Genomic DNA, 72,089 nt, shown 5'->3' on the forward strand with positions numbered 1-72,089 from the left:
ATGGTCATCAGAACAATCACATGCAACTGAATATTAGTTAAACAGATTCAACCAAGTAATTAATATCAAGCATTTATTGATTTTTGTACACATGTAAAAATAGTTTGCGGGCAGTTTTCAAGGCGCTATAGATATGTTCAGAACTCATGAAGTCAAGTCGGGTTATATTGTGTTATCAAGCATTTATTATTTGTTTATACACCAGTTACTGATGCACCCTGAGATAAGTCATGAGGTCAAATACATTGAGAAACACTTAAAATATATAAATATGCTTACAACGACACTATAGTGTTACAGTGTGTTGTTACAGTGTTTTATTAACCATTCATTTATTAAATGAAAATAGTTAATAATCGTGTAATTAGTGTTACCAAAATAAAGTCAAAGTAAAGTCAAAATAGTAAACCAATGTTGATAAAGTTCAGCTGGGTTTTACCCTTCACTCCCTCCATAAATGGCACCACAGAAAACAATGGTCGACATATTTACACACTATGACACACACACACACACACACACACACACACACTCTTCTTTTCTTGCCTGAGGTTCAGCGTGTCCTTTATTGTCCACTCCCTGCACAGCGGTCAGCTGCTTCCTATCTGGCGCCACACCAATGAGCAACTACCGACCCCCTATCGCCACAGTACCACTACGAGGGGGTCCAGAGCAGAGCGCGACGAGAAATGTTGTCAGGAAGTAAAAAGGGACGTTCCCGTGTTCAAAGTTAAGTAAGCTGCGGAAATTGCAGGGGGATTTTGCAATGCAGCAGGCGCTTCAGCTGTAAAAGGTATAAGATCATGTCATAGGCTGATAATGGCCTGGAAAACCCAGAAAAATAGCCACAACAATCTCCTTTGTTAATAGATATGGAAGAAACAGCATCATTAACTGATCATGTTATTATTTATTAAAGCACACAGATTGTTAACTCATTTTATTAACTCATCTTCAAATCCCTAACTTTCTGGCACGATTTTATTTGGTGTGAAAGATAAATTATGAGTCAAGGTGTCTGCTTTAGCCGCAAGGCAAGACTTTCAATTTCATCATGAATGCCATGGACATGTACGGAGAGAGAGGGGAAACCAGTTCAAAGTGAAATCCTGATAGATTCGGAGGAAAGATACGGAGAGCCAGATGAATAAAATAGGCTACAGGAGAGTGTGCTGGAGGGGTGAGTGGATGTGAGAGGAGAGAAAAAGATGAATATAAAGAGAAGAGAGAGATGAAGGCACGGGGAGAAGAGAGATATAGAGATCTGACATGGGGGACAGCTCTCTTTCATAAAGAGCATTGGATATGAGCTTCAGTCTGTCTCCCCAGGGGATGTAGCCTGGTTTATCTTTTCCCAATACACACACACACACACACACACACACACACACACACACACACACACACACTTATTCACATATACAGTGAGCTGTCAGTAGAAGCTAACACTGTATTAACCAAGAGCACACAATCAAAATATTTGCACCGGACCATTCTGATACATAAAAGCCAGAGCAGGTATATTCTAGGGTAAATTCACACATTAAAGCCCAGAGCCAAATTCATTTCTCTTGCAGCTCCATTCCCTGCTTAACATATGGATTAACCCGGGACTTTGATGCAAACTTAAGGCCGAAAAAACAAGCAACAACAGTAAAGGTCAGCCTTTGGTGCCACTTCATCAGCAACAAGGGCTTCACCACTGGTGGTAGCCTGAATAGACTAAAGCAACACAGTGACATGTCATGAGTTTCTGTTGTGAAGGCCTCCGTAAATTCTACAAGATAGCTACAGACCCGTGATTTAGTATATTGGATTACATGACTGAAACTTTAGGAAGTGACTGTAGCATCACAAGCTGTAACATAACTGCAATAAACAGGTTTTAGTTTGTGTAACCTATACACGTGTGTGTGTGATTTGTGTCTGTGAGCTTAGTGCTATTGATGCAATTTAGAATAAGTGGGAAATATCTGATGACGCTAATCTAACCAATGCTACTTAGTAATTTAGTTGGATGTTATTAGGAAAAACTTTTGGTAATTTGAGGTATAGTGTGTCGTGTTGTGTTTTTGTGAAATGTCATTTCAAATCCTCCCAGTTTACATCCTTAATATCCAGCATTTCATATTATCTCTTTTAATCGTTTAAAGGGTTCATATGCTAGCAAGATAACGTCAGTCGGCTCAGCGGTTTAAAACGAATCTCCACAAATGTATTGTGTTGGATTTTGTGCCCCAGTCACCCGGATACTGACTATGATATGTTATCAGTTGGGCTCTCTGTTGTCTGGATAGATGACCCTAAAAGTCTAGGTAAGGGTTTTTTTTTTCTTGGTATTTCCTGTCTTTTAAATTCCCGTCAGACTAAAAGTTGTAGCTGAAAAGGACAATTCCCTTTTGGGGGGGGTGTTGGCTGGACTGATTTATTATTGCCAATGAGGTACATCCTCTTAAGTGCAAGGCTTTCACCTATTTATTCTCTTTCTTCATACCACATTAACTGAAAAAGCTTTATTAAAAACACCAAACACATCTTGTACAGAGTGAATATACAGCGCACAAAGGGAATGAGATCCACTTCTATACAAACTTGCCCGTGTTAAAGAAAATATGTAAAATATGCTGAAAAGATAAACATAAACTTATTGTACAGAGAAAATGCAGGAAAAGACAGAGTGAGCGGAGCTGCGGCCCCCAGTGAAAAACACCTCTATCTTCTACTGCTTCCTTATTCTCTTTCATCTTTCAGGCTCACTGTTTTACTCCCTCTTTTTTTACATGCATTTCTTATCTATGCAGTGGGGTTTTTTGGGGGGGCTCTTATACTACACCCACCCCCACCTCCATTGCACACACATAGATTGGTTATTCTACCTCAAATCACACACAAACATGCACAGTCACACATTTAGTTTGTGGAAACCTACAGCATTCATTCATGTGTATTTTCAGATATTAGCTGAGGGAAAGGGGCGCCAGGAAAGGAAAAGATAAACTCTATGGAAATGCAGGACTCGGGCTCAAAATATTCATAACGAAGTCATTTTTGTGTACTGAATGTTTTGTACCAAGAAAGAGAAAACCGCCTCTAACTACAAAAGATTATATGAAGCATTACGCTCCTGCTGCGTTTACAGCAAGTAGCGCGGTAATAAATACAGATGTGCAAGTCAGGAGGACAGAGATTTAAAATTACTTTCATTTTGTAGTGACCTGAATTCAGCCAGTCAGATAACATTTCTGCTTAGAGTGAAGATTTCACTTTCAGCACCTGAACCTTTTTCAGACTTAACCATGACCATAAAGTCCTCACATGTGTATCTATATTAAGATATACAGTGTATTTTATAAAAATATACCTCGGTATATGATTTTATAATTATTTTAATGGTACATGGTAATGGTAAAATATGGTTTATGGTTTGTGATGGATTAACTGTAGTTGAGTTGCTTTTGCAAATGTAAAACCTATGTGATTTCTTTGATAGAAGGTACAAGCATGAACAAAAAAAAGGTATTTTACTTCGAACCAAATTATAACGACCGTTAAACCTGGTCATTTCGATGTTGTGGCTGATCGGTGTATACCCACCCACATTTCATTTTTCATACCACAGCTTGGCTTTTTGAGTGAAAATGGTGTATCCAATTTGTGTTATTAGCACATAATCCATTCATGGTTCAGAACATAATCCTCGCATTAGTCTTGCCCAAGCCATTTAATGTGCATGTAAAATACTTAATTCATCTACACACACATGCAAAAAGTTCATCTTGGCATCAGACACGCTCTAACAAGTGAAGATTTGTTTTGGCTGTCTGACAGGTACATTCAGTATCCATCAAATAGCACTCAAAACATCAGGCTGGCTGACAACAATGGCTGATAATTGAAGGCATTTTCTTCATGTCCCCGGCCATGAACCCGAGCTACTGCTGAAACTGAGACGGCACTAGTCACCTACAAAACTCATGCATACTCACGCTTTGCATTTTTCACCTCATTCACTCCTGCTCTGGGAAAAAAGTGCATTTCCTCATCCCATTGCATTTGTGTGCCTGTGAAGGGTTCATAAAAGATAACAGTTTTGCTTTTTGGTAAGAGGCCAACAGAGATGTCACTGAACATTTGAGAATGAAATTTCAAAAAGCTGTCCTTGTCATGGAGTTCAGCAGCCTGACACAGACGCAAACTCAAGCAATGGCGTGCATACACACACACACACACGCACACAGACACACGCACGCACGCACGCACGCACGCACACACACGCACGCACATACACATAACAACCATGTGCACACTTTAACATATACACACATACACTGATTTAGAGACTGCGGCACTGCTTTGAAATGGAAATGTTTCGGCCACGTTCCAGGGAATACGGAGCTGAGGAAGAGAAAAAAAACACTCTCCTGACACGACACTGAAAAAAGAAATACAAGAAAGAAAATGACATGGAAGAGCCTGGCACCAGCAAACGCACTTTTCTTTCTCTGAAGACACAATGTGACTTTGTAAGATTTGCAGGACTTGTCTGTCAAAGTATGCATGAGACTTGTGATGAATCGACCACATATTTTATGGGATCATTTTGTCATAAATTTAAGAGAAATAAATAAATAAATAAAAGCAGCCCAATCTAGGCCACACTGGTCCTGGAAGGGGTGTTAACACAAACTCCAAAGCCGATAGACCTGACATTTGTCAACCTGCAACTTTACCAGTAATAGATGAGTGGGCAGTGCCCTCTCCTGTAGTTATACTCTTTTAGTTTTTTAGACTCCACACAGCAAATAACAAAGGCAGCAAAGTGGAGTCTGACAGCACAGTTGTGTAATGCAGTTGCCCTCTCTTATTCTAACAAAACTTTGAACAGAAGAGTTGAGATGTTCCCCTCATCCTGCCCTTAAGTCTGCTTTTGTTACATTTTTATAAAGTTAATCCCAATAGAAATGCACTTTTAGGCAAAAGTACTGTGGTAATTAAATGCTGTCCAACAATGAAGCTGTTTGCAGCTTTATATACCTAATTACTGTAGTCATAAGAGATTATATAAACTGGCTAAAAGGGATTCAACCATAGACTGAGACATAAACTACTGATCGCAGTGTCCCTCAACACCATCTGTATCTACAGTACTATAAATTACTTTTATTTGCAATTACTTTAGCAAAATACTTTTCAGGGAAACATAATACTATCCTGATTGTATTCTTCTTTTAACATTATGTTTACATATTCAAAGCCAACATTTTATATATTGGTTATTGCTTAAATAAGGTTAGGTTGGGCAGCTCCAACCACTTGGTTAAGTTTGATGACGTTTTGTTAATGATAATAACTTAGCTGACGCCTACTACTACTACTGTGAGACTGGTTGTGAGCTGGAGCTGAAGGCAGAAGCTTATATGCCACCACACCCACCACCACCCTGACACGAACACCCTTAATTTTCACTGCACCGGACAGCAAATCGAATGTCAAACTACACCCTGCACTGGAATGGAACATTGCCGTTCAACTTAAAATTACACGTTGTGGTTGGTTTTGTGTTTCTGTCTGTAATAGCAAGTATGTTTTACTGTAATGATAAGGTTGCGCAAGTTTTTTCATATTAGCAAGTGTATTGACAAGCAGACACACACTGACTACCCAAAATGCAAAAGAAAGACCACATCTTGTGTACGTGTTTAGAGAGAAACCAACAAACTGTCCCATCCTGCTTTAATAGATATAAGAGAGTACACAATATTGTCTGACACCAGCTATTGTTTTTTTTGCATTCGATAAAATGCACACACGCACCTGCTTTTGTCTTCCGTATCACGTCTAGTGTGAGCATGCATCATTCCCCTGGTCTGCATGGGTGCACAATTTCAATCCCATGTGATAAGCGTGGCCTCCACCAGCAGTAGCCTTGAAAACGTCTGTATAAAAACATATCTACGTAGTGCAGCCACAAAAATGTTTAGCGTTATTTGTATTTAAAAAAAAAACTAGGTGTGATAGACTAAACACAGTATCTACGACTTAACCCTCGGCTAACAGAGTTCTTACACGTTGGCCACCTAGTAGTTCATTTTCTTAACATCTGCTCACCTTGGCTTATTTACATAATTCTTAAGGTCTGCATTGGAGGAGCATTATGCCCTAACTTTGTAAATTTAACCCAGCGAGTACCCACAAATATGGTGTCAAAAGCACCACAGACTACAGTAACTTTAGACTGTGGCTCTGTGCCCCCGGCAATAGGAGTCCTGAGGAGCTTCTTTCCGCTTCTTTAACCATTAACTGGCATGAGTAAGGGGAAGGACAAGAAGGTGGCAGAGAGACAGAGAGGAGAATAATAAATGCGTACGGTGTGCTGTTGCTCCTGATGCCTCATTGGAAGCATTACATTGCTTCTAATGAGTCTTTATGTATCACCTTTTTCATAGCTTGAGGAAAATGTCTACACTGACACAAACAGAGCATTTGCTACATACACAGTCTTGTCTATTAATGTTCTGTGTTGACCATCCATCCTCCCGGCTCTGTCACTCTTTCTCTCGCTCTCTGTCTTTTCACGCACACACACCTAAATTGACTGCACACACCACCGTGGCCATAAAATCTTGCTGCAATTTCATTGGCCGAGGCAGAACATCCCTTGAACCAATGAGCGCACGGGACAGGTCTGTGGCCTGGTGAAACTACTTGGTGACTGAATCATCTTGGTATGCCAATGCATGTGCATGTACACAGTACACACACACACACACACATAGAGGGCAGATGAGGGGAAGTGGGACACATCTTGCATATAGATCAGCCCGATCTGTCTCAAAGAACAAGAGGAATACAGATATTGAAAAAGGGGCAAAGGAAATCTGACATCACTATTATTACTGATTGTTCGACTCTGTGTGTGCGTCCGTGTGTGTGCGTGCTCTGTTTTTCTTTTTGCTCTGTCTCCATTCCTATTCTCCTTCGCCTCTCATCACCCCACACTAATTGACTCCTTAATGTCAGCAGCCTTTTCTCTCCTTCCCCCGCATCTATCTCTATATTTCTCTCTCCTGTCCTCATTTTTCCTCCAAATTGTTTATTATCAGGGACAAAATCTTCGCTACACGCTCCTCCATCATTCTCCTCCCTTTGTTCCTCAAAGTCATTACCTCCTTTTAAGCTCTTTTTGTATGATATAGTAATTATTTCTGCTTTAAACCTCCACTGATCTCATCTCCTTCCCTTGTCTCCTCCCCCTCCTACATAAGCTTCCTCTTTTCCTCTCCTACCCAACCTCCTCTTCCTCCCTGGTCTTGCATGTTGCTTCCAACTGACTGAGTAATTAGTTTCTCTAGGCTGGCGATCAGCCCGTATTCCCAGCAAGGATACACACATTCATGAATCGGCTGTTGGTTGCTGTGTCCGCACATGAGCTTAGATCTGCTTAGATCTGACAATAGGATAAGCACGGGACATCGGTGAATGGCTGCCACCTACCACACACACACACACACACGCACACGCACACGCACACGCACACACGCACACACACACACACACACACACACACACACACACACACACACACACACACACACACACACACACACACACACAAAGACCACGAGGTTACATAACAATTAAATTCAATCATTTTGTCAGTTTGCATTCTCTCTCCCTGTCAGTGAACATTAATGTCACAGTTTGACGTTCTTTTTTCTTTTTTTGTGAAAGAAACACCCGCGCCAAAGGCTATGGCTGCAGTTACTCTGACATTACATCAGTGCTTCCATGGTTGCATCACTGGAGAGAAGGGATGAGGGACGCTCATGTCGGAGAGAGTGAGCAGTGTGTCCACATGTATGTGGAAGACATAACAGTTACACCACAACAATTTGGCAAATGTGCTTTCTCTGTCCCAATTTGTTTTACTCACTCGTTGGTGCCAATTTCTGATAAGGGACCTTTTATAAATATATATATAAGCGTTATAGCCCTTAACCTTTTTCATGAAATCAGACGTCTTTTTTTAAAGTATTTATGGTTGCCATTTTTCTCAGAAATAGCCATTCTTGGAAAAGTTGGGTACGTAGGTAAGAGGGCTTCACAGGAAACAATGCCTGCTTGTTAGTCAGCCATTCTGTTCGTTTTCTCCCTCAGTTGTATGAGCGCTGGATTCCGCCTGCTGCTTTACATTAAAAGCATTTAATTAGCAAGAGGAATTGAAGCAGTCACAGGTGAAATTTCCTGCTCAAAAATGCATCTAAAAAAGATGAGATGATTATCATGTTCAGCATTTTTCATGGTCATACAATCGTATCAGTCAAACAGCTGCTAAGAAAGCAGTAATAAATAATTTATTAACCATTAATAAAGCTACAGTATTAGCTACAACTTGCAGTATGGGTGCCATTTTTTGTAACATAGAATTTCATTTTAATAAATATTTAAAACCCCACAAACCAGCCATGTTTCTCTGGCTGCAAGTCTCTGTGTGTGGACTACCGTTTGCTTGGAAGAGGAGGGCAGTTTTTGAACCAAATGCCAGTGGCACAGATGCTATTTTCAAATTCTCTTACAATCTTTCATTAACCCTCCTCATATGACAGGACGGGGGACACAGGACAATACAATGAGTCATCAAGTTGAGACAATCACAGGAAAGTATTTGAGAGTCGATTTATTACAGCTTTCTTTGTCCTGGCACTCAAAGAAGATAAAAAATGGAACAAGTATTTTAAGTACCGCTCGGTCCGAGTTTCAGTGGTTGGTTTCCAATTCAGAACGACAGCTCTGCTCAGAGTCTATTTTCTTTTATCTAATCTCTGAATAGGCATCAACTTTCTGGTTGAAAACACACTTTTGTAACTCCGGGAGCCCATATATTTTCTTTCAGATATCTGCTGGTTCTTACGGAAAGATTAGAAGCGGTGGCATGCGTGCACGCACTGGGTTTCAGATAGGGAGGGCGCTCTCCACAATCTTGACACTCTGTATCTCTCTCTTACTTTTGCTTGATACATATCAGCTTTTATGTAAAGATGCTGACTGTCTCACCGTGCAGGGAACAGTGCTGTGCTGACTGGCTAACTGAAATGTCAAGGGTTGCCAGAAGAACAGTTTCATCAGATACTGCAGCGCTGCATTCACAGTCTTGCTGGCCTTATGACTTCCGATATATAGGCCTGTCAGACCTGCATCAAATCAGTTTCAGTATATAGTTGTATACTGTCCTTTTTGAAGCAACAGATAGGTTCACTGCATTCAGACAAATACTATTAGGTAAGTTGTAAGTTACAGAAAACTCTGCTCAGTTGGCATGTGAGTTTTGAATTTTATGTAACTGAAAAACATAGCAACGACTTTTGCTGCGTATGTCAAGAATCACTTGCAAGAACTATTTGATGCAAACTTGTTGCTATGAGACTATGATGGCCACCCGCACTTTTTCTCCCCCACTCTGTCAGTCACAAATGTCAAGCTGGGAGCTGAATTAACCCAGCCACTCCATAAACAGAGCCAATACCGCTGATGGATAGTGAGTATTCAAAGGATGAGTTAACAGGCAAACCAATGCGCTGGTGTCCTGCAGGTGTGCTTAAACTGCTGCACGTCATGTAAGAGGTAGGCCCGATAAAATTACTTTTTTGTAAACAACCAAAAATATCTTGTGTATCAATGATGGCTTCATAAATGTATTAAATGCATTTCGTTGCTCATAAAATATCTGCAAATCCAATTTTTGGACGAATTTGAAACCAACATCGTTTTCATCTGTCTGTTTGCTAGTACTCTTCTTCTTCTTCCTTGCCCTTGTGTGGCACGGTTTTGCAGTCTCGTGCGCACGCGTGAGATTCGGACAGAACAGGTACCCACTCTAAAAGCAATTCTCCACAGTACCAGCGGTCAAAAACTCTGCGGGGTACCTCCATGTATTCCTTTAAATCCAAGGAAATGTTTGTTGACAGTGTCAGCATTGCAACCCTTGAGCAGAAATCTTCTTACCTGTAGTTTAAAAAGTTAAAAACAGTTTTAAGGCCTCAAAACTACTTTGTGTTTGTATGCATGTGCATGGTTATGTAAGCGCTGACAACCAGTCACGACTCAAGTGTAGAAGGTTGCAACTTAAGTAGGAAAGGTGATGAGAATTCCCGTCATGCTTCTGATGATGATTCAAGTGCAATGCTTGAGGGCTGTTAGTGTCAGTGGGAATAAGAAGTCAAACTTTGGACTGATTTTACTGAAAAATATACACCATATGTTGTATCTGTACTGTATTGCTTTAACGTAGTTGCGTGCATCGAAACTCATATACAGACTGCAAATTGATAAATAACCCATAGTAACTCTGTAACTGGAATTTATAATTATTTAAAATCCATAAAAAAGTACAATAACAAATGTTAGGGTGTACGTAAGGGTTAGGCGTACTCATCTGCAAATTTTCTTTTGCTGAAAGCATCCTCCTATTGTCCCTTGCCAACGTTTTACAATAGCCATCCTCAAAGAATAGCATTCAACAAAAGAGTTTCCCCCCCGGTGCCTATGTGTCTACTGTCCAGTCGGTATACTGCAGGGGTGTGGCGAGCAGGGATGGTGCAGTCTACAGGAGTGAAAGAACAGACACTGGAACAGTTCAGACAATGGTTTTGGCCTGCATTTGCTATTTTGAGAGGCTTCCTCCACCTTTAGCCTCGCCCCAAACTTCACCCAACCGCCTCTACTCAATTCAGCTCTATCCTTCTGGTCTCGTGCTAGCAGGAGTCTAATCTAGACAAGAAGTTGAGTCATAGAGCGCATTCAGGACTTCATGTGAATTGAGATGGCTTCCCAGATGCCGTTTCTGTCTCCCCGACGGGCTGCCATGCGAACAATGGGATGAAGAATTGCAAGTGTGGTTTTCTGGGTCAAGAGTAAAGATTTGATTTTCTGATGCATGTGCTCCTCAAACACTTATTAGTCCCTTTGTAGGATCTACCACCAAAAAGCAGAACATGGATATGAGATTTTTCTTTTTTTTTAATGTTTATAGTTGTATGGACCCTTGTATGGTGCTGAAATATATCCAATATGAGAAATCTACTGTACAAACACAAACTGTCACAGCGCCTTCAGCACAGGAAGCCCAGCCCTCCAATGATAGGAAGCAGCCTTCGCCATGGAGACAGCAGTCTGAGCTGGTGTCCTGCAGGTCAACTACAAGCACACACATGCACACGCAATTTGATGCCATCCAGGGGAGACGCAGTGAGGTAGAAATCTATGAGGCGAAAAAGAATCAGGAAAGAACTGATGCACAAATCCCTTCCCTGTTTATACAGACCATAACCTTTAACCACTGGAGAACACACACACACACACACACACACTTTCACTCATACACAATCTCAACCCTGTGGTCAACTCGGCGCTTTAAATAGAGAGGAAGCACAAAGACTCTGAGGAGGTAATGACCAGCTCTCCATTCTCTCTTGTCTCATTGTCTTTTGATCGTCCCTTGTGTTAATCCCCATTTATTCTTATTACATTTTAAACTGGCTCAGGTCATGTGGATTCTCTCATTACGCCTACCTCACGACACACCACAGCACTACACAGAATGGGGCTGTTTGGAAAATATATCCCTCTGCATCTGTATCAGTAACTAGTCAAGACTGACTACTGACTAGTCAGTACAATTGTGAATGTGTATAAATGAAATAAAGAAGCCCATCAGTCAGTAATTAGTGTGCCTTTCCAAAATAATGTTATAATTAACAAGACTTTACTATATTATTATAGTTACTATACCAGCAAACACCGCACAACACCATAGTACACCATACCATACCACACTATACCATCTACCATAGTATAGTGCATTATACCATACCATACCATACTACAGTGTTACATACAATACAAAAGTACACCATACCATGCTATTCTACAGTACATCATACTGTACCTTACTGTAGTCAATCATGCTACTATATACTATAATATACTCTAATACACCTTAACATACAATACATACAATACCACTTTAGTCCACCACACTTTAGTACAACATACCACTTTTTATGATGTACTATAGTATCACAGCACATCACACCATACCATGCCACACTAAGTAGTTAGTTAGTTAGTTGGTTAGTTAGTTATTAACTTACTTGTGATTTAAACTACATAAATACAAAAAAAAACTAATACAAGAATAAAATGGATGACCATAAAGAACAATATGGAAATGAGGGACAGAAATAAGAAACATATTTCATATTTTCACTGCTGCTCTGATGTGTTTGTATGCCAAATATTTATGCAGCAAAGTCAATCAATGAATACAAAAGACTTAAATGGTCATTAAACCCAACAATACAAACAACATTATGTAAGTTTAACCCCTTCCAAAGTCAGTAGTGAGGCGAAAATGTAATTGAACTAAGACAGCAGCATAATTGTCAATAGCCCATTTTATCACACTATGGCCAGAAGTTGTGGCAGTCTTGCTCTGGACCAGCGTGTTGGCCAGCAGGCTGACCATCTGAATGGCAACTTCGTCCTTACACCATCATATCAAAGCCTTGCAGCTCCTCCAAACTGCACAACAGCTGCTATCTTATGGCATATCACGCCATACCACACCATACCACACCACACTGTTGTGTACAATAACATACTTTACTATATATAACTTCAGCGTTCCTTCTGTACTTACATATATACAAGTTTATAATCTACAGCCGTAATGTTGAAAATGTTTTGCTGCTCATTCAAGACGGTTTTTGATATATATTCTGAATATCGGGAGGGGAAGCCAATCCCTATGATCCTGAACTTCTATGAATGTGTACAGTCAATGCTGAAAATGCAGCTTGTCCTTTCACAGTTATACTACGTATAAAAGACAAAACCCTAAGCAGTACATGATTTAATGCAAACATATTACCATTATATGACATGTGATCACTGAGATGACGATGCGGATGAATGAACACCTTAGCCCGGTTTTCATTCATCCACATTAAAGGGCATACTCACAGCATTTGCTCTGGTGTGTTTATACTCTGGCTCCACGCTGACCCGAACCTTACACACACTTTCCTCATACTCCCTCCTAACGAAAACCAAAACATTTACCTCCTTCTCCTCCTCCGCTCCTCCCTCTTTACCTCCATCCCTCTTTGCCACTTAATCCTCCCCTTCCACCTTTATGCAGTACTTGTACATAAACAGCTGTCCGTAACTGTTAGTAATGACGTCAGTGCTGTTTTTTGAAATTTGAGGGGTGTTCTGAGTTATTTAGATGTGACAACATGTAGCTGAAGAGACAAGTTAATAATTAATTAGTGTCAAGGAGGAAAGGCCATGATTTGGACACACGTGTACAGCACTGCAACACTCAACTAGACAGTCTTATAAGTATACACAAAGTAATAGCCAAACACAGACATTTATTTAGAGATCAGAACAATTCCAGTTGTTCCCTCACCTCAAATGGAAAAACGTAAGATCAGGAAAAACGGTAATTGCACACGCAATGGGTTCAAAGCATATGGAAGTTTTTGTTATTGTAACCCAGCCAATCACAATGGACCAGTGTGAGGGGGAGTCTCAGTTTAGTCAGAAGGAATAAGGTCAATTGATTGAAATCCCTGTGTGAGAAACATGTTGAACACTGTGTCAGTGTTGGTGGATACTGTGGGAAATACTGCACAAAGCAGTTTGAGGACATGATGTGACAGCGTTACACTGTTGCATCAGGTCCCTCAAGTGACATTTGTTTGCAGCAGCGCTACCCCTCATGCTTGTGATGTGAAACAATAGATATATTTTTTGATAGATTATCACCTTTAAGAGTCAATCCACAATCTTGTAAATAGAAGCAAGTGAGTAATTTGAACTTTTCTATTCATTCCTTTCCCTTTCTCCTATTCACTCACACACACATACACACATCCCACCATTATGCATACCAACACCAACAGTGAAATTAGAGCCAAAACAATGGGACACAGACAGCTTTGTTCATGTTGGCCTCCCACAGGAAGGATGTGTACAGAATGACCACACCGCATCACACCACAGTGTATCATCAACCGGTTATAATGACGGATCCTGTGTGTACTACAAGGTACTGATTCTCTCCATATGTCAAAAATAAATGCAGAAGACAAACAAATGCACAAACTTAACTTAAATCCCCTGAAAACTTGGTTTCAAATTGTTAGTATTTTTCTACAACATTAAATATCACTGACAGAATAAGCAACAATCAAGATTAAAGTTAAGGGCAAAAAAACATCCCTAGTTATTATTTATCAAGAGTTTAACACTAAAAAAAATCTTCATCTGCCTCATTAGAACTGTGTGGGTGTGGTTTGATCGGATTTCATTACAGTGACCTCGCAACACACTCACACACAAAAAAAAAACCCACAACTGGTGAGCACCAATCACATTTTTCCAAATGAGCCCTGCCCACTTCAAATGAATGAAAAAAAAAAAAAAAAACAAGGACGAAAACATAAATGCAGAAAATTTGCATGTGAAATAACCAAAACCGTCGAACCCCGCCACTCATAGTAAGAAGCTAATTGAGAAAATACATTTTCAGGGGGTTTAAATATTCATTAAACCCAATATTATACAAAACAAACAAACAAAATAAAAGCTTTTAGCTTTTAATAGGGCTTAAATGTAATGTAATTTTATGTAATTAGACTGACATGAGACCATGGATACTGAAAGCATACTTTCATCACAATGTGGCTATTAGAAGTATGCAAAGCTTGCTCTGGACCAAAGTTTTGTACGGCACGCTGACCAGGTTACTGAATGGCAACTTCATCCTCAGCCGATCAACAGCAGTAAAATGACGGACAGGTTTCATTTTCTCTGGCTTTGAAATGATCAAGAGACACCTCGGTATGAAGGATGTCTATAATAGTTGAGGCAAAAGTGACAAATATCACATTAAAGCCTTGCAGCTTCTCTAAACTGCATTTGAGCTGCTATAAAGAAGCTAAACCAATACAAGCCAAACCAAATCATATTTGTAATATTTAATGTACACTGGCTTCCAGTTGGTCTGTGAGCCCTGTAGCAAAATTTTGAATCTCACAAAACACATTGTTGACTAGACTGATTTTAATGGAGAACTGTTGAAAAAAGTGCCCAAGACTTCCTTTCTTCCCCCTTTTCTCTCTCTCTGCCACTTCCTTTCTCCCTGCCTGCCTTCCTCTTCCTCTCCTCATCTCCCCAGATGATCCCGTTGTATCCTGAGCTCAGCATCCCAGTGGGCAATAAATGGCTGGCCTTCGGGTGTTGTGAGGCCCCGCTGTGCAGCTACACAGCCGCCTTTCTTTTCTGTGTTTTCATCTGTTTCTCTTTTCCTTTATTTTATCCCACTGTTGATTTCGGTGGCACGACTGACGTTACCCTAGGACAAGTAGTCTGCTTCCCTTTCAAGCGCTCCTCAAACAGAGGGTTATGCAATACACACAGACACACACACACACATCCAATTAGCTGAGAGGAGACGAGAGGAGAAAAGAGGAGAGGAGATCAAGTCTGTTCCATAAAACAATATTACCTGCTCTGACTCTGATATGGTCTGCCACACAATGTTAAAAATAATGATAAAATGTGAAGCTAAACTAAATCACAATCTTTTATTTTTCTTTGGATATGTACGAATTTCTAGCACTTTTCCGCGACCACATAAAACTCTTAACCCCTAAATTTATTTTGCAAATCACTGGTCTTGAAGCCCAGGTTATGAGCCAACATAGACCGCCATTGTTGTCTAAAAAACTTAAAACATGCCAATGAGTCACACGGTTGCACTGGGTGACATGCTCCTGCATTATGACAAACACGAGCACCATAGTTTATTTTGAGTAAATCCACCCACTGTCCCACTGCCCACTAAATGATCACTGAAGCATCAAATACTGTATGTATTAATCCTCAGCTGAAAATAGTCCGCAACAGTGTCCTTATTCACTCCCGTTTGAGTAACTTTTGGCAAAAACTACAGTGGCCAGCTGTTTTGGGAAATTATTGAGCCTTTTTTAAAGATAAAACTAAATATTTGTTAGCCATTTTTTTTAAATGTGATAATGTTTCTTTCTAAACATTATCACATTAAAGGGATAACATAGCATATTTTCAGACAATCTCTCCAGGGAGACATTCATAGCGTTGCACTCAGTTGTTCCCATTAAAAGTGCAACAAATAGTTGTGTAACAAATGAAAAAAAGAGAGCTAGAAGGAGAAATGCAATGCCTGGCTCCTCTCTCACCTCTGCGCAGTTGGCCAATCACAGCATAAAACTGGGGGTGAATGTCAGATTGTTGGTTCTGGAAAGTTACAGAAGTGGTCAGACGAAGACACCACCCCCTTTTCCAGCGTTGGTAAAGGAGTTGGGGAATGGGTATTCCGACACCCTCTGACCAGCTCACATGCAGTTTGGAGGGAGTATTAATCCTGCTCTGTATAAATACTTCATACTAATACTCCAATTCTATTTAATACTTACTGCTTCATTACTCACCTGCTGTGGCAATGTACACATTAAGTGATATGATTTGCAGTTTGATATCATTTATAGTAAAATTTATGATTTTACAGGCTAAATAAGTTAATTACAACATGAAATTTAGTTTAACCCACCATCCATCTTACAAAGACTCGTACCAGTTAATGGTACTCGTACTTGATCCCATAGAAACCAATTAATCAGGCTAAACAAAGCTTAGCTAAGATTACCAAATAGAAGCAAAGAGAATGCCGTGTGTCTGACTCCAACTAACCCATTAAAAACTCTTAATAGGGTTTTTTATTCACAGTATGAGAAACTACTAATGTCATGGGGTTTTACCACATTTCCTAGGAGTGGAGAACTGGTGTTACACTTTACTTAAAAAGGAAAACCCGCTTTGATTGTATTGGAATTCACACTCCAGACAGCCAGCACGGGACACAAGAGGGCTCATTGTCCACCTACAAAGCAGTCAAATTTGTGACGATGTATGACTAATTAGTGAAATGAAATCAAATCATTTTATTGCCCCATGGGGGTGGGTATTTAGTTGCAGATTGAGCACAAATGTGCTTGTGTTTGTAAGAGTGTGTTTCAAGGCCAACGCAGCCGAAGAATCCCCGGAAAGTTTCCCGTGTTCTCCACACTGAGTCAGGAAATGCGCTGAGACAAGGAGCTATTGTCACGAAAAAGTTGACAAACAGAGTGTGTGTTTTTGTGTGTGTAAGGTCAATGCACTTTTGAAATAATACTAATAAACTGTGTTTTAGTGCAGACCAGGGCCACTGGCTTTGCACCAATTTGGTAGGTAAATATTAGGTTATGAAATTATATGGCCCACTTTTTAGGTCATGGGATAGACACACTATTAGAAGGATGGATGAACTGATAAAAAAAAAATCCTATATGGGCAAGAATATACTGCTCGGATTATTAAAAACTTGAGTTATGTTAGGAATTTCTATGTGTTTATCTACCTATGTCACCTTAACAAGGGATCAATGCTGTCAGACAGAGCCCTGTTTTGTACTGTCGGTCATGGGCGGGAAACAAATGTAAACAGGCAGAGAGGTCACGCAGTGCCTTTTTTATCACGTGCCAGGAAGGGTCAGACACTTTCTGTGTAGTTAGGCATGTGTTTGATCTTTTGTGGCGGTGTTCCCAGAGGCGGTGTGTCACAGGCTATCCAATAAAATGGAAGGAAAGGGTACAAGCCTCAAAAACAAAAGATGAGTGGGGGTGAGGAGGCGGATGAACATGCAAAGGTAGGATGAAAGAAAAAGAGAAAGCGAAGGGAGACACATAACACCTACTGTGCGATAGCAGTAGAGACAGAGAACAGATGTAGAGAACTCTTGTTGATCTTATAAACAAACAGCTAATAAATGGTTTATCATATACAACATACTTATAATCAATATGAAATATTTATTATATTTTACTGTGTTTATAAATGAAGTATGTACACAGTTCTTCACACACCATGTCAACTGAGCAAACTCTGTCCATCAATGAAAGCTCTTTTTTGTTGTTTATTTTGTTTGCTAGAATTGTTTGTGTGTGTGTGTGTGTGTGTGTGTGTGTGTGTGTGTGTGTGTGTGTGTGTGTGTGTGTGTGTGTGTGTGTGTGTGTGTATGTGTGTGTGTGTATGTGTTTGTGTGTTTGTGTGTGTCAAACGAATGAATGATTGAACCTTCAAGCTCACATGTTTTCATGAGTTCTGAACAGATTTATGAACAGATTTAAACCGGACTATGGATTATTTGTACTTGTAGTTAATTAATGTTTAAAAAGGCTGTATGGATTTCTTTAATGTGCATGTTCAACATAGAATTAACTAGGTTTATGATCAGTTACTTTATACTGTGTTATCAATCAATCATCAATTCCGTAACTCTTTGTGGATGCTTCATACGGAAGTAATAATTGACAAATACATTATTTAACATTTTAAAATGCCATTATATCTGCATTTAACTATATTATAGTGTTTTATATAAAAAATATTGTTTATATACTGCTTCTAAATGCCAAATAGCAGGGTTAAAGTCAAATGTTACTAATAGTTGTAGATTTCTACATCTTTATCTTGTTGTGTCAGTTACAATTCTCTTGTAGGCCCGGGGGGAGGATTGGGTATAGGCTCAGGCTTTAAAATAAAACACGAGTGAGATAAAGCTTTTCAGGGTGCAATTGAAAAATTAAACACTGGCCAGAGGATAAGGTCTGGTATACTCAGGTAGTTAAGCATATTTTTGTGTATGCATTATTGTGTGCGTGCAGACAAAATGCTCACCTGGACAATGGCCTTAGGAATGAGGGGCCAAACTTGGGCCATCTGCTCCTACAGCCTGGAACTGAACAGTCAGCATTAAGTCGGGAACTCTCCCTCTCTTTCTGTCTCTCTTTTTGTCCCCCCCCCTTTATGCACACACTCATCCACCCACACAGTGACAGACAGGCCTCGGCTCTGTGCAGTCTCAGCGGAGCTCTAATGGCCTTTGTGAGGCAGCCATGCTGGAGGCGACAGGCCCAACACACTGCTCCACCATGACATGTTGGCTTCGTTACTTCTCCATTCAGGGGAGGATTTGGTGTCATTCTTCCCCCTCTGCATGGAAAAGGAAACCAAGCTTTGTGAGCCTTTCTCCATTGAGACACCAATAGCATGAGGTGTATTTTTAAAGAATCTATTGTAGAGAATTTGAATCATATATTCATCGGTATGCAGCAGAGAAGTCCAGCTTGAGACCTTGCAAGGCTAAATGTCTTTTCTGGTTAAGAAATGTTTTGTGTGCCCCCTTTTTTTTCCTGACTGAGAAAGGTTGGTTTGACAGGACTCGCACCAGCTATTTGTAAAGCCACCACAAGGTTTGTGAGTAAATTTGTAGTTGTTAATAGTTAGTTTCAAACTAGTGAATCACTAAATTGTGTTACACCAGTAAAACTCCATCAATGTCTTAGCTAATAAAGTCTTTAGTAATGTGTAAATCTGTTGCCAGGAAAGATTTGTAGGTCCACCTAATCAAAAGGAATCAACAGCAACAACAACAAGTTATAGCGTCAAAAGCTTTAAAATAACTGCCAAAAATAGCAATTTTAGGGGGCCAAACAATATTTTCCACCTAAATGTCAATCCTTTGTAACTGTAGATATAACCTCCTACCAGGAATTATATTATATCAGTTTGGTCTGTTCAGTGGACAGACTGGTCCCGAATGAGCTAGTTTGCAGGGATAATTCCCGGTAATTCCAAAGTTATCCATTCCATAGCTTGCTAATGGGTACTGTGGAGTTGGTGGGTGTGTAACCACTGTAACCTCAAGCGAGATGTGTGCACTCACTGAGGCTAAGCTAGCTGAATGGTCAGTAAATCTCTCCAAATTGTACGGCTGCCTACTTGTCAAACCACCGTCCTCTTTTTCTACTCGTCTTAATGTAACACATTACTTCTGCTGCTGAGTAACTGGTGAAAATCATTACTTTTTCAATGAGTAATCTGTAATGAATAATTGATCAGTATTTTCAAGTAACTTGCCCGACACTGTTCGTACAGTATGTGAATCGATGGAGAAATCTGTGTGTTTCAGAGTTAATAATGTAGTTAAGTAGGTGAGGGAAATATCCCATTAAAGATAAGCTAGCCTAACCAATGTTATTTTGTCATTTACCTTTGTCATGCCCCTAACATTAGGGTTGGTTCTGTCATTAAGCTAGTTCACTTAGCGATGCAACATTATACACCCGGCCGTTATGTGTAAATAATTAGTGACAACTAATCTCTACCGAAGAACTGCGTAGTTTGCGTGGTGCAAACCCATTTTAGTTTAGTTATACGTTAATCTCCAGGCAGTAGTTAAAACATTGTTTAAAGCAGCCACTGTTGCTCTCAAGAATGCTTACGCTTGCAATGATCTAAAAAATCTAAAAACACCTTCAAATCTGTGAAAAAAAAAAAAGTCTTTATTTAAAATCCCATTATCTTTATTAACAAGCAACCCTTGTATCTTGCATCACATTTAAAGATTAAGTGACTCCCAGTAAAAAGACCTCTAAACCAAAAATACTCACCTGAAAGGTCAGTTGTCTGCTTCCTTTCAAAGTCTTTAATTAAATCTAGGCAAAGCAGCAACCAAGGGCCGTGGTCTTAGCAATGAACAGATCAACTAGATTAGAAATACAAAGGTACTGAATACAGAGAGACTGAAAGAGAGTCTAAATAACATTCTTTTATATTCAGCTGACAATTTTGTTTGAACTAACAAAGACAGTACCCATGAATGGTGGAGGGCATTTTGTCTATGACACATTTGAAAGATTCTAAAGGCTCTGAGAAGTTATTTTGTCCGCCTCCTCCAAGCTCTCTCTCTACTCTACATGTGAGCCATTCATACACAGTCTTTCAAATCACCAAGCAAACGATCATACTACACAGAGGAGGTTACTAAAAACTATGTCAAAATGTACTGACATACATAATAGTATAGAAAACAGGGTAAGACCAAGGTATGGGATTATGTAAAAGACATTCATCATCATGTCAAATATTGAACATGAGTACTCTAGGGCAGATTGTTCCACACTGTGAAAACAAGCTAACATATTTCCACTCCCGATGAGTGATTAACTGCATGACGGGCTACATATAAATGACAACATGTTCACTGTTTTGTTTCCCTAGTGTCAGATGAGAGGTGTTAGGTAACTGAAGGGGATGCAGCGTCGGGCACGTTGGTCTACAAAGCTGACGACCTCTCTCACTGCTGCCTACATCGTGCCACTGCCCTTCAGCTGAAGAGCTGCATACATGAACAAACACTGAGCAAATATGTGGATGTTGATATGACTACCTAAACAATTCTGACAAGGGCCTCAGGATTTTGATCAAAATGCCTCATTAAATTGGTCCCGACAGAGAAATCAGCAGGGCATCTACAGGACAACTGGTTTGGAATCAGAGTCTTGCTTAAGAACGCTTCAGCAGAGTCTTCTGATTTGAAGGGTGCCGCTCAACCCAATTAAATGCCGCAGATATTCAATAAACATCCTTTTTCACTCATGCTCACACATACATGCACATAAAAACATCACCTCGCATAAAAAAATGCCCAATAACATATAACTAACTCTAACATTACATCTGTATCTACACGGAATCTGTTTTGTTTTTTCATTGTATTTTGTTTGTACATTATATGTGGTTATGTCTCTTTACTTTAAGCCACTTTCTCGGTTATATCACATTTCACAAGGGAAGAAAAAATGTTCTCTCTCGTTTTGTAACCATAGTATCAAAGGTTTGCCGACCAAGCAAGTCAGTTTCCTGCAACAATCTGCATAATTATTAAATTATTATTATTAATTAAATTCATTCAATCCTCATGCAACAACAGTCTTTTTTACTATTATTCAGTGAAGGGTTTTCAAACTTGAACTACTATTTTAAAAACTGCTTTGTGGAGCTCCTTCGGACAGTATTTCAGACTGAGCTTTACATCAATAAACACCCTTGTGTAAACATTTAATATTTCCATGCTGACCTGGTTTCTCTACATTGTTTACTCTGCTGTGGTTGAGCCAAGCTTTTGCGTTCTCTTGTGTCTGCACTAGTTACACGATACTATGCAAACTTCTACTATGGAAACAGCCTAGTGTGGAGACCTCCTCTGCACTGGAAATTAGCAAACAGGGCTGCAAATGGATAGCCTGTGCTCAGTGCATAGACTATGAGAACGCCATTGTCCTACAGTAGTTCATTAGTTTTGATGGCCAATGTAGATATGATAGCATGAGCACAAATGGCTTGGAGCTCTGAGAATTTATGCTATTTAACTACCAGAACACCTGAATCCAAGATGCATCACAGGTCAGTTTAATCTCTTCAGAGCTTCCTGTACCTGTTCCTGTATCGTGGTATTGAGAAAATGAGCTGCTAACTAGCTCTTCCTAAATGTGTGTGGAAGATTCCCAATGGCAAAATACTAGAGAGATAATGAGAAGGGAACCACTTCAAGATAGAGGAACAATTTATTCAAGCATGAATCATTGCTGCCTGAGGACTTGAAATGCAATGCATAAAAATGTGCTTGCTGTCTATGGCCATATTCAGACAATAGGCAACACATTTTTATCTCCACAGCAGCCTAGATCAGTAACATTGTTTTAATCTCCTAATAATTTTTCAGATTTTTTTCTGAAGCCCAAATCTGCCATAATTCTTCCTCTAAATTGTAATGTGGATTTCCAGGTACAATCCTTAAGCTTCCTCGTACTTTGCTACTCATCTGTCACCCTTCTATAATAAAAAGTTTTGGCGACATTTCAAATGCAATACCACACCTGCAACAAGACTCTATTGAGCAGTAAAAACTGTGCAAAGTGTTCAATTACAATTACATGACCCAGGGCTACCTGACACATGTTTGCACTGTGCCCCATTTCACACTAAATTAAATCATCATCCCTTTGCTCTTTACTGTTTGTCCACAAGTTTGGCAAAGAATATGCAGATTTCATTAGATCAGGAAAAAAAAAAAAAAAAATCCACTTTCCCATGATGTATTTTCAAAATATGGGTAAGTACACTGTGGATGTATACCCAGAGGTAAAAAAGGAGTTTGGTTTTCCATTACATTATCAGTGAACAAAAATAACAAATATACAGTCCAGATGGTTGAAGCATAATGCTGTAATTGATGTATAATCAGGATAAACACATCATTCACTCACTTTTGTCAGGAAGAATAGATCTAGGCCACCATGTTCTGGCAACTACAGTGCAACGGTGTTTAGTGTCAATTTCGGCTCTTAGTCAAAATGTTAAATTAGCATGACAAAATGTGTCATCAACAAAATGAAGTCACAACCCCAAAGCAAAGCAAAAGGACAAAATAAGTGTGTAACTTTGTTAGGTAAGCTAATTACTGGAACTGAATATAACAAGCATATAACAGCATGTATTTCAAATGATACTGAATGGGCAGATACTAGTGAGTTGCAGTTGGTGATGGCTTATAGCCAAAGCAAGTCAGTATCTCTGGCTTTTCACAAAATGAAAAGATTTTAAACAAATGCTAGTTTTCAGTGCGGTTGTTCAACTATAAATATTTTTTATCAGTAATTTCATGTGAATAATAGGTCAAATCACTATATGTAATGCGAAAGCTGGTGCAGTAATGAAACCCAAGAATTATTACCTGAGTCTGCAGTGCCCTTCTCCTCTATGAAGCAATGTAACATCTTTCAGCACATTGTTTTCATTTAAAAAGCCTGTAACTTTACTGTTTGCATTCAGTCTAACCACTCTCATCAGTGTCGTTTCCAGTCACAGCGGCTGCTTCCAGCTAACAAACTCAAACCACACTCTGGCCGCTACCTGCCAAAAACCAAATGGCAAAGTTAGCTACAAGCTCCTGCACACAGAATAGCATTTAGCAGCTGAAGAGCCAGGTATTTCCTGAGGTGTAGGTGGAGACCAAAACAGAGTTAAAGAGGGAATACTTGAGTTACATTCAAAAGATGGCAAGAAACACGACGCCAAATGAATGCTAATGTTGCCGTGTATTAGCAACTGTTTGCTGACACATTCGCCATGTCACCTTTATGAGGTGATAGTATATTTTATTTTTATTTTTATTTTTACAGTTAGTTTCAACTGCCCCCATTTGACAAATAAGAGGCAAATGCAGGATATACCCACAGGGATGCATGTACAACTTCAAAGTAATTAGAGACAGGATAAGCATGCATCTTTGATAATCACTGGAATTGCAACAAAGCTATTGGCTTGTTATTGTATTTCAAACCTTATTGCATATGTTTTTTTATAAGTCAGCTTATAAGTCAGCTTATCAGCTTTTTTGTACATTATTTAGTCACATACCTTTTGAGGGTTGCATCTTCAAAAATAGTTGATCCCACATATTGTATGTCTACTGTATTTTTGAAAAAGATAAAATGTTTGCCCAAAGTGAAACCAATGTTTAAATCCAACATTTTCCAAATTTGAAGATTCAACCTGCTGCTGAATAACAAGATTTAAAAAAAAAAAAAAAAAACTGTCAAAATGTGACTGAATCAGAGTAATGTACAGAATGCTGAGGTTACAGATACTGTAGGTTTCAGTTGGTGATGCTCATAGCCAAAACAAGACAGTATGAAATGCAATAAAAAGATTTGAAACTAATGCTATTTATGAGTGCAGGTTTCCAATTCCAGTGTATATTTTTAGTCAGGAAAGCAGTGAATGTTGCCTTTTTTCTCAGCAAAATTCATCATATTGGGCCTTTAAAAGCAACAACTGCAACCAACGAAAGGCAAAACACATTTCTCTCTTGCAAAAAAACAACCCCATTAATTTAAGAAAAGTGTGCATACTTGTGAAATACATACATATCCTTGTCATGTTCTTTTGAATTTTTACCCTGACTGTGGTACTGTGGATGGCTCTATCTTTAGCTAACATTTTACCTTTTTAGACTGGTAAATATACTGCACCTAGCAGAGACTGACATGCAGTTGCAAACATTTGGCCCTCTGTAGCCAAGTAACTCTCACACACACAATATACATGGGGTTTTCTTAGCTGAGTTTGCTTAACCTGCTTGAACTGAAGCATTTTCTCAGGACCCAGCTTCATCTCTGGGTTTATCTACCACAAAAGCCAGGCCGCCTGCTGTGGAAAATTCCCTGAACCCAAATGTGACAGAAGGCCTTGAGAGACGGGAGTGTGGTGAGAGAAGGAGAGGCTGGTGGTGAGAGAGAACAAGCTTACTGTGCGTGACACATGACATTCAAAGAGAGACAAGGGGAGAAGAGGAGAAGAAAACCAATGCTAATAAAGGCAAATGCCACAGAAAGAATAAAGGAAAGAGATAGGAAGATTGGAAACCACTGATTGCTGGTTTTATCTTTATTGTTCCATGGAATACTTTTTTTTAATTGACTCAATGAACAAGCCCCACTGCCTGTCAAACTATAGAAACTGGGACACGCGGAAATTATTCCATGTACAGTCAGGATCGGACCTTGCTCATGCTTTCTCGATCTGTTTTTCTTTCTTTCTCATTATCTGTCTCTATTGATATTGCCCTGATACACAAACACACACTCACATACCTTTTTCCCCAACAGCCAATCAAATGTTCCTGTGTATAAATTAATAATTGAAACACATAAGAAGTTAATACTTCACGGACTTATTGCAGTGGGTTTTGGCCAAAAGAAGAGAGAAAATGGTTATCGGCTATGATTGTTCTCTCCACGTACATATCAATGAGAGAACCCTCTGCAGGAGGCCTATCACATCCCTGCCGCCAGCATGAAAACAGAGCTTTATATATTCCAGATATGCCAGTTTCCTAATGGATATCAAATGGAAGGATGCTCTATTTTAATTCCTCCCGGTGCCCGATAAGTGAGGTGAAAGTTAAATGCTTAGTTTGGCTGAAGCCGCCGGTAGTGTCCTCAGAGTCACGTACAGTGGGGCGAGACCTGCTTCAATGAGCCTTTTCCTTCTCAATGAAACATCCACAAAAGGGAGAGATGAAAGATAAATCAAGAAAAAGGGCGGAAACAGAGGAAAATGAAATAATTGCTGACTTACTTTGTTCCCACTGTGTTTCTAAGATTATGACTTGGTGGGTGTATGTGTGTGTGTTGGTGCAACAAAACACGTCTCTTCAGACCTCCTAACCTGACTTTTGGGTGGTATCCATTTCATCACACGCTATGTTCGAGGAAGGCATAGGAGTGCGTGTGTGAGTATGCAATCATCCAGCGTGACACAGCACAATACCCATTCCCTAGCCAAAACACAGAGGGTGGGACACACACACTGGCTCTGTGGTAAATGTCACATACAGTACAGCTCATGAAAGGACGTGATTTTACAGGCTTATTCAACAGATTGGGTGCTTCCCCTGTGTATCTTCTTTTCCTATACTGGTACGGCAGCCCAGATGAGGCAGAAAGCACCACGCACACATGCTCACAGACATACATAATCCAGCACCCACATCAGTCCCATCTCAAACTGCATTAAGTCATGATAAGATGTTTAGCGAGGAGAGGAGACATCTTTAATAGGGGGGCAAAGAGGGGAGGGGAAGCGGGCAGACAAATGCAAGGAAAACGTGATCAGGAGAAGATGAAGCATGTTGCTGAGGATGGCTGTGGTGGAATCTTTTAAATTCAAAAGACTTGGATAATTATTTGAAAGATTTTTTTCATCATTCAACAAGTGCCGGATGCTGGCTCCTCTGTATGGATGGCAATGTCAGTTCGATGAAGCACAGACATTCATGGGTCCCAGAGGATGAACCCTACTGACTTTGGCGATCCCCTGGACTTTTCCTTTAGTGCCAACGGTGGGTAAACAATTGCACATATCCAGTGAAATATCTACTGGATGGATTTACTCAATACCTTGCAAGGACAGTCATGGGTCCCAGCCAATGAATCCTGATGATTCACGCTAGTGGTACGTTGAAATTTGTCGTTTTGAGCGAAATGTCTCTACAACTATTGACGGATTGTCATTCGAATTTGGTGCAGAATTTCATGTCACGTAAATTGTAATAACTTTGCAGATCCCTCAAGTTTTTATCTAGTTCATCAGGTCAAAATTGAAAATTGTCCAACACTTTGGTTTACAACCAAATACCTGCAAAAAATAATGAAATTACCGTCAGGCTCAGCTGTGCTTTGTGTTTAGTGCTAATTAGCAAAAGTTAGCACGCTACCACGCTAAAGTGAGATGGTGAACACGGTAAACATTACCTTCGCTAAACATCAGCATCTTAGTTTTGTCATTATGAGCATGTTCATTCTATCATTTGAATGCTCTACTGTAAAGCACCAAGGTTTTTTCATGACAGACGTTCGGAGCATTTGTCTCCAGTCAGAAAGTCACTCCAGTTCACTCAGCTTGCTGACATTCCTATTTCTCTCTTCAAACATGTTGTCCAACCACCACACGGGACAGTTTGACATTTGCTCTCCCCTCTTACGTCAGCAGGTCAGTCATTTCAAAAGCAAAAAAAAAAACTCAATGTAAAACAGACACTTCTGACTATTAAGTTTGCATGACGTAAAAAATTATAAAGCAGCGCAGACTTTGACCATGTGTGCAACCATAAAGGAAAACACCCCGACACAGGAAAAGTACAAGGTGTGTTGATAGAAAGGTCAAACTTTGACTTCTTCATTCTCAAAGTGAATTTTAATCTGTCGGCAGAACTATTTTCTTGTAACATACTCAGAATCTGATATCTATCTATCTTTTACTGACATTACGACATAGATGCTATCAGGGGTTACTGCATTCCGCAGACAACAATGACATAACCCAGACGTCAAAAGTTAACATTAAAAAAAACATATTGAACTACATGTGGGATTTCTATAAGGTATTTTAATTCGGGGCAACACTTGTATGTGTTACAAAACACCTTAACAAATTGCAGTCTGAAGGTTTTGCTCTGAATAAACTCACCTAGAATTATTTGGTTTTTGGATTTGGTTGGCCTGAGGCACACATTAACTCTCTTTGTGTTCACCTGCTTCACAGGAAACGTGTTTACTTTTCTATTAGTGCTATTACTGTTTGTATGCCTTCTTTTCAGATGTACTATGTTACTTCCCGAACTGCCATGCAGAACACAAACCCGCAGTTTAAAAGGATGTTGGATTAAACTGCTGTTCTTAAATTAACAAATTTTACTCTTGACGTCTTAGAAAATAAGCCCTTTACCCCCTGACCTTGTCTGGTCTGTATTTTTTCTAATTTTAAGACCAAAAACATTTTGCATTTTATCTGCTCAGAAATAGAGGATTGTTTTACAAAATATTCAGCAAAGAACAAATGATTAACGTATAATATTCTAATGTTTTACATGGTGATGTATTTCCTCTTCACTAAACCTTTCTTTTGCCTCTCTGCTAGCTTACTCCTTTGTATTGCTGCAATGTGACTTTCTCTGACTTTGTATTCCACAAATATGACTTAATTACAGGGCTCAATAATCCGAGAGCGTGAGGAGAAATCTGTTGTTGACAATCTTGAGAGTTGCTGACATAGGTTGATGAATGTCATGATTAACTGCCAAACCTTCCCCACATTTCTGTACCTGTCTCTAACAGAAAAGGTACCTCCAATCAAGACTTGCCACTGCTGCCCTCTTCCTTTGTTTCTTTAGTGTTTGATCGTGACACTCTTCACCTCTGTGAAGAAGTGGTAGGAATCCTTCCCTCCTTCCCTCCCCACACCAGAGTTCTTCATCCCACCAAAGGGTAGGTTCAGATCTCTCACCAGCCAGCAGTTGGTCCAAACTAATCCTGCCTGCAACTGCTTGGCCATCCGGTGAACCTTCCCAACGTCTTGGGACCAAACGGTGGCCGCCAGACCGTAACGCACACCATTGCCCTTGGAAACAGCTTCATCCTCTGTGTCAAAGGGGCTGACGCAGGTGACGGGGCCGAAGATCTCTTCCTGCATGACAGGGGAGCTGTCAGATATGCCGGAGATGACAGTGGCCGGCATAAAGTAGCCGGATTTGTTTTGCTCAGGCAGGTCCAGCGTGTCAACCCCCTCACCACAGTGGACGATGCCACCATCAGATTTGGCGAGTGCTACAAAGCGTCGAACCTGGGGGGCCAAGACAAAGAGGGATTTCAACTTGAAGGAAATGGGTACTGAAAACAACATGTCGTTTCAAATGGAAAACCGTTCTTTCACAGCATCTAACACTTTATTTAACCACCTTTTCCAGGTGGTCTTTGCTGATGAGAGCTCCGTTGTTGTTGCTGGGGTCAGATGGCACACCGGTCTTCCACTTCTTAGTTGCAGCCACAAACTTTTCCAGGAACTCAGAGTAGATACTCCTCTCTACATAAATCCTACTGGTGCACAAACAGATTTCTCCCTGAAAGCAGGACAGATGAAGGAAGACTTTGATGCTGATGGATCAGGACATTGTTTCCATGCATCTCTCTCATGACATAATATGGGCGATCATCTCCCCCATGCGGACAAATCATGCCACTGCAGCTTCGTCACAAACACAGGAGTTCTCCGTATAGATAATAGCCTTCATTTTGTTGAAATTTGTAATCAGAATAAAAACAATATTTAGTATACAGCACTTTAAAATAAAAGTTTACAAAGTGCTTAATATGTTTAAAAAACAGATAAAGACCATGGCTGGATTAACCTGCCAGGGGCCTGGGGAAAATATGAGCTGCATTTGTTCATGTCTTTGCTTCCTGTGTGTTTAAAGACATTCATCTAAAAATAGGACTTATACAGTATAACAACTAAACAGAAATTAAGTTCTGAAAACTAACATCTGACGAATCGACTCTCAGGGCAGGGCCTTAAGATGAGGAAATCAAGTGGGACCCAAGGGTTAGACCCTTACTGGAAAAGTTTGACATTTTGGGAAATAGTCAGTTGATATGATAAACCTCACTTGATATGTGCTTTAGTTATGCCTATTTCAAAAAAAAAAAAAAAAAAATTCAATTCAATTAACACCATTTTACACACAGTAAAACTGGAACCTTTGGGGCCCCTGGAATTATGGCTTACCCACCACCTTGTAAGTAGGCTAGCCTTGATAATAGCCCTCACAAGAGCTTGTAAAATGTTCAATAATAAATATACTGTAAAAGTAGAATGGATTTTTAAATGATCGCAACAGTAAAGGTAATCAAAAGCTAATTTTAAGGAAAAAATTCTTTATTAGATTATTTTAACTCTCAAAAACCCTCTTTTCTCACCTGATTGGAGAAGCTGGAGCGAACCGTGGTCTCGATGCACTGCTCCAGGTCTGCATCCGCGAAAACTATGGCAGGGTTTTTACCTCCCAGCTCCAGTGAGAGCTTCTTACAGTAGGGGGCGCTCCGCTCTATGATGCGCTGGGCAGTTGCTGTGGAGCCAGTGAAGGAGACCAATGGGATGTCAGGATGGCCAACAAGGGCGTCGCCTGCTCTGGGACCAGTGCCAAATACGATGTTGACTACTCCTGCAGGAACACCTGCAGAGGCAGAGACAGATGTCTATGTATCCATCATTCATTTCTTATCACTCATTTTCAATACAGTTAACGGTGTAGAAATAAGAGTTTTCTTTAATGGTAATACTTTAAAGCGAGTTTTGACAGTGTGCATTTAAGTAATGGGATATGTTACTATATGTGAACATCTACACATTATGTTTATGTGCAGTAATGCACGAGAGAATCCCTCTAACTCCTGCGTGTGTCAGTTGATTGCTATTGCATTGTGGGTGCTGTAGTCCCACCGGCCTGCTGCATCAACTTGCACATCATCCAGGCTGTCACGGATGTCATCTCGCTGGGTTTGGCCACCACCGTGTTTCCCGTAGCGATTGCGGGCGCAATCTTCCAGGTCAGCAGGTACAGGGGGAGATTCCAGGGGCTGATCAGACCAGCTAGACACACCACAACACAATTTAAAAAAACACGTAAAACACAAATGAAAACATTTGCAGGTTGTAAGGCAAACACGCTGTGATCTCTCACCCACTCCCACAGGGCTACGGATGGTGTAGTTGAGGCAGCCCATGTGGTCCATCTGGCTGCAGTCGGTGGTGTGGTGGAGCACCGATGACGCAAAGAAGCGCAAGTTGTACACAGATCGGGGAATGTCCACAGTCTGTGCAAATGTCACCGTTTTACCTGCAATTTTACACCCAAGACGTAGAAGTGACGAACAGCAGAGGATAATACAGCACTTCCTTACACATCACTGGAAAGAACTCGGTATGTACTGTAGTTTAATCCGTGTTTGTGTTTTATTGAGGTTATAAGCATTCTGTTTGAAATAAACCTTAGTTAGTGTGTTCATCTTCAAAAACACCAACATGAGAGATAAACCATGCACCAGTGTTAATGTGTTGGTGTGTTATTCTATCAATCTTTCCTTTAAAAACTACTATCAGCTCTAAATGTCCCTTTCATCCACACTTTGCATCCATGACAAAATATCCAAAGAATCCAATGTTTCCAAAGTACAGTATAAATCATCATTGTTTTCATGACCTCTTGACCTTTTGTCTTGTGTCACCAAAAGGCCCAGTTGTACCAGTTGTGCTGTGTATAAGAAAGATAAAATGCCACGGATTTGACTGCGCACTCACATTTCCCAGGGTATGATCCCTCTATATTTTGGACAATGCGTCAGCTTTCCCCTAGCACAACCCTCAGGCCAAAAGTCAGCTTAGCAGACAAGACTTCAAAAACAATCTTTCTTTACCATGAACTCTGTTGAGCACTTTCACGCTTGTTTGATTTTAATCACCCAATGTCATGACCCCCTTTTCACTGACATAAGGCCCAGGACAAACCTTCCAAAAAGCTTCGTCCACGGTACTAGAATGACCCTAAAACTAACAAAAACCAACAGTTTGTTGTTCATTCTGTCACTTTTGTATCATGGCCTGTCATTAATATGGCGTAGGAGCTGCAACAAGGACATTCTAGCCTTGGTATCATTATTAAAGAGAACAGAGATCAAGCAAAGATTAAAGGAGAAAACACAGGAGAATTCAGAAGCAAATATGTACATCAGTTTTGGCAAATTATATGTAATGACTTACTATATTGGCCACAAAATTGTAGTAACATTAAACCAGTCATTGGTGATTTCTGGACTTGAACAGAAACTACATTACTTGGTTTTGAAATTGTGTTGCAACATGATATTAGCTGCATGAATTTGGACATCCAGTCAAGTGTAAGATAAATAACCACCTTGTTTACATTGAAAACAGCCCAATTGTGACCCATTTACTTAATTTCACTGACTGCCTGACAGGTTATCTGACTGACCCTTGGGTTGATACAACATGTGTTCAAACATCACAAGACACCTTGGTCTCTGGACTCAGCTTGGGCAAACTCCTCCAGGTGAGCTTCGATCAGGTCGGCCAGCTTGTTGAGGACCTGTGCTCGCTGCTGTGGGCTGCGGGCAGACCAGTCGGGGAAGGCTTCTTTAGCTGCCGCCACTGCTGCCTCCACCTGCAGGGAGTCACGCGCCGGGAGATTAGCATACTCTCCTGTGCGATTCACAGATTACGCTTAAGGATGGCGTGTGTTAGCGCTACGCAAGTGGTTCCCAGCTTCGGGGGTCATGCACCCAAAGGGGTCTTGAGATAAATCTGAGGATTAAAGGGCAGAGAAAGAAAAAATGGTGCTTTCTTGTGATTTACTGGCTACTTCTAAAAATCCTAAATGAAACGATTTTTTTTTTTTTTTTTTTAAACTCACCCTTTGCTGGAGTACACTGAGGCCAGAAAATGCGCTCAGGGGTCACAAGTAGATTGAATATAGTGGGGGAATGCGTGTGCACATCTGCTGAAAACTTTTGATATCACAAAACACTACAATAACAGTGAGAATTACATGGTTACTCGTGATAATCTTACCACTGTTAAGCACAAAATACTGAGGTTTATTGACATGTGTGTTTAATGATTACTGGGCTGTTGACTCTGTGAAGAGCAAAGGTGCTTCCCCCTGAAACTGGGTTTCCAATGCAGCATCTGAAACCTGCACCTCTTCCATGACACTCACAAACGAACTGCCATGTTCATTTCCTTTAGGCCGCTGCAAGCACTGCTTTATCCAAGGGCAGATTTAAATAACAGCTCGCACAGGAAAATGCGATCCTGCCCCGATGCCCTTGCAATAAAGACTACCTTGGAAATCTTATAATTATAAGGGTTATTTAGTGGAGTGGACGAAAAGACGGACGCACCACATGAAAAATACTAACTCAAAAGCAGTTTCACAAGATAGTCATGCTTGATTTCAAAAATGGTCCAGGGGATGACAACAAATGCCAAACACAGGCCAAATAACTCTCCAAATACTGTTTAACATGTCAGAAATTCAGGGCTGGCCTAGGAGTTCTTTGCACTTGCATTCACTCCCGAGAGGCTCACTCTTGAGCAACTGCCAAATGCACGGCGCCCTGGGGTCGTATCACCTACGTCCTACCTCCTCGCCGCCGCTGTCGGGTACTTTGCAGTAGACCTCTCCGGTGGACGGGTCGTAGCAGTCGATGTGGTGCCGGCAGGGCACGAATCTGCCCCCGACGTAGTTCTCCAGAACCAGGTACGTGCGGTGCCCCGAGGTTTTCGCCATGACGGCCGTCAGCCAATGCCACCCAGGCGCACACGGCCGACCCGATGGGAGAGACGACAGCGGACTGGTGCGCGAAACGTCTCGAACCACACGAAGCCAAGGGTCGATGCCGGGCCTCGCGCTGACCCTCCCACCGCACGTTTCACAATAAAAGACGGCTAATTATTCTCCCAGAACGAAACACTGGTTAGTCATCATAGAGTTCTCATAGATAAGCTTTCATTGGGGAAAAGGGGTAGGTATCGTTTCCAAAGCGGTTGGATAAACCGTATTTTTACCACTGTTACACCAGTCAGTGCAGTGGAGGTGAGAATCAACACAAAAAAAATAAAGAAAAAATTTAAGAAATATATGAAGATACAGGTATGATAACTTGTTTTGATGGCCTAGATCCAAGGCGTGTGAAATAAAGTGGACTTTCGCATTTCGAAAGTATTCCCAGTCATTTTCGGTGGGACGTGTAGTTTCATTGTGCCCCGGTACTGTGAGGTGTAACGTGCACTGACTTGTCTGCTGAGATTCTCAGTCATCCAGGTCGTGGTTTTCTAAGAAGAGCTGAATCGATGGCGACTGGACTTGGCCTCAGAGCTCGAAGACGTTTCACCTCTCATCCAGGAGGCTTCCTGAGGAGTCCTCTGAGACACCTTCCAGATCTACCACCAAGTCCGGTTTCCCTGCATTCAACTCTCCTTGGGTGCACAAACTTTGTCTTTTACATTACGCTGGCCTTAAAGTGAAGCTTTAAATAAACGGTGGACCATGGAAACAGACGTAGGCAAGAAGTGCTCAGGAAAAAAAAAAATGGACATCTACAACTCCGAGTCAACTGGGCACCCTCAGCCGATGAAGATCATGTGATATGATCAAAAGCTCCACGGCAGTTTCTAAATGGGCCTTGATGTGAGATTTCAGCAAAAGACACCAGGCCTTTTGGTTACTTTACTGCTTAAAGACTTTCCCCCTATTTAAATGTTAAAGATTAAACCTCCTAATGGCCCAGACAGGGGCTGGAGCCTAAATACCACATCACAGGGCTAGCCCTCAAGACCACATTGGAAGGGAAAGGCGAGAGCTCGCCTTTCTGCATCATGAGAACGCAATGGTGAGTTACACACAGTTCTCCATGAGACATATAGTAAAGTTTTGGGCTTGTGTCCACAAGGGTGACAACCGTGTGACTGTCAGTTTTAGAAAGTACCGATTCAGAAAGTATGGCTTCTGACTGTGAAGCCGCAGCATTACTCATTTACAGACAAAGGGATTCATCATCATGGCACAGGCCACCAGACAAACAGCACTAACAACAGTTCTTCTTGTCATCTTCCTCTTGGCTCTGCTAGATTGCTTTTGAGGCCTCTCAGAGGTCTGTAGGAAACGAAGACTTTCAGGCTCTGCGTGTCAGATGCACTCCGAGTAGACGGACACAGACCCACCTACTAGACATGTATGCGACTACACGATACTCTTTTTTGATGCATTTCTGATCTTTGTGTGTTGGGAGGGACACGTCTCAAGTACACACTATACTCAAGGCATGCGCCCACCTGTGTGTGGAAGACAGGAGTGGAGTGTTGCCCTGTCATGTAACTGAACACTGCCATCCTGTGGCAGCAGGGTGACCTACACACTGTCGCTCTGGTAGAAATTCATCTTCATGAGGAATGGAACGTGTCTGGAAGATATTGTTGTGATTTTTGAGACCTTTGCCTTCGCCACATCATATACATTTGCAAGGGGTTCGTGACTGTTGCCGTGGCAGTTCAGGCAACAACTACGGCAGCTGTACAAGTGAGTCATATTGAGAGGAATATTAATCAGCAGCACTGTATCATTGATAGCCGAGCCACACAAATGGATACACAGAGGCCAGATAGCCGGTGCCTGGATTGCTGATGTATCAAGCCACACCTCTCGCCACATCATGTAATGCATAAAAACGTGTGTTTGCACTTGTGTGCGAACCACCATACTATAACACTACAATAAAACTGAGTTAAATCAACATGTAACACAGTTTTTAAAAAGACAAACATTATCAGACTAACCAAGTCCGTATAAGATGCAGGGCTACCATATTGTACCGTATGGTGTTTCTGTCCGTTCCCTGCCTGAGGAACCTTTGGCCAACATGTCATGCACACACACTTTCCTGTGTTTGCATAAAGGAACTAAAGAGGTTGCTCAGTGTTAAGCAGAAATTCTCACAATGGCAAACACATTATCTGTCATTATACACATATGTATCTGACCCTAATTCTTTTATTCTTTTTAACCTCTCTTTACTTCTTTGTTATTTTAACATCTGTGCTGTCCAATAAAGGCAGAAAGTGTCTATCTTCGGATTCATTTCCTTTCACTGTTAATTAAATTCTAATCTCTGATCTTTCCCGTCCTTCTCACACAACTTTAACTGAAAAAACTTCCTTGGCTTTTGTGGTGCTTTCCACTCCAGCAGGAAAACCTCAGCTGTCTCACTGACAAACTTGACGGGAAATGATCACCTCTAGATTTTCACTTTCTACTTAAAAGATATGCATTTCTACATTGAAAACCCCAGTTTCTCTTCCCACTTTAGTGCAAGAGATTTTTTGCTAGCATTTAAGACTCATTTCCATGGGACTGTATGCCTAAAACCTTTCCCCGGGCTTCTAAAGGATTTTCGTTGGTGGAAAGAAAGGGACACTTCAGATTGCTGAAATCAAAACTCAAACCACAGATTATTGATGTCATGTTCATTTTGCATCGTCTTTCTTCACACCATCTTCACAAGCGTGTCTGATTTAGTACATGGAGTAACCGAAATACAGCTCCTCAGACCTCCCACCTTCGTTCAGCTGAGTCTCTTCAAAAAGCATTTTGCTGCTTTACTAAAATCTCATTTGTAGAAGTATTTCATGTAGTTATCTTTTGTTAGCATAAATGGGCATTCTGTCTCTTTCTGCAGATGGAAGAGGAAATTTTAGTTTCCTTTTTTTGTTCACAAACTACTCTGCCTCTGTTAGAGTACTTATTTAAATGTCTTTGTAGACATTGTCCCCTTTGCTATGTAATTTGAGATGCAAACATATTTATGGTTAAAAAACAAAAACAAAAAATTCCAAAAAAAACTTGGCCTCAACAAAATTTTAAATTAGGTACTTCAGGTCAGTAGTTTTGATTAGGAGAGCCTCATTAGGAAAAAAAATTGATGTACCCTTGATGCTGAATCCTCATTCCTCATATTAGAATTTACATACAGTAAAGGAGAAACAAGGACAAGGTCTTTCATTCCTTAAATAGAGCAGAAAGCAAATGTCATCCTCACACCACAGCTGATCTGTCGGTGCTGGTTGCTATACCAGGTTTCTTAATCTTTCAGTCAAAATTCATGGCCAGCCGTAGCTCCTTCAAGGAGAGTACATTGAAATGAATCACTGTGGAAACCTCTGTGTGGTAGGATTGTCTTCCAGAGTCTGATTATATTATTGATTGGGCTTCATCGAACAGAAATTTGAGCGCAACAAGGTTTTACTGACAAGTGAATGGCCCGACAGCGGAGAAATGTGAAGCGGGGGTATTTGGGCGCCCAGCATCACTGGGTCAGGTATGTTGCCACATGGTTGGTATCTGTGCAGTTAGTGTTGATAGGAGCGGCTGGATGAAGCAGCTACTGCGCTGGATGGAGAGATGGATGGATGAATGTGATGCTCTGAGTCCACGAGTGACATCTCTTTGAGGAATTGCACTTTATCTTCTGGCTGCATGAAGTCTCTGGAGCAAGGCCTGACCGGCTCTGTGCTGATGGAAATGGGTCCTCATTCTTTGATCTGCGTTGAGGAAAAACGAAAGGAAAGTTACTAGATGACACTTTACCTAAGGAGGGAAAAAACAGAACAACAGTTAGTTTCATGTAGTGTCAGTTTTTCCACAGGGTTGAACAGGCCTAAATACTTACATATACAAGATACAGTTTATAGACTAGAGAGGTACAGTAAACAAGAACAGGACAGTAGTTTAAAACATCCAATTTTTATGCAGCAACACACAATCTCCATGTTGTTTTGACTTTGTCCTAATGTTAGCTGCATTTTACCTCAGTGACAACCCCCGCGGCAATGGTGGAGCCTACGTATCGCAGCATGAAGCGGCCCAGTTCCTTGTAGTCCTTGTACAGCTCTAATGACACCGGCCTCTGGGTCTGGATCTCCACGACGGCATTCATACCCTTACTCAAACACCTTAACGGGAACAACAATTTGGATTCTATTTTATCTACTATTTTAATAAAGTAAAGTAAGTAAGTTCTCAATATGAGTAAGATGAAGAACGTTTTGGAAAAGTACCATCAGCTGATCTATGTGGTTTGATGAGGGTGATTATTCCATTCCACCACACTGATTTGTAAAAACTGCTGCTCATGTCATGTTGTCAAGAAGGTAGCAATAACGATCTACTCCATCGGGAATGCTACAGTACCTTGCACATAACGCTATTAAGCGCTGTAAAGCAGCACTTCAGCACTCTAAAGTTGCTGAAGGTAACTATTCTTCGCTTCCCAATTCTCAACTACAGCTTCAGTGCTACACTTTGTTTTAAACTGGGAAAGAATAGCTACACACCAGCTCTTTATCAATAGAGTGCATAGCAAGGGAATCCCTGATGATTGTATTAATACAACAAAATGTCATACAATGCCCCCCCCCCAAACTCACTTTGGTTTCTTCTTGAGGACTTCCCCGCTGCTCTTGTGTAGAACGCTAATTAGTTTCCTAATGGTGGCTGGCTCACTGACTGTCTGATAATGCAACAGTACCTACACAGAGTACACACAGAAACAGTACCACAATTAACAAACATATACATACAATAAAACGGGGAGCCTTAGTAGTACGATTGTTACCGCACTTACTGGGAAGCCCTGTGTGATGGGGACCTCAATATTGAAGAGGAGGATTCGGGCTCTGAATCGAGAGCAGACTCGAATGGGCTCCTTAGGATCACAGAACACACAGCCCACGCTGGAAGGAAGCAGAATTCAGAAAAAATAACAAATAAATAAAACCTAGGCATAATCAAAACACCAGACCACATCATCAGAAAAGGGTTATGAGAGCATAACCAGTAGCTACTAGAAGAATAACTGCTCTTGCTTTCAAATAATATCCAGACTACCATCCACTCAACAACTGGCCAAGTCCAAAGCTGAACCATAGTGGCCAACACAGCATGTCAAACAGAGTCATCATGATTTAACATGAAATAAATTAAAAAAAAAATTTTTTTTTAATTATAAATACACTGTCATTTGTCATATGTCACTCGTTTACTTGATCTTGATGATGTCCATGCCGGTGACTGTCAGGCTGACATGGTCTCCTGCTGCAGCCCAGTCCAGAGCCTCATCATGTAAAGTAATTCCTGCAGTCCAGACAGACAGAAGGTAAGAAACACACTTACCACAAGATGGCACTGTTTACCACTAACTCAGTAGCCATCGTTTATTCGGACGCAGATGTGCTTGAAGCTTTTTTTCTTTTTCTTTTACAATTTTTGTATAATGCGTATGTGCGTATTATTTTCTGCTTAAGCTCCCCTTCTTTAAAGCATTCTACTATGTTAATAACTTATTTAAATCACTACTTGCAAGATTTTCCCTTTTGGGTTATAGAAATGTGTTGTGTAGATGTTGAAAAAAAAAAAAAAAAGTACAGTGTCTTCTTTTTTTAAGTATTTTTAACTTATACACTGAATGTTTGAGTAAGCCAAGTGGCATTCTTGTCAGCCTGTGAACAATTCTTTCTTGCAGATGCATAACTATATTTTTAAACTTCCCTCATTATTAAAGATTTAACACAAAGGCTTTAGAAACCTTATTGCAGACAATGAAGAAAATGCTGTGTAAGTCACAAAAAGTTTAAAAATGAAGTCAAGTCAGCCACAATGCCAAAATGGCAGCAAAGACACACCAGTGCTTACCTTTGACAGTGCAGGTTTCATTAGGAGGCACAGCCAGTATTCTATCCCCAGTCTGAATATAACCTGCCTCGATCTTCCCCGTAACACAGAAACCTGAACCCTGGTCTGGGAGGACAGGATGCAACATCAGAAATCTCTTTAACTTACAAAAATAGCCAAATGAAAAGGGACAGGAACAAAATCTCAGAAAGAATGTATGCATCAGTGACTTTACCTTTGAACACATCTGAGACGCACAGTCTGAAAGGTTTGTCTACAGACCTCTGAGGAGCTTTGAAGGCATCTTTAGAGGAAAGTAAAAATACAGCAGACAAAAAAAGAGGAAGAAAACAATGAGGAATGGAAAAGCTACTAAATATTATGAGAAGCCTCGTAACCAGGGGTGATGAATCATTTTCCCTGGTACTGGATGAATAACACTATAGTCGTCTTACTGGCCATGAGTCTGGATGATCAGCACTTTAACAGCAGTCAGAGCACTGTATGAAATACAGAGTGTATGCAAAACTATATTAAAAAAAATTTAATTAATTTCTTCTTACTATAGTAAGTCATTTCGATTAATAATCCAGCCAAAATCTGTTATTACTATCAAATTGTATTTGAAAAGATAATTATTTTATACTCAACAAATTTGGTTACTTGGAAGCATTTTTATGCAAATCAACCTGCTTTAGGAACTCTCTTGAATCAGCAGAGTGATATTTGACGGTTTACCCGGTTGTAGGAAAAACCTATAGACAGCCAAGCTTTTCACTAGAAAGATTTCATTCTATTGATTAATTTTTCAAGTTAAATAACCGCTTTAACGTTCAACACCAGTCTAGATGACGACAGATACATAAAAACCTATGAATGACTCCTGTGTTTGTTCACACATTAGCAAGAGACCAACGATGAAAAAAATGGCAGAAATGCCGCTTGTGCTTGTAGATTATGTTCTACTACTTTTCCCCGGAGAAAACTTAGTCTAAGTGTCAAAGGGGAGTAAACGCTTTGGGCAGCTTGATCCATGCCAGTGTGCATTACCAATCTGCTCCAGCAAACTGGGGCCAGAGTACCAGGAGGTGAGCTGTGAAACTGAACTCCTGGTGGTGAGGTTTTCTCCTGACAGGCCGCTGGTGGGGACGTACAGAACATCAGACTCCTGCAAAAAGAGATGAACACTAGTTTCAAACTCCTAAACTAGGGAAAACTTCCTCTTAGCCAAATATATAAAACGACCGTTTATGTTAATGACACGGATAAAGAGTTGAATATCGTAAGATGTCGAGTGACTTACTGCCAACTCACCTTGAATCCAGCCTGCTTGAGAAAATGGCCGAGTTTGGAAATGATTTCTCGGAAACGCTCTTGTTGCCAGTTTACCTGATTTATATACACATATGAAGGAAAAAGGAAAAATACACAGACAGAGAGTCTCCCTTTCAGCACGGCTTTGAAATGGAAATGGGTCAGCAACATGCCAGTGATTATAGGAAACAAAAAACACAAAAATTCAATGGCATGCACACAGGAGGTCGCCTTCTCTCCTGACATAAACATTTAGAGGTGTTTAGTCAGGAACTTTGAGAAAATCTTAAAATCAATACAAATTATAAAGTAGTGGTTGCCTTATCGCCGAATGAGATAATCCTGCTCCTTGACTTGATTTTATCAGCGAACTCCCATGTTCTTAAAGCTCTGCATTTTCAGTTTCTACGAAGCTTCACTAAAAATCGTTGGATTTTTCAAAAGTAGCAAACTACTTTCAAATGTCCCCAAGGATCCAGAATCCATACATGTCTGTGAAAATGAAACCCCCTTCACTAATTTGTGAGAATAATAATTGTTTGTATCTGCTGTAACACAATATTTTGGCCAAATTACCCCTATTGTGTATCTGTAGCGCTGACAAAAGAAAGCCATCCCCACTGTGTGTCAGTGACGTGTAGCAGGTCTGACCTGGTCCATCTTGTTGACAGCCACAGCCAGCTGAGTGACGCCCAACGAACGCACCAGCAGGGCATGCTCTCTGGTCTGACCGCCCGCCTCGAAGCCTGCTTCAAACTCTCCTCTGCTGGCATCCACCACGAGGACGGCCACGTCAGCCTGGAGACGGAACACAGAACACATACATGTAGAATGAGACAGTTTGTATGAGGCTTAAGAGTGGTGTCTGTGATGTTAGAAACCATAAAAGATAAGAGAAAATAATAAGAGAAACCGTGCACAACATACACAATTCTAACAATTTACTCTTCATGTTCAAATAAAATTCATATTTAATGGAACAATAAAATTGTAATTTTTTTTAAAACAAAATATTCAGTTTAAACACTCATAATCTACATGGAGATAAATATATCAACTTATTCATTGCTTTTCTCTGGTGATGGATGTTTTAACTTTAAAAATTTATTAGAAAGCAAACAGTCAAATACATCATATAGGCAGCAATGTAGAAATATTTTAATTCGGTTCTTTTTAAATTAATGAACTGAGAAAGAACTGAGAAAATATCCTCTTAACCTTCAGAGTACATGTCTGAATGACACGTTGATTTGCTTGCAACAGAAACTCCTTAGTCACTACTTGAACAGGCTAAACGTGAAGATAGTCATATGGTAAAAAGAGAAATGACATTAGTACCCCAAAAAAAAGAGACAGACAAGCACACCCATGCTGACAAAAACACCTTCTTACACCAACACCCAAAACCACAAAAAATGTTTCAAATCATGCTGACAGGTGTGGCAAGCTGATGGTAAAGAGGGAAAAGATTTTAATCAGACAGAGGTTTGCAAAGTTAAGAGAGATGCTTAATGTCACATGGAAAAGCAGTTAAAAGCATCTTAGGTGTTAGGTTAAGCCATAAATGTAGCTAAATGATATATTCAATGGTATTGGAAGAGTCCTAATATTTGGTGTAGTAATTGTAGACATGGGGAGGCTCAAAAAAATTATTCTCTATTAAAGTGTGTTGACATATCAGATATTTAATTTGCTGGATTTGCCAAAAACAGTCATTCCAGTCTGATTATATAATTCCATCAACCGCTTTTCACATTTTTTTCCAGACACACTTCTGCATAAAAAAATATATGTTGCATTAGTAATTAACATAAACTGTGAGAGGATTTTATCCGTATCACCTCCTCAAATAATACAATATAATTTATTATTCACCTCTTATATAAAATATCTAAACATTTAAACCGTCACTTTGCTCAGGGATATTAGGAAAACTGCCCAATTAGTTTTGCACTAGCCTTACATTTATGTACACTGGTCTTGAGTGTTGAACTATATTTAACTTTCTAACTTTGATATATATATGTATGTATTCTCTCCTGTTTATCCATATCCTCTTCAGTCTATTTCTTAAATCCCATGTGTGGTTAAAAAAAAAAAAAAAAGTATTTATTTATTAATGAAAAGAAAATGCAGACTTCATAAATATTTTTTTTGACTTAACCGAAAATGAGCAAGGCAAGCACCATCCGTGTACTTCCAAAAACTCCCTTTGCCCCATTTCTATCACTTGGTCTAATCTTTCTGAATAGTGCAGGCTGCTTGAACACTTATACATGGTATACCTGTGCAGCTCCAGTGATCATGTTGGGAATGAAGTCTTTGTGTCCAGGCGCATCCATTAGGGTCACCACCTTAGAGTTTGTCTCAAACTTGGTCATGCCCACATCCATTGTCACACCTCTGGAGAAAACACAAATAATTACTTTTTTTGGGGTTTGTTTTTAATAACTATTTGGCCCAATTGAATAAAAATGATCTGCAATGTTAACAATAACTTGTGTGGTAAAAGCAAAACTAAGTGTGCAATTACTGTAAATTAAACAATGTCACTGATGGTGTACTGGGCAGCTGGACTGCCCTATTAGAGGATGTGGATTTAAAGCCTCGGTCAATTTCAGTTCAAGAGCAACGTCTTCTAGTGGGCGAGGCTCTCAGTCGGATACTGTATTACGCATTTGCTACAGAAGTTACTGCTACGTGAATATGGATTCCCACCCGACTTCACTTTCTGTTTCTGGCATATTTCGCTTCCGTTTCAGTCTGGTGACAACAACAGGGAGGGGACAAACAGGGACACATTTTCAACAATAACATATTTTCTGTGCCAAAAGTGCACAGTTAGTTAGCAGCAAAACATGTTCCAACTAGCGTAGGAAAAATTTGGTCCTTCTCATGAGTAAGCCATTTTTTCAAGATCACATCCTGGACAAGATTACGTTGACTTTCCATCACTAGTACTGGTACACCATTCATTTAAGAAAATGTTTCACTCTTGAGATTTGTTTGTTATCAACCAGAAGCACACAGCAGGAAGAGACAGTCTGGTAAGCATCTGCACTTCACAAGTGTCCTCCTCCATCTGCAACCAAGCCTGACCTCCGCCTTCAATGTGGAAGGGGGCAACAGAGAATTTTCCTGTCTGTCTGTTGCTTCACGCTCAAAATGTACCTGTCCCTCTCCTCGCCAGTTTCATCCAGAACCCAAGCATAGGCGAAGGAGGCTTTTCCCGCCTTCTTGGACTCCTGCTCATACTTATGCATGGTACGTTTGTTGACGTTTCCCAGGCGATAAAGCAAGTGGCCCATCAGCGTGCTTTTACCTGCATCCACATGACCTGCAGAGAAGGAGGGAATCATGTAATAATGCCAAGGAGTTCACGATGTAAAAAGAAAGGAACTGATAGAAAACAGGGGCTTGAAGGATTGGGAACAATACAAGGGGGGATGATGACAAACTGGCACAGACAGGAAGACTGTAACAAGAATGATAAGACTGGTAGGGGAAGAGAGAACATCAGACATGGCGAAGCAGAATTGCACAAGCGGAGGGAGGTAGACAGAAATTGGAACAAGGGCTAAGGCTACAGGGGGGAAGGGAGAGGGCCGTGGTAAAACGAAAGGTTTCACAGGCTATGGGAAACTAGAATCATCTGCAATTCTGAAACTACCAAGTCACTTTTTCTGGCGTAACTGAAAATGAGAAAATATGATCGAGCAACTGCACTGGTGTGCATTTCGAAAAAATACACGAAAAATTCACTAAAAGATTCACCACACCAAACAAGGGCACAAAAGAGGGAGATTCAGAACGATTCACTGATCAACATCACATTTAAATATCAGACTGTAAATGGCTACAATGTACATTCGCCAAATAATGTTACAACGTGTGGACATTTTGATGTGGGCCTCACGCACCCTGTTTGAAATATAAGACTAAACTAAAGTTTGGAAGTAGTAGTGCTGAAGAAATGTTCCTCCAGGAAAAACTCCAACATTAATATACTTTGAGGCTGCAAAAACCAACACTTCAAATTTAAAGGTTGCTTAACAAAACATGCAGTACTTCCTCTGTATATTTAACCAATGTCTGCACTGTAGGACCGTAAACAAGCAAGAAATTGTATGAGGATGGGAGTGAGCGAAGGTTTTTTCAGTCTTTTTGTGCAGAATTGACTTTTGTATCCCTATTAATTGTGCTGATTCCTTAATGTGCTATCGACTGAAATAAAGTTTTAAGTTACGAGTGTTTTCTTTGGTGGTTTATCAGTCGTTTTTTTGTAGTTTCTTCCTACCTATAACCACCAAATTTAACAGAGGTTTGCCCCCCTGTCTCTTCTCCAGCTCAGCCTTGACATTGATCGCCTGACGGGACTTTCCAGACGTGCGGACTGGAGTGGGAACTGTGGATGGCTCGTCTCCATTTGACCCTTTAGATGGGGTCTCAGGACGTTTGGAGGTGGCCTCTGTGGCAGGCCTTGCGGATGCGTTTTCAGGACTCCCACCACGGCGAACTGAAGCAGTGATGACGCCGTTCTCCCCTGTGCTGAGGAGAGAATGTGGACGAGTTTAATCACAATGAAATACAACTCGTCTCTTCTCTGCAACAGTTGATAATTATGCCAGCATAAAGCTTCCAAAATCATTAGAAGCCCCGTTTTTTTTTTTTTTTTTACCGTTTTATGAGAACAATGTGTATTTGAGTACAGAGGTGATTTAGATACCTGGGAACATCAAATCCCATGGTCTGCTTCTTGCCAGAGACGGTCATGCGAGCCACTTTGGTGACCACTTCAGAGTCCAGTTTATTGAGAGACGCATCTCTGCTTTTAGCTAAGGAGAAAAGAAGAACAAAATGTACAGCTGCTTACAAACAAAGGCAGTCATGACTCACCGCGGCCTCTTACAAGGGGAGGGTTTTTTTTTTTTTTTCCTATTTGAAAAAAGGGCACAGAAAATGACCTTCAATGCATTATAAATGTTTTACACCTATCAGTAAACAGTCCCTTCTTTCTCTCATAACCAGGAAAAGACTGAAAGGTTTCTCCGTTAAGTCCAGGATTACTGTCCAAAGATCCCATAGATGTAAAAGTTCACAGTCAGTGGAACGGCAGATTGGGTTTGAGTCTAAACAAGAGATTTGATCTTTATAAAATGACTAACTCCAGCTCATTTGTTGTAACACTGCCTGCTTCCGCAAAATAGTAACAAAAAATACATGAAAACATTGTAAAACACGGAGATAGCTTTTTTCAGCAGTGTACACCATTAGCTGTGGTTTTAAGACATCCAGAGGACATTACTACAATGTACTGCTTATGACTACTTTCCTGGTCATAGGTGCCATTTACTGGCATATAAAGTATATATTCTTAAGTGTAAGCATATGATGCAATCAGTTGCACTCTCGTATTCTGCAGCAGTGAGACTTGTTGAAGTCATTGCTTTGTCATCCCAGTCCCAAATGGCCACCCGTCCCAGTCATATCAACCTGCTACTGATTCATTTAGACTGGGCTGCACAGCCAACCCTACTGCACACTGTATGAGTCTTTGTGCATGTGTGTGGCAGTGTATTCCTGGTTTAGTAGGGGTTAATTTCAGAAGTGGCCGTTGCCTTGTGTCTCCACATAAATAGAGCAGTGTGACACAGCATTTCACAGAATGAATCTTTTGAAAAGGTGTCACATCAGCAAAGTGCAGGGCTGGAGGTGAATGTGTGCATCATCATCTCACACACACAGACACAGACACAGACACCTGATTAAAAACAAAAAACAACTTGCATATATTGGCACTATTGGTACTACAAGACTTGTACAACATACAAATGTTGAAATGTCACAACTTTAAAAATTGCTGTTGGTCATAAAATGTCCCTTCCATCGGTTTTCCTTTTATGTTTTTGGTTAGTATTAAAAACAGAACAAACACCCACACATACCTCATTGCTATAATTACGACATTTCAGTCCTAGAACCTTTATCAAACAAGAAAAATGCTGCTCAAGAGCTTGTTCCCTTTTTACGTTTGTCATCGAAAACTTGTTACAGTTAACAAAAATATTTTTCTTGATTTTATAGCTTTGGTTAAGCATGCATTTTATACATTATACTAATCCCTTCTGTTTGACCCTGCATGCCTGATACAGGTTATTCATCATAAAAAAATACCCTGAGAGAAAATGAGAGGAAAGGAGGTGTCATTCAACAGAATTATTAATGGACTTTCTCTAACCAAGCATTCTCTGGATGACTGTCTCTGCATTAGAGAAAAAAGTCCCTCTCATTCTGAAACACTGATACACTAGCTAGGCAGCACACTGCACTCTGAAGTGACTTTTTTTCTTTATATAGTAATGGCATTTGCACGCTATTTATTTCCACACACTGATCCACATGTGTTCAAAAGACGGAAAAAGGGGACAACCAATGTAGAGCTGCATCAAAGAGATTATTTTTAAAAAGAGGTTACAGCTTCATAAAACTGCTAGCTGCACATAAGAAAATGATGATGGATAAATCTGTTTCTTCACAGAAAGTTCTGAAAACTAACTGTACTTGCAATAGATGGACCCACACAGAAGGCCACTTAAAAACAGTTACAAATCTTTAACACCATCACCATTACTGAAATCTGCATCATTACGGTGCCTCATTATGGTCTTATCTGAACTGCAGTACGCGGCAACATAAGACAGAGAAAGACCTCTCTGGGGAATTTTGGTTCTTCCTGCAGCTGGGGGCTTTTCTTGTCCCTACTACAGTGACGTGTAGGTTTCTGCCACCTGTGTCATACAGGACACCTCCTGACAGACTGCAATCCACTTATATGGAACATCAGCTGTGAGACAAATGGTCTCTTAATATAATAAGGTAATTAGGATGAGCTAGTCTATATTTTAACCTGGGGTGATACAGACAGGCACACCCTACTGCATTCCTCCAAGGTCTTAAGTGAGAAACAACCCCCTTTTTAACTACAGGACATGTTAGTCTGTCAAAATACTGTAATACCTTTGCAAACAACTGACTTGCCCGATATTTTTATTTTCTTTTTCTGCCTGGGGGCAGCATTAACAGTGGGCGGCTTAAGAACAACACAGTGCAATTAGATTCTGAGGCTCGGAGCAGGATCTTTTTTTACAGTGTTTAAACTGGCAGGTAAACAGTTGGCATCCTTCCATCCAGGATTTCTCTAGTATCGGGGACCCTTGCAGTGACTAAAAGTGAGTGAGTCATCTGCACACCTTGGCCTGATGGCGCAACTGAGCACAGGATAAGAGGAGTCCGCCCAGGATATGCAAATATGAACCCTCTTCCCCGACTGTCCAAATACACATAATCGCTTCTCATGTCCCAGTCCCGGTTTGACAGCATCACGTACACATGCTCTGAATTTTCAGGAAAGCACAACACTTTCTCAAACCAATATTTAATACTCAAACTGAACACTCTACGAACTGCTGGTCATCACAATTAATAATGAGAATTCTGTAGAGGAAATGTTGATTTTTCTGGCTCCCTACCACTTGAGGCCGCTAAAGGCTGTGAAAGACAAGGATAATGTTAACTCAAATTGTCATAGTCCTCATGTGGGGGAAATGTGAGGGAAATGGGGGGGTGCTAATGTACGAGGCATTTCCACCAGGGAGGACAAAGTAAATTAATTTGGCGTGGTATATGGTAGGAGTTAAAACCTACATTCTGGCACTCTCTTGCACATTATAGCCTATTTTTGCCCTAAATTAATGGACATACCACTGAACCAAAATAGAAGTTAAACTTCCTTCACATTTGAAAAAAGAAAAAAAAAGAAAAAAAAAAAGAAAAAAAAAAAAAAAATCGATGAAGGTATGAATGAAAAATAATTATAAAGGAAATGAGAGTGCTGGCTGAGCGGAAAGCTCAGAGTAGGACCCATTTGACCACTTTTAGGATGAGTCACACTCAGACACATACACTCAGGGATGTCAGTACCACCCTTTAACAGTTCATGAGATTTATGTCCTCATCCTGTACAACCACCTACTCAGCAGACATTCAACTTGAGTCATACCAACTACCTGAGAACTCTCACCTACTGTTGTGTTTACAGACACAACAGTCTTTCAAAACAGAACTATAGTGACATTAATGTCTCGCCTTCAGCACAATAACCTATCACCTCAAGGTATGTTTGGATTTACAGCGTTCATCAAAATTGTTAAACAAGTCAACCTATTTTACGTGATACTCTATGTTGCATCAAGTCTCCCTTCAGTGCTCTCCTGCTTAACTTAGAGTCGATTGGTGGCTTTTTTGAGTGACCAACATGACTACACATCCAGGGTGTCCAAAGAAGCAAAAAACACGGTGTAAAAGGCAAAAGATTCTGCCATACGTATCAATAAACATTAACTCTTGAGCTATCGAGCAAAGCCATCTGTATTGTGGAAAATCAGTACAGTTTTATCGACCATCTAACTACATTCCCCATGAGGCACGGTGATCATACCAGCAAATCCTCATGGACAGTAGGGCTGCAAGATTAGTCCTCTTAAAATCTCAATTTTGAGTCATACCTCCATGACTCAGCAACAAGAAAATATCAGAAAATCCCTGCTGCTCAGAGGATCTTACCCTTTGGAGTTTAGAGGAGAACAATAGACAGTGTCAGTTTTTCTGGACAAGGCTTCAATATTTTGACTTCAGTATTTGGATTTTTCTGGACAAGGGACAGCATCGGATTCTCTGGACAAGGCTTCAATATTTTCTGGGCAAGGCTTCAATATAACTTGCGCCCATACTGTTGTGCTGTGTTAGGATCATATAGTCTGTCTTGATGTAGTCAAAAAGCTGCAATATCTTTAATAAAAAAGTTTCCCTACAAATCGTGGGAGAAAAATGTAATAAGTTATTTCATATAGTCCCCAGATCTCTAAATTCATTGCTAAGCCATGGCTAGATGTGTAACTTAACTTTATGTGTCACGACCTGCAAGTGATGGTGTAAGGTGAAAATGATTTAGAAAGTCACCAAAATATGAATTTACTATTTGTAACTGCAACCTACTACTACATATTGAGTTTTTACTACCATAGGGGAAAGTGAATGAGTGAACAAGAAAGTGATTTGGAACACAGACACAGAGAGGCAAAGCGAAGCGTGACATTTGAATCTTAATGAAAATCCATCGAGTCGTTAATACAAGCATATGCAAGAAAAGCCACAGCTAGACCATGTGCCTCTACAAAGTGAGTGATGGTTTAATAAGCATCTAAATAAGATACTTCTGTGCTTTTGATTATTAATTTGCACAAAAAGTACTATAAAGGTTTTTCAGTTCAAGCCACAACAGCACGAAAAGCGAATAATAAATGATTTCTGAAGCCAATGTGAATGCCTGCTACAAATTTCTTGTAATATGAAGCTTTTTCCAATTAGATAAAGAGCTATATGTCTTCTTTGCATTTTTTTCTTGTAAACATACTGCACCACAACAAAGCAGTCATACTGAAGCCATGTATGTCCATATGCGCCCACTTTCTTTTGACCACTAGCTGTGAGTAAAATGGTATTTTCCGGTGTTGTCACCTCATCACAACAAAACAATGTTTGTGCAACAAGTACTTGCAGAAATGCAGAGCCTCTAAAGACACAAAATGATTTGATCTGACAAAGCTGTGAAAGTTGAGAGACTTGATCAGATTTTCCTACGTAGGTGGTGTAAAAGAGACACAGAGAGTAATATGATCGGCTGCTGTGCCGAGTCGATATGCGCTCGGGGTGACATTTTCTCCAAGACTGCAGCTTCCTGCTCAAACCCACACACTGGCTCGCCTTAAGAGAAAAGGACAAAACAGTTTATGGACAAACCCCTTTCTTAATAAGGTGCATGCTCATTTCTAGATTTTCTTTGTGCAATATCTAAAAAAAACAAAAAAAACAACAACAAAAAAACTGTAGGTCATATCTTCATTCTCATAAAAACAGACCGCAGCATCCCTATTACACCTAATTAATTCCAAACATCATAATGCTCCCAAGACTACTCTGAGAAACCTGTTTGACTTCTAATGTTTGACTTGTCATTATTACCACTGTCTGCCCTTTATTATGTATAATTTCCCTCAGGGTCTCCAGTCTGTGTTTGACACCCTGAGGGTCCAGTTCACTCAACTTTCTGCACCTGTATAAAGTTTACACCCATCCAACCCAAATGCTACCACTTCACTCAAACAGTGTTCTCAACACAACAATAATGCAGTGAAAGAAAATGGCTCCACCATTAGAAAAGTTTGACATATGCTCTTTTCTTCTTCCCCTGTTAAGATCACCAATTTTTAACTGAACAGCAGTTACAGTTACTGCTGTTCCTGCATGATGAAGCCCTGATGTAGTCCTTGTTCAATCTTAAGTTATTAATATTCACTTCTTTAACTGCAAGATTCTCCATTCAAATCAATACCAATGACTCACACCAAAAAATGTGCAATGACTTAAGAAACTTTGGCCTAGCATTAAAAGTGCATACACTGCACCGGATACATAATGCAGTTTCTTTCGTAAAAATATCACTTTGAAAATAGACATGCTCTCTACTCAACCCCTAAATAATTTTACCTTGATGCCAACTAAGTATAGACTTATTCTGAATGAACAGGTGCCATACATATTAAGGAAATATACATATATTAGATTGCAACAAGTGAGGAATAGTGCTGAAACTATGTTTTTACACCCAGACACACACGTGCACACCCATACACAACCAGAGGGACACGCCCAGACACAGGCGCACTCAGTGTAAATAAATTCAGTCATCTTTATTTCAATATTAACAAATCAACCTCTGGCAGCAAGTGATGACACATTCAGTGTAAATCAAACCCATCCGTACATGGAAATATTAAAAGTTTATAAGAGAAAGGAAAAAAAAAAAAAACTTTACGTCAGGTCTGAAGGCATTCATTTTGACTTATTATGTAAACTCTTTATTCACAGTGCTTGCATTCATATTAAGCTCATTTTGTCAATATCAAACATTAAAAAGTGTTCACTTGTCTATGCATGTGTGTCTGTACGCACGTGCATGTGCGCGTGTATTCTTGTTCTCTCATGGGAAAATCTCCAGGTGTCCTCTAAAACAAAAAGTCAACCCAATGATCTCAAACACAAGCAGCAGTAAACCAGCACAATGGTTAACTGATCCATATTCCAATAGCTGCAGCACACCTGCAAACAAAATCAACCTCTTTTTTACTTTTGGGGGTTCATGCAGCTCAAAGCTGAAGAAAGAAGAAGAAGAAAAAAAAAAAGAAAAAAAAAAAAAAGAGGCCATGCCAGAAGAGTTATACTTTAATTTTCCCTGGCAAAGATTAAAACTACTTTACTGTGATACAAAAATTAAAAAGCCAATGGCCATCTAAGCATACAAAAATAAGACTCAAAATTTAAAATATAGAGTTACTACAGTACTACAGTAAATGAGGAAAAAAAGTTCTAAAAATCCTTTGAAATATTAGCTGCAATTAATTTCAAGCTGCCAGAGTGGTTCTGAGTAGTTCTTTTCTTTTTTTTTCTTTTTTTTTTTTAAATCCACTAAAACATAACTGTTCTGTATGTAGTAGCAACATAAGATTTGTCTCTTTTCCTCTATAAAAAAAAAAAATATATGCATGCTGTGAGAATACGGTTTGTAGCAGTCTGTTTTTTTAGCAGTGATCAGCAGTGAGTACATCATTTTGTCGTATTGTTGGTCCCAAAAGTTTCTTCACTCCACATGACTGATTGTGAGACACAGTAGTTAAAAAGACTCATAAGGACTGATGACCCTGAGTGCTTTATCTCTTTGAGTTTAGCTCAGTTGCAAAAGGCAAAGGCCACCAGAAAGATCTGAGGTTCTCAGCCCACGTGAGTCAATTTAGCACCAACCTGGATGCAACTGAATTAAGTTCTTTTTATTTCATCTTGTCTACCTGGTGAAAGCTTTTCGCTGATTAGCACGGACGATGTCATCAGGTGACGGTGTGTCGAAGCGAAATGGTACAATTGGTGAAAGTGGGGTAAGATGCTCTTTGGACTTGTCCTGCGATTTACAGAGGAAGGCCTGGTAACCACTTCCTGTCCACGGACCTCTTATTTTTCCCTTCAACACATTCCTCGTCCCCCTCCGTTGTCTACGGCTCTGAGTCGACAGAGTAATCGCAAATACTGAAGGTGTTGCAAAAACAGAAGAATCCAGCCCCAAGGCAATTGGAGCTAGACAGGACAGTGAGGGAATGTCATTGTCGAAGTAACGAGGGGCCGCTCCATGTGACTGGGCCATGAGTGCACTCAAATCAATAGTCTGGCCTGGCTTAGGTGGCCCGGAGTTCTGGTGGTATGGTCTGTGGTCGATCTTACACTTCTTGCCACCTTCTAAAGTACTTTCTGCTGACACACCCACCCTCTCTGGTTTTGCTGGTGAAAGGAGCGAGGTGAGGGAGTACTGCGACCCATATGAGGTGGCTGAGGTTTTGCCTTTGTGTTCAGAAGCCAAATGTGACAAACAGAGCAGCTCAGAGAGGACAGGGGGTTGTTTCAGTGCATTTGCAGGAGATTCAGTGCTGACAGGTTGAGGGGAAGCTAAGGGGGTGTTGGTTTGATGCTGCGAGGCTAGCTGCGACAGTGAGACAGTCCCACCCAGGAATGTAGGAGTAATGCTAGTTGGTTTAGAAAAGGTAAGTGTGTCTGGTGGTAGTTCAGCGCTCTGTGATTGAGACTGAATGAGTGTACTCCTGTTTTGGTGCTGTGAAACTAGCTCAGACAGTGAGAGAGTTTGCGCTGGTGCAGCCATACCCTGACACTTTAGAGAAACTATGCTACTATGGGGAGAAGGGAAAGAGTTACTTATAGTTGGGCTGTGGTTTGAGTGTTCCTGGATTAAATCAGCCAATGATGGGCTTCCCTTAGGATCAGCCACTGTGGCTTTGCCTCCAGTCCCTATTCCCACGAAGAGCTGATTGCTCTGGACGACGGGACTGAGACTGCCGAATCCAGGAGAAGCAGCCAGATCGGAACTTGCGGTTGTTAGTTTAGGGTCGTTTACTGACAGACTACTAAGTGAAGCTGAAAGGAGGGAGGAAGCTGAGTTGTGAGATGCTGAAGACATATTTAAAGACGCCAACGTTCCCAATGAAAGACTATTTGGAATAGACATAATGGATGGAGGTGAATTAGGTCCTATGGTGAGAGCACTTAATGAGGGAACACCCAAACCTCGCCCTGTCTTCACTTCTGCTGGCACCTTACTCTTCTGGTCATGCTCAGACATTAACTGTGCCAGACTGCTAACACCTGAACCAACATTTTGACGGATAACATTTTGATTTTCAGAGCTGCTAACCACTAGATTCTCCTTATGTTGAGATAAGAGGTCATGCAAGTGTGGTGCACTTGCTGGTACACATGGCTGCGCAAGTTTGCACCCATCAGACTGGGGGTTATGTGCCTCGGATGTAATGTCAGTGTGAGAAGCAGACAAGCAGGCTCCTTACCTTACGAAAGCCAATTGCAGGTGTCGAAGAGGAGGAGGAAAGGGAGGCCAGATGAATCATACCATAGACGTAATAGAAAAAAAAACAGAAAGAAGGCATTTTGTTAAACTTGACTTAAATGTGTCATCCTACGTATTTGTTTGAAATGAACGGAGGCTGTTATGCTTCCATATACACAATACTAATGAATATTATTTAAAATGACATTTTGTTCAAGTATCTTCTGAAGAACACACGTATTCAGTCAAAAATATCATGATATAATATTAGAAGTTCACCAAGCTCTATCTCAATCACTTATCAGTCTATTGTGCAGCAGTCCAGTTCTTGTGTTTCTCTGAATCCTTTTATCCTTATATTATCAATACCGTAAGTTGCCTCATCACAACCCACTAATCATGCTTTGTGGGCATAACTTGTTTTCTTTCATTCCTCGCGGTAATGATAGCCTCCCTCTTTGTATCTAAAGTCCTCTTAACTGGCAGGCTTACAGGTCTTCTACAGACTCCGCAAGTAAAACTATTTATCACTTTACCCGTTTCTTCATTATATCATTATATTATTTTTAGAAAATAAAGTGAGCACTAGATGTAATTTAAAAAATGACAAAATGCGGGATGTTCAAAAACTTTTGACTGGAAACTTATGTCTACACTGAAGTTTGTTGAACAGGTCATACAAATAAACAAAGCCTTATGTATGTATTCATGAAATGAGTTACTTAGGTATTATTCCTTCAAAAGGAAATGATATCTATCAATAGCCACATGAAAAGAAAAAAACACTTATGATGACCTAACTAGCTGTGAAATATCTCAATCATTTTAAAGTATTGGATAATAACTTTTTCAGATCCTCTGCCGTGGAAAATAACTGGAGAAAATACTGAAACAACTATTCTCCAATATATAACTATTGTAGACCAGTCAAGGACACCAATTTATGACCAATAAATTTATCAAATTTTTGTCCGCACCAGGCGTACCTTTCTCAGCCTTCACAGCCTCTCGTTTGGTTCTTTGTGGAAGTGGCGCTTTCTCCTGGCTAACTCTTGCTACTGATGCTGTCTCCTCATTTGTACTTCTTTTAACTGGGGCTGTTTTAGTGTCTTCAGACAGGACTGCATCCAGTGCCCTCTGTGGGTCGAATCCATATCTTATGGCTGCCTGGCTCAGGACTGAGTCTGGTACTGCATCTCCAAGCACTGTCCGCATATGGTCCAGACAAGAATACAGCTTGGCTACAAAGTACAACACACAGGTTAGTCACAGATTCTGACTTTGTGATCCAGAAACAAATCACAGATTAAACAAAGCACAATACATAAGGTAAAATTAAAACTACTAACTCAACAGAATCTTAATGTCTTTAATTTGCACATTTTCAAACACAAAAATCAAATATAAAGGTTAGACGATCTCTGTCATTAGTCACTTGTATAACGTTGCCTGCAGTTGTTAAGAGTACCTTGATCAAGAGGGTCAAGGTTGTGGCTGATGGTAGGAGACATAGGAACATCTTCATCTTCATATTCTTCCTCTTCTAAAGGCTCCTCCTTTGGTGCTTGCCTCTCTTGACGTGAGTAGATGAACTGATTTGCTGAATATACCAAAAACATCTTTACTTATTGGGCAAGCTGTGATATGTAATGTCTGATTAATACTATATGACGTAAGTAGTCATTTGATCTCAATCAATCCTTTTTCACAAATTTAAGTTAAAAAAAAACTTACATTCTTTTCATTACTGTATTTGAGTAGATATTGTGTCTTTGACTGGGATAGAAAAATAACAAAATTCTGGTATATTATTCTTGGCTATTTATCAGTGAACGTACATACTCGATTTAACTTTAAGTTGTCCCAGTCTGCATTTAGGGTGGCAAACATCTGCCCTAAATTCACAATGAATCCTGCAATCCTCTAATACCAACCTGTTGCTGGTGATATACAGCAGTAGTCATCATCCACGGACTGTCCATACATGTCATCATCCTCAAAATCTAGAAAAAAAATATATACCCAAGCATCAAACGTGTTCCTTTCCTGTGCTTGACACAAACATTTACATGTACAAAAATGCAGTCGTTGTAAAGAGAAGAATTCCTTTGTGACAGCTGTCACTTCGCCTTGTCAGCAGCTTTACAGAAAGCCTAACAGTAAATGGGGAGCCGGGTGATATTTCTATAACCGCTTTACTGTAGATTTGAAAAATTGGGAGGGTTAACAAGTTAATGAGAACAGCGTTTGTCTATATACTGTATCCAGCAATGAATATGAAACTTGTTACGTTCCTACCAGAAACACTGGGAAGTTAGCAAGCTAGCTAAGTAGCTTTCGTTAACTTTAGTAAACAAAAACATTAGCTACAATATTAACTTGCCACATGCTTATAGAGATTATATAAGATTATATAAGATTATAACGTGAGCCTCAAAGCTTGGATATGTAAGTAGGTGCTCGTATTTTAGTGCAAGTGATCTTGTGCGAGGTGCCAAGTGACACGACAGCAACGTTATCTTGCCAACTAAACTAGCTAGCGTTAGCTACTGCAGCCACAATCAACAACAGTGAATTGTAGCTTAGCGGCTAAGTAGTTCAGCGGTTTGAGGCCTGGCCATGACGTTTAAACCGTGACCAAGACCTAGTTAAGGTTATCTACCTTCATCGTAGTTGTAACCTCGGACATTTCTGTGGCGAGACATTTTGTTTATGTGTCGTCTCTCGGCCCAGGCGAAAATGTTTTTCGGCTCACAGACTGTTGTGACATATGTCTCACCGCCCGGCTGCCATTGCTGCTGCTGCTGCTGCTATTGCGTGGTGGAGTTACGGCAGCAGGCAGATCAGATTTGATTCTGCAGCCTCAGATGCATTCAATCAGATATTTTTTCAAAAGTCTTTCATTTTGCTGCATTTCTGTCTTTCGCTTGATGGGCAACAGTCTGGTCATTAAAATAAAATTTAAAAACTTTCTTTCATACAAATTTTTTTCCCTCGCTTACGTAACTTCCTGTTGCAGGCTGCGTGACGATGATGAAGGCAGTGGTTGGAAATGACCCGCATACAAACAAATGTTGTCCTGTTTTATGAAGAAACACTTGAGATTCTCATTAGTGACCGCGCGTTATTAATTTGAAAGAGAAGGCACAAAATCACAGATAAGCAGTGACAAAGTGACAAAAGGGATTTTTTCCTCCCTGCAAAAACTATCATTTCAGTTTAAGAGTTCCTGAGCGGTGCACTGAAAGAACATGAGAGAGTCTGCCTGCATGAAATACACTTTTTTCAGTCCCATCTTTGATCTTGGGGTGTGAATGTCTAAACCATTTCTGTCAAAGGTTATGCCCTATGGTTAGAGACTAGCCCATTTTAGCCCACACTCCACACCACGCACAAACACGCACCCGATGAGTGACATCATTTTTTCCTACTATCTTTGTACCACAAGAAACGTATAGCCTATCTACCTCAAAGGGGAAGAACTGAGAAGTTTGTGCTTGTTCTTGTGCATTTACAACCGTGTATATCCACTTGTTTTTCTGTGAATAAGTCTTTTGCATATGAACGCACTTTACAGTCAACAATTTGTGTGCAGGTGTGTGCAAGTACGTTTTTTGATATATTGTTGTCCTGTCCTGAGTGAAAGAGAAGAAGGTGGAAATGTCAGACAATGATCTGATGCCAGTAATGCAGGTGAAGTACACTTGCACATTTGCATGGTGAAATATAATATCAGGTTTGGCGTGTCTCCCCAACCTAAAAATAGAGCAGAATAAAGACAGAAGTCTGCTTAGGTAATTGTAAAGACCTTTTCACAATGAATGGCTCATATTACAACTGGCAATTTGATGGCAAGCAGCTTGAACTGACAGAAGTTAATAAGAACAGGAGAGGGATCATTCACATCTGGAGTCAAGGAGTTTAATATTTATTGTGCCTAAAGTTATATTTTATATTTGGTTAAGAGTGTGTGTATGTATCCTCGCGTGCGTGTGTGTCTCTAAGTGGGTGGAGGTTTCCCCTCTAAAATTCCACTTCCTGCCATTTGAAGTCTTAGTTCCACATCTACATGTCAAAATAAACAACTACACATGCACACATGGAACACATGCATACAAATAAACACACACAAACAAACTCATTTTACAGGGTCACACAGGTGACAGACAGGGAACTCTTCCTTTGCCTCACTAAAATGTTACTAGGACATTTTAAAACCAAAAGTAGCAAACAGCACCTGATCTGTAATTGAAATGGAACATATTGCCTAAGTGAGGAGTAGAAACAGTCAAAACAATTAAAACTGTAATAGTGTTTCCAGCTTTTCTCTAGCATTGTTCTTGTTTAACATAACTTTATTTAGATTAAAAAAAACAACAACCTGCAATAAAAAATACACAACACAAACTTTACTAAAACCAAGTCTTTAGCACACATAATAAATGTTTTGTTTTGTTTTTTTCTTTGTCTGTTGTTGTTTATTAAGTCTCTCTGCTTTCTTTTCAGTCAAACTTAGAGATGAATTAAACATGCATTTGTGCTGTGCAAGTGGGCAGAGGTGTGATTTCTCACACCTCTCTGCAGGATCTGAGCATTTGTTTCCTCTGAATGTCTTTTAAGCACTATCTGGTCAAATCTGTGCTCCCTATGTGGCCGCAGAGTTCATGGAAAGTCTGATCAGTGAATTAGTGGTGGGCGAGAAGGGCTTCTGAGAGAATTAATGTTGGACTGATTAGATGGATTAAACAGATGGATGGACAGATTGCTAGAAGAATGAGCGGATCAGTGGATGGGTGCTTTGTTTAAGTGATGTATAAATTATATTAGTGAATGATTAATAAACTTCATGGTTTGCATAAATCATACGTTCCTTGTAACTGAATTATATTCAGTTCTAGGAGATGTCACAAAATGGTTGTTAGCAGTTGGATGGTAAGGGTATCTATGGAATCAAGTGAAAGCAAAGGACTGTGAATCTGTCAACAACAGCATGCAAATCTGAAAACAGATTAATCCTAGTGTAATTGTAGAAGACAAAGCCTTTGTACAAGTGGGTGAGGGGTGAGGTCCTTCCCAAAAGTTGGCAGTGGGTATGAGGTAATGCTTTACATAATTTGCCAAACCTACTAGGCATCATGGGAAGAGGAACTCACCCCTGGGGAAAATGCAAAACTTACACCCTTGGCAGTCTTTGACAGGTGGTCCAAACAAGTAGAGTCAATAAAGGAACATGTGAGGTCCTTAAAGTGGTATGTTATTAAATGGTTATAAAAAACAAATTACTGATACTAGATCCATAGCAATAGTGATTTGTTTGAAGAACTTTTACATTTGATTGACAATTTCTACACGTATTCATTAAGGATGCATTTATAATAATTAAAAAAAAGATCCTGAAAAATGATTGCTGGTTTTCTCTAAAGTTTATAAAAATTTATTACCACATATTTGCAATTAGACAACATGTGGGTTCATTTAACCACATAACCATACAGGATCACATTCACTACCTGTTTGACTCGGGATTGGCCTTTCCCAAATGCAAGCCTTTACATACACACTGACACACACACACACACACACACACACACAAACACACGCATAGCTAATCAACAATATATGTTTGGCCTCCCAAACACTGGCTTTGAAAGCCCGGTGGGATGATATCTCAAGCCCAGAGGCCATCATTACAAATCATTCAAATGAACCAACCTGTGCACACAAAGCTTTGCTAAGGGGACACAATATCTGCCCTTAACCTGTCCAATCGCGCCCATGCAAATGTCCTCAGCTAAGAGTCAATGGGTGTCAGGCTTCCTGCTCAACCTAGTATAATGGGGAATTTGCATACCCTGACTCCCTTCCTTCAATTTGGTTTCAGATAACAAGATGTAGTTTTTAATATTACCCTCGAGGGAAAACACATATTAAGGGCTTAGGCAGAAAACAGCAAAAGACACATACAGAAATACAGTTTGTATATGAAGTATGATTTACTTTGTGTCATTTTACTACTACCACTTTAAATACTGTTGACACTGGTTACAACTGATGTTTTAGTGATTTTTTGCGCTGTCTCTCCTCTACTGACCCACTTTTTTCTCTATGTGGGTCATCGTGTATTGCAATCTTGCACAAAAGCTATATAATTAAAGTTTGATTTGAAAAGATTAGAAGTACCACCTCCTCCAGGCAAAAAATTTGTAGAACAATGCTTGTGTACACAGGTGTGTATAGGATTTGAAGCCTACAGGTGATTACAACCAGGGAACCATGTGATTACAATAATCGCAGGCCTGAAGATAGATGTAGTGGCACTTAAAAGTTGACTGCAACATTTTTTCATGTTACAAATGTACAATCTCTGAACCAGCGTCACTAGGCTGTATGAATAAAAATACATGGATAGCAAGTTTGAAAACCTTCTTTCAAGCTCTAAATCATTTAATCCAAGCTCAGTCATGTAAATCTTCATATTTCTAAGTGCTTCACTTGAGTCAGAACTCTGTCCACTGTTGCATCAAATAGTGAAATTTGCCGTCCATGGCCATGTGTGTGTGTGTGTATGTGTGTGTCCCTTTATCAGGCCACTATTATGTTGACTGCCCTGGGACAATAGGCTGGTCTGGGGCGATGGTAATTACAAGTGACCAGGACAATACTGTTGCGTATGGAGGAACTAATACAATGAGAAGACACATTTATACAAATAAATTACCCCCCCCTCCCCGCAATGAATGGTTCAGCGACTACAGTCTAGGTGCAGGGAGGATGGAGATCTCAAAACAAAATAATCATAATACATTGTGACCAGTTGCCTTAATACAGAATAATGAGTTATGCATTACAACTAAGATGGGAGAATTATGTTACTACTCATCTTTAAACGAGAGTTGCTGAAAAACAGGCTCAGCTGGTTCCTGATATATGTGGATTGTTCTGAATAAATTCAAGGACATCATCAGTAAGCTGCCATTTATGAAACTCAAAATGAAACTTGAGGAACAACTCGAATTTATTGCACATAACTCAACTTGCCCTTTGAGTTTCGTGCAATAAATCCACACAAAAAGTTGAACTGCCACTGTCTTTGTCTAGATGAGCACAAAGGCTCAGTTTATCGCCAAAACGATAAGACAAGGTCTTGTTGCATGTTTTATCACTGAGGAACATCTGTATCTGTAACACCAGCAGGCACTCTACAAAAGGGTAGCCGAACACAGAAAGCATTGCGGCTTTCCCCGTATGCCAAAAACCCATTCCGCAATTGTTTACTTCGTCCAGGCTCATTAGTTTCCTTCTCCTTTTCAGCAGAAGAAAAGTAACTTGCGAAAATTGTTGACAAAAAGGCTTCAGCGCGGACAGCCAGGCAAAACGCGCCTTTGACAAGTTTACGCTGCAGTGGTCTGGTGCCTTCAAGAACGCCTCGTAAATTGTTAGAAATATCTACCCCGCGAACATTTGCTCTTTACAGTGTAATAATTAAAGCGACTAAGATTATCCAACCCCCACTCAGTTGACTCATTTTGCACTTGTATCATATCATCAAGACACATTTTTTATTATGGCATTTATAATATGTAATTTTGTGGTGTAGCGCTAGCAAAAATGTCTAAACCCGATTTAAGTTTAGATAGAACCGGTTCTTTATCATCACAAAAACACAAATTGATTTGTTTCCTGGAAATACATTGAATATCCCGTATAATTTTGTCTCTTTCTCGGATATGATCCGCAATTCTCACTTTTCCCGTGTTCGGTCAAATCGTAATTGCAAAATTTAGCCCAGGTCATATATCACTGTTTCTGAGGGCATGCGCAATCGGCAGCACGCGTGCTCAGGAGCGCGAAATTTACCGGGATGTGAAGGGAGGGAGGAGCAGTGGCAGAGGCTGCTGTAGTTTAAATTAATGTCAACCTTGCTCCTCGCCCGGAGAACAAACTCAACGGAGATAGCGAAAGTACGTGCTCAGCGCCACCTGCGAGCCGCTCCACACACTTTAGCATGGCTCGGAGGCCGAGAAACAGGTAAGCTCAACCGGAGCTTTTACTTTTTAGCTTTCTAACTTTCTTATTTTTTACCATGTGCGTCGTATACGCAGTTACTGTTTTTCCTCTTATCCCCTTCTCATTACTACTGGATACGGCGTGAGGTTGGGGGGTTAAGGGTGCATCTTATTGACGGGGTTTATGTATTTTTTCCCATTAACTCTTTATATTTTCATGCTGTTTTTGTGTTTGTGAGCCGTTTTCGTTTTCTCGGCCGTTAAAGCTGAGTAGCGGTGTGGGCGCCTCGCTCTCGCGCTCATGACAGGTGGTGGTCATCTGGCATGTGCGCTCCTCGCGCTGCTGTCAGTGGGGAGAGAGAAAGAAAGGAGCTTCTTTCTATGTCTCTCTCAGCGCCTCTCTCTCTCTCTCTCTCTCTTTTCGCCTTCTCCGTCTCTTACACACACGAGCACACGCTCGCATGCGCGTGCGCATTCATAAGACTCTGCGGGTGGACGGGCGCGTGCCACGCTGCGCTAGACAGTGCGCGTACATTGGATTTTAATAGGAGCCCAGAAAAAACACAGAATCAAACACAGTGGACCATGACGTCTGTATATATCTGCCCAAACGCATTCAGACACTTGAGTGTGTTTCGTATCCACAATTTGCTTTATGGAGGTATTGAAACATTTCTATTTCAGTTTTTGGTTTTTCCGCAGACCATCACCCCAGCCCCCCGCACAGACACAGATGTTTTCATTTCCACGTTTGTTGAACTTGCAGATTGGGTCGTATACCCGAATCCGGCTGACGTATAGGTCATTTTAAACCCGCCTCGAAGAAGACTGCGTACACCCCGAGTGTCGCCGCAGCATCTCAGAAAGCCAAGGGCGCTCACTGATACTTTGGAAACTGCGCAGCGTCCCCTCTGTGCACTTGTCTCGAGAAGGGGCAAGTGTTTTTTTTTTTTTTTTGTGCATCCCTTGTTTTGATACACGAATCGCCACAAATCGACCCCTTACTCACTCCTTCAGCGTACCGTTTTGTACACTTTCTCGAAGGGCATCGATCGGCACATCCTTTTCCCTGAAAAGCAGCTGGTTACCCACATTAAGCGCGCGTGTCGAGTTTTACCCGAGTTTTAGCCTTGACTGTTTCTTCGGAGCTAGTGGTTCGTTTCGCTTGTTTCTTCATTGTTTGACGGAGATAGCCCAAAGAAAGTGTGACTAGAGTTCACTAAACACAGAACCACACCGCTGATTGGGACAAGTGGCCATCGTGATGCAATTTTCAGTTGATTCATCATTCTTGCCATGAGTAGAGTGTGATGTATTCGTCGTCCTGTTTTCCTGGTTGTGCAAATAATATTGTCTGTTTCTTATTTAGAAATGTTTTTTTCTGAAATGCACGATGATTGTTTGGTGGTTAAAAGGGGAAACTTTCCCCAAATTAATACGTCAAGCTTCTTTGCTTTAAACATAAAATGTGTTCAATATGTCGGGGTTTTCTTTGTGTGTGTCACACATTTGAGTAGATTAACAAAAAATAAGGAAGATAGTCCACAATAAATACCCTCTTGTACAAGCACGCACACGCACGCACACACACATCTCAGTGGGATTCTTGTTCACCTGTTGCACTGCATGATGCCAAAGATCTACCTGGCTTCCACGTTATCAATGCTCTACATTGGGTTTGGTTAAAAACCAACTCGCTGTCTGTGTGTGTGTGTGTGTGTGTGTGTGTGTGTGTGTGTGTGCATGGCTTGTACAATGCCACTGCAGGTCTGAACATGCCAGGGTCATGAAATTATGATCGCATGTGCCAATCCCAGTATCTGTGGAAACTAAAAACATTGGAACCTGTTCATCCATACCTCCTCCCTCCTACTTGCTGTTCTTCTCTCTCTCTTTCTCTCTCCGCTTGTGGGTGTCTTGGCTAAAAGCCTGCACCCAAACCTTCAAGAATGACTGGTTCTGTCTGTGTTGACACCTAATGAGTTAAGAAGTGGGCTGAGTTCTTTAGGCACTCTGTAAAGAGATGATTGGGAGTAGTTTGGAAATAGACAAGTGCTTATTGTGCTATTATTTACCTTTCTGTTATCTTATACTTCTTCTTCACACAGCCATCACCTCTTTTTTAAAACTCTTTCTCTCTCTCTCTCTCTGTCTGCAGTGTTTACAGTAGTGAGGAGGATGAGGAGGAGACCGAGATGTACGAACACGATTATGATGGATCACTCGCCAAGGTGGGGAAACGCCACCTTGGCAAAACACGCTGGACACGAGAAGAGGTATATACACACACAGACACCTGCCTAAACAATTCAAAATTTTGTTTAATACGAAATATTTCACACTTCACTCAGGAGAGATCACCTCCAAGGAATCTGGAAACCGTTTTTGTTATTGTCAGGACTAACCACATTCACTGACCTTTATGCTCATTGCTGTGGGTGATGTTTATTGCAGTGACATATATTAAATGTCTGACAAACTGCAACATGTATTCTCTTTTTTCCAGGATGAGAAGTTGAAGAAACTTGTTGAACTTAATGGATCAGAAGACTGGAAACTCATTGCAAGCTTATTAACTGTAAGTAGTAGGTCTGTGGGTACACATGTGCATGCACATACTGTATTCACAAAGATCTCCCATAGTATAAGGATGATAATTAATGCCCTTTCTCTGGGACCTACCAGAATCGTACAGATGTGCAGTGTCAGCACAGATGGCAGAAGGTGCTGAACCCAGAACTCATCAAAGGGCCCTGGACTAAAGAGGAGGACCAGAGGGTAAGAAAACACTGCTTTAGAAACCCTTAAAAGTCCACACAGTACTTTACGGGGCACACATGAAATGGCACATATCCATGCAAGAGTACGTGTTTTGCACAGTACTATAGGAGAAATTTTGATTAAATTGTTTATAACGTTATAATATCTACGTGAAGATGCTTCTCGCTAGAGAGCCATCACTGATGACCTTTAATACTACCTGGGTTTGTTACATTAGGTAATTATTTGGAGTTACATAGTTGAATACCACTCACAGGAAACTGGCAATCAAGTGGCCCTCAAGGTGAAAAAAAACCTATTACTTTAGTTTCCTGTTTGATTAAAGCAACTATTCTGTAGCAATTCCTTGGCTGCTGTTGCACATTTTTAGTTTCCAAAAAGTTTCCGTTACTCAACAAGAAACATGTTTAGTCTCTTACAACTTGTGAAGTATTTATTGAACTAGTCTAAAGGAGTTATATTTCCACCCAGATGCCACTGTAATGATTAGCCGAGCGGCTAACGTTCCACTGGAAACTCCCTCACTGCTCCCCAGCAGGTGTTCTCAATCACCTCTTCCAAGCTGAAAGATAAAGAAAGAGGGAGGAGGGAGGAGAGGAAAGAAGGAGAGGGGAAGTGTTGCTTGATACAATTTATGGGTGGCTATTCTACCTCCCATTTACCTTTCTCTTCTTTACCTTGTTATTTTTCTTTCTCTGTACATCTCTACTTCTCCCTCTCCTCCCTGTTATTGCTCCTTCCTTCCTCTTTCCTCATGCCTGTCCACTATCATTCACTTCTCTTCCCTTTCAACGCTCTTCCTCCTCCCCTCTTGCTTTTCCTCTTTCGCTCCCCCACACACACAAACACGTCCAACCCAGGTGATTGAACTGGTCCAGAAGTATGGAGCCAAACGCTGGTCGGTGATTGCCAAGCACCTGAAGGGCCGAATTGGCAAGCAGTGCCGCGAGCGCTGGCACAACCACCTGAACCCGGAGGTGAAGAAGACATCGTGGACTGAGGAGGAGGACCGAATCATCTACCAGGCACACGAAAAGCTGGGCAATCGCTGGGCTGAAATCGCAAAGCTGCTCCCTGGCAGGTGAGGCAGAGTATGAAGAAAAGAGAAAGGTGGAAAAAGAGAAGCTAGATGAATCACTGAACCCTTGTTGGTTGGCTGCGCAATGTTGCGGTTGAGAGGGTGAAATGGAGGGGAGGACACTGAAGAAGGAATGAAAAGAGAGGAAGCAAATAAGAAAAGCACACACAACCTGAAAGAAGAAAAGATGGATGTGTGAATACAGAAATTATTCCACTTGTTTTGTACGATAGGACTGGGTAGAAATACAGAAATATTTGGAGGAAAAAAAGTTAATATAAACAGTGTCCGAACGGGATGGTTTTTTTTAGAGAAATACCTAGAATCAAATGACAAAGACGAAGACAATGAGGGAAAAAGATACTGTAGTTTTGACATGATTGTAATTGCTCTGTACTGATAACCCGGGCAGTGTGTGTACATAAGTCTGTGTGTGACTGAGACTTTCTCTGTCTGTGTCAGCCTGTGTGTTTGCCTGTATTGATAATGTAAGTACCACGAGAGGTTCACTAGAGGTCATCACATATTGCACAGTGGTGGGTGTGCGGTTGTGTTTTAGAAAGGATAACCTGTGAGTTAATGTGTGTCATCTATGACACGCAGGACTGACAACGCCATAAAGAACCACTGGAACTCCACCATGAGGCGAAAGGTGGAGCAGGAGGGTTACCTTCAGAACACGTCAAAGAACAGCAACTCTTCACTCTCCATCAGCCATGGCTATGTCAAGACCACCAATCACATAATGGGTTTCCCCAACCACTCGCCCAATCAAGCGCAGCTGCCGCCCTTGTCGCCACTCAACTACACCTACATCTCCAACACACACAGAGTGAGTGGGATGCTGACAGGACAAACTTAATGATGATGACTGTGTAGCTGCAGGAGATATGATTATTTGATGTGGATGTGTTTCTGATTGGGTTAACAGGTGCCCTTCCCCATGGCCCTGCATTTGAACATCCTGAACATTCCCCAGCATGGAACTGCTGCTATACAGGTAAAGAAAACAAGTAAATGCAATATAATTGAACACTATAGTGAGGCAAGAGGAGATTGATTGCGATTGTAAAACAGGTGAATATGAGCAGGACTGAATTGGCACTAAAATCTGCTTTCTGCTCTTGTTCTCGTAGAGACACTATAGTGAGGAGGACCCTGAGAAGGAGCAGAGGGTGAAAGAGATCGAATTGCTGCTGATGTCAACAGAAAATGAACTGAGAGGCCAGCCATCACTACCAGTGAGTCGTGTGTGTGTGTCTGTGTGTCTGTGTGTGTGTGCAAGTTTGGGTGTGGATGAGTGCTGAAATTTGAAAGTGTGACAGCTCAATTTATGTGCTTGTGTATTTGACCCTGGCTTTAAGGACAGTGGTTGGATGTGTGTGTCTGTGTGAATAAGGAGGAGGAAACATCTGGGGGGTCTGTTTCTGCAAAAGTGATGAAATAGGATCTTATCACCATTTTTATGCGCGTGTGACCCCTTGTGCAACCCTCTACTTAACACAGCCTTTACATTAAAGTTCCCTTTCTCCTTCTCGTTTTCTCATTTGTTCAATTTTTACACCTTTTCCCTTATTGTCAGGCTTGCTTTTTCTCTCTTGTGCTTATTTTACACTTTTTACACTCGCTCTACTGTGCTCGAGTTTTCAGATGATTTGCAGCCCCTCAATCTTTATATCCTTTTCTCCCCAAGATGAATTTGTGCTACCCGAGCTGGGCCAGCCAGAGCTCTTTGACCACCAGCTCAGAGGGTGTGGCTATGTCGTTACCTCATCACCAGGCAGCCGCCCCGGCCCTGCCTCTCGACCAGAGCTGCCTACCAGAGGAGAGCGCCTCCGCAACACGTGCTCACAGCAACAACAGCAGCAACAATAACAACAACAACAACAACAGTAACAGTCATCACAGTAACCCAGCGTTCTCAAATACTATTCCAGAGTTCATGGAATCTGTCATTGATTCAGTGAGTATCTGCAATGCATATTAAAAATATGTTTTAGTTTGTCCTTGCGCTTTAAGTAAATTTTGTTCATTTTTGTGCGCCATGACCAACTGTGTCACGATGAAAAAAAATAGTTCAGCAATCAGCAGATTGTTCCCTGTAGTGGGCCTTGACGCCTATTTTCCCACCCTTTTCCCAGAGCCTCTCCTCAGTGGGTGAGGCCATTACCAGGGGGTTCTTGGATAGGAGCATTCTCAAAACAGACAGGGTCTTGCCCAATCTGGGCTCAAGAACTGCTTATGGAGCATGGGTTGGTTTCATCTGCTCAACTCCCAAGCCTTCACCAGTCAGAAATCTACCCTTTTCACCCTCACAGGTAGTTAAAGTAGCTGCGTGTGATCAGAATCCATCCAATCACCAAACTGCCATCTGATGACACCAACAGCCAATCATTCAGAATTAATTTTTCTGCCGTTGTTTTCCATCTTTGTATTATACTTCAATCATTCCATCTATAACTCATCTTTTGAAGTACCAGTCCTGTTTTATCCTTTCCTCTCCATTTCTGTAGTTTTGACTAAGTGTTCTCACATGATCTGCCAGATTATTACAGCCTACAACTCAACCCGTCAAACCTCTCTGATTGATTGGCTTCCTTCTTTTTGTTTCACAGTTTCTCAACCAGTCAATGAGCCCAGAACACTCCGACAACGACACTTTACCAATGAACTCGCCTGTGGACTCCAAGCCTCTGATCGACCACTCTGTCAGGCCTCAGAAAGAGAATGAAATGTGAGTGGCTGTCTCTAACAAATTATATTATGCAGATTTGTTTTTGGTGAGGCTTTACAAACAGCCGTCTCTCTCTGTTCTATCAGGTTCAGAACTCCAAACATTTGTCGTACGATCCTGGAGTCATCACCTTGCACACCCACACCTTTCAGGTCAGCTCTGGCCCTGCAGGAAGCCAAGTATGGACCCCTCAAAATACTGGTAAGAGAGACCTTAAAAGCAGTCTTGTTAACCACTGTTTTTCTGGCTATAGTATGCTTGAGACTCACTGGGGGATTTGTCTCTTTTCCAGAATACCCCTTTGGAGCAGCAGATGGTCAACTCCATCAAGCAGGAGCCGATGGAGTGTGCCATTGAGCAGCCTCCTCTGAAGAAGATAAAACAAGAGGTACTTTCCACTCAACATAAGCACGTATACATATGCAAAAACCATGCAGACAAATGTGAGACTGACATAACAAGTTTTTAGTTTTTTTATGTTCAAAAGCAAAGACGAGGCTGAAAAGTGGAACGTACTTTCAGTTTGCAGTTGTGGTAACAACTGTGGGCAAATTATTCGTGTTTTTTCAGTTATGCAACACGCAGTTGATCTACTTGAGGAATAACTGGAAGTAACCTGTAGTCGAGGAAGCCAATTTTGCATGGCTCTTCATAATTATGTGCTTTACGTGACCATCATGTGTTCTGGGTCCTAGGTGGAGTCCCCATGTGAGAGGAGCCCGTGTATGCAGTGGGAAGCACAAGACCTTCACACACAGCTCTTCTCCCCCAACGGGCCCGCACAAGAAGTACCCGTAAGTTTACTTCGACCTTTAACACCACACTGCATATGTTTGCTAATATGAAGCCATCCCTGACTACTCACAAATATCCTCAAACCTTCAAATACGGTACAGGGAATACGTCCCTCCCTCGGCTTCCTCTGCTGTTGTACTTATTTTGTTAACATATATTTTTTACATTTTCATTCAGGACCTACTTACTAGCTCATTATTGAGTGAAGACGGACACAAAACCTACCACCTCCCTCACAGGGGCATGGGCAGCCCACTACAGGTGTGTATATGTTTTGTATGTATGTATTTATTGATATAAATATATAAAATTGCAGCGATTGCATGTTAACCATAAAAACTCATCATCCTCTTTCATCTTTCGCCAACAGCAGCTCAGTACCTGGGAGCAGGCGACCTGTGGGAAGACGGAGGAGCATGTTTTGGCCTCAGAGCAGAGCCACAAGTACATCAACACTTACCCTACAAGGACACTGGTCATGTAACAGAGACACATGTTGATCTGAAAACATCAACATTCCCTGCGCTGGACGCAGCGCAGCGGGCTACATATTTGTTGTGGTACAACAGTTGGGAGAGGCTCTATGCCACTAGTGTTTTTACACTCACACTTGTTGGATTTCAACCAACCAAAGACTATAACTTTCTAGTTTTTTTTTACATCTTTTACATGGAATTTACCTTGGGTTTTTATAAATGTTCGTCCTATCACTTTTGATCTTCCTGTTATGTTGTTATTAATGTTGTGTTATAAATGGGATATGGTGGCTATATAATTTGCGTTGGGCTGTATTATTAATTCCGAATTTTGATATTAATATAAAGAACAAGTTGATTAATTTATTTCTTTTTTTTTTTATGATGACTTTGTTGATGTTTCTTTTTTTTTTTTTTTTTACGATTGGCCAATGGAGCAGTGTTGTAAGTTAAGTATTTAAGCCCTATTAGCATTATCATATATCTAAAGGCATATCAATGAATTCAAAACTGACCTCTAAAACTCTTCTGTTGCTTTTTTTTTTTTTTTCAATAAGATATAATGGGTCTACTGAGAATTTCAAGTGTTTGGTCTGTGCCACCTTATGTAAACACTTTACTACAAACTACTGAACAGGAACAGCTACGTCTGTTCTTACATCTTTATTCAACTATGAATTATAATGTTTTTCACAACAGAAGGGGCCAGCCTTATTAGTATTACCTGAGTACCATATCGGCACCTTGATTTCATAAAAAAATGAGCTGAAGTGAAAATTTTTTAATTTTTTAAATTTTCATTTCACTTTCCAATTTATTTATAGCCCTCAAAGAATCATGTATGGGGAAACATTCAATGAACAAACTATTATATTTGTTAAAATAATTTAAGGATGAATATATCCATATACACAAACACACACACACACACACACACACACACACACACACGCACACACACATACACACATCGATGAAAACCATGAGCTTTCACCCAGTAATAGTAAGACCAACCTGCACTTGTATTTTATATTCTCCATAAAAAAGCGGGAGTACTAAACACTGATATTTTATATTATGCTACAAACAAAAGCCCAATTTTACTTTTGTATTGTTGTCATTTTTAACATTTCTTTAAATAGTTTTGTATTGTTTTATAATGCATATTCAATCAGCATTGTGTCTTCATACTAAGACTGCAGTAGCCCATGTCAAGCAGACAATCTTTTTTATATGTTTTAATGCCTTTTTTTATACTAGCTTTTGAGCAAAAGTGATTTTATAAAAGCATTTATACATGCCAAGTTTTGATGTTTTTATACGTTTCTAAACTGCCGAGTAAATAAAGTGTGTTGTTTTATTACAGCCTTGTGTTCAATGTCATTTTGGGAATATTATTTTAAAGAGCATAATATCTTAAGTTGAAGCTGTAATAGCAATTCAAAAGCTGCTCCTCCAAGACAATAAACAACATTTCCATATATTTAAGCTGTAAATATGCTTTATTAGTCAGTAAAAATAACCTGTAGTGTGTAAGCTGCAAGTGTACATAGCACTGTGAAGCCACACTATTGTCTAGTAATAAATGAGGTGAATGAACTGTTAGCTCTGGTGATCGCAAAGTGTAACCTATCTCTAGTACCAAAATTTTTGTGACGACTTTAATATTCAAAGTACCAACCTCCCACACACATACACACAAACCTGCAGATAAGAAGGTTTGTGTGTATTGTGCAGGGCATATCATAAAACTTTCCC

At 40.5% G+C, this 72,089-nt stretch overlaps 3 protein-coding genes across 6 annotated transcripts; 1 reads left to right on the plus strand and 2 right to left on the minus strand.

Moving 5' to 3' along the window:
- Nucleotides 1-24,571: 24,571 nt before the first annotated feature.
- On the minus strand, nt 24,572-33,800 carry aldh8a1 (aldehyde dehydrogenase 8 family, member A1). The gene is made up of 7 exons (XM_040125855.1): nt 33,548-33,800; nt 32,419-32,566; nt 31,070-31,225; nt 30,829-30,978; nt 30,306-30,562; nt 29,288-29,449; nt 24,572-29,172 (listed from the first exon to the last, which is right to left on the minus strand). The coding sequence occupies exons 1-7, from the start codon at nt 33,692-33,694 to the stop codon at nt 28,720-28,722; spliced, it is 1,473 nt and encodes a 490-aa protein (XP_039981789.1). The 5' UTR covers nt 33,695-33,800; the 3' UTR covers nt 24,572-28,719.
- A 2,611-nt stretch (nt 33,801-36,411) lies between these two features.
- On the minus strand, nt 36,412-57,527 carry hbs1l (HBS1-like translational GTPase). Of its 4 annotated transcripts, none has more exons than XM_040125851.1 (18): nt 57,464-57,527; nt 56,396-56,464; nt 55,930-56,061; nt 55,448-55,702; nt 45,669-45,777; nt 45,240-45,490; nt 44,114-44,279; nt 43,228-43,345; nt 41,594-41,740; nt 40,943-41,017; nt 40,679-40,796; nt 39,864-39,932; nt 39,650-39,754; nt 39,001-39,091; nt 38,583-38,691; nt 38,386-38,486; nt 37,767-37,911; nt 36,412-37,500 (listed from the first exon to the last, which is right to left on the minus strand). In XM_040125851.1, exons 1-18 carry the CDS (start codon nt 57,522-57,524, stop codon nt 37,489-37,491), a joined length of 2,133 nt encoding a protein of 710 aa, XP_039981785.1. In that variant the 5' UTR covers nt 57,525-57,527; the 3' UTR covers nt 36,412-37,488. The 4 variants fall into 4 exon arrangements, with proteins under 4 accessions (XP_039981785.1, XP_039981786.1, XP_039981787.1 ...); XM_040125852.1 differs by lacking the exon at nt 57,464-57,527 and adding an exon at nt 57,124-57,445 and having other exon boundaries at nt 36,413-37,500; XM_040125853.1 differs by lacking the exons at nt 36,412-37,500; nt 37,767-37,911; nt 38,386-38,486; ... (9 more) ...; nt 45,240-45,490; nt 45,669-45,777 and adding an exon at nt 48,844-54,457.
- A 4,850-nt stretch (nt 57,528-62,377) lies between these two features.
- myb (v-myb avian myeloblastosis viral oncogene homolog) lies at nt 62,378-70,661 on the plus strand. The gene is made up of 15 exons (XM_040125619.1): nt 62,378-62,489; nt 64,626-64,743; nt 64,974-65,045; nt 65,153-65,245; nt 66,109-66,329; nt 66,930-67,158; nt 67,258-67,326; nt 67,463-67,567; nt 68,020-68,289; nt 68,942-69,060; nt 69,147-69,261; nt 69,353-69,448; nt 69,756-69,854; nt 70,033-70,116; nt 70,226-70,661. The coding sequence occupies exons 1-15, from the start codon at nt 62,467-62,469 to the stop codon at nt 70,337-70,339; spliced, it is 1,827 nt and encodes a 608-aa protein (XP_039981553.1). The 5' UTR covers nt 62,378-62,466; the 3' UTR covers nt 70,340-70,661.
- Nucleotides 70,662-72,089: the final 1,428 nt, after the last annotated feature.

This window comes from Xiphias gladius, chromosome 4 (genome assembly GCF_016859285.1).
Source record: "Xiphias gladius isolate SHS-SW01 ecotype Sanya breed wild chromosome 4, ASM1685928v1, whole genome shotgun sequence".
NCBI lineage: Eukaryota > Metazoa > Chordata > Actinopteri > Istiophoriformes > Xiphiidae > Xiphias > Xiphias gladius.

What these genes read in the sequence shown, in the direction of transcription:
- aldh8a1 (XM_040125855.1), bottom strand. Translation starts at nt 33,694, where the DNA reads ATGGCGAAAACCTCGGGGCACCGCACGTACCTGGTTCTGGAGAACTAC. An exon ending in AGCTGAGTCCAGAGACCAAG is followed by an intron (nt 31,226 to 32,418) that starts GTGTCTTGTGAT and finishes GTAAAATTGCAG; the next exon opens with GTAAAACGGTGACATTTGCA. An exon ending in CCGTAGCCCTGTGGGAGTGG is followed by an intron (nt 30,979 to 31,069) that starts GTGAGAGATCAC and finishes TGGTGTGTCTAG; the next exon opens with CTGGTCTGATCAGCCCCTGG.
- hbs1l (XM_040125851.1), bottom strand. Translation starts at nt 57,524, where the DNA reads ATGCGGGTCATTTCCAACCACTGCCTTCATCATCGTCACGCAGCCTGC. An exon ending in GGCTGTGAAGGCTGAGAAAG is followed by an intron (nt 45,778 to 55,447) that starts GTACGCCTGGTG and finishes TTTTCTCCTTAG; the next exon opens with CTAAAAGCAGAGATGCGTCT. An exon ending in TGATCACTGGAGCTGCACAG is followed by an intron (nt 41,741 to 43,227) that starts GTATACCATGTA and finishes TTCCGTCTCCAG; the next exon opens with GCTGACGTGGCCGTCCTCGT.
- myb (XM_040125619.1), top strand. Translation starts at nt 62,467, where the DNA reads ATGGCTCGGAGGCCGAGAAACAG. An exon ending in TCATTGCAAGCTTATTAACT is followed by an intron (nt 65,046 to 65,152) that starts GTAAGTAGTAGG and finishes GGGACCTACCAG; the next exon opens with AATCGTACAGATGTGCAGTG. An exon ending in GAGGCCAGCCATCACTACCA is followed by an intron (nt 67,568 to 68,019) that starts GTGAGTCGTGTG and finishes TTTCTCCCCAAG; the next exon opens with ATGAATTTGTGCTACCCGAG.